The 71412-nt window shown below is 48.2% G+C and overlaps 1 protein-coding gene across 1 annotated transcript; it reads left to right on the top strand.

The window, feature by feature from the left end:
• The first annotated feature begins 21601 nt into the window (after window positions 1-21601).
• IGFN1 (immunoglobulin like and fibronectin type III domain containing 1) lies at window positions 21602-68841 on the top strand. Its single transcript, XM_077839589.1, has 24 exons — window positions 21602-21717; window positions 22030-22186; window positions 25180-25186; window positions 26265-26387; window positions 31256-31395; window positions 31944-32043; window positions 35889-35936; window positions 36877-36922; window positions 37463-37637; window positions 38222-38335; window positions 41364-41535; window positions 42568-42840; window positions 49748-49872; window positions 52773-52914; window positions 54314-54610; window positions 56762-57061; window positions 58774-58947; window positions 59881-60009; window positions 60493-60795; window positions 64904-64929; window positions 65486-65681; window positions 66397-66696; window positions 67650-67976; window positions 68792-68841. The coding sequence occupies exons 1-24, from the start codon at window positions 21602-21604 to the stop codon at window positions 68839-68841; spliced, it is 3840 nt and encodes a 1279-aa protein (XP_077695715.1).
• Window positions 68842-71412: the final 2571 nt, after the last annotated feature.

Here is a 71412-nt window from a genome sequence, read left to right as displayed (position 1 = left end):
AACACAGGGTGTAATGCAGCCACCTCCAGGGTGAAATACAGCTGTTCCCTATCTTCCTACCTACACCAAATCTAGAATAGGAAAAGTTAATATTGGAAATTGCAAGGGGATATTTAAGAAAGTGAGGCATAATACATGCCCTGCGGATGGTTAGCACCCCTATCTATGTAAAGAGTAGCATGGAATCTCTGACTACAAATGGTCAGGACCTCTCAGATTTATGCCTTGTCTGAAGGAGGCACCCCAGCAGCTTACAGCTCCTTAACATTGTACAGTATAAGGATTCTGGTTCAGTCCTGACTCCGCATGAAGGGAGCCACCTACTGGGTTGACTTCTCAATGGAGTTGCACTTTGTGCAGCGATTTGCTCCTGTGCAAAGGAGCTGTAAAATACTTCCATTGGAGAGGGTGAAGAATTCTGATTTGCTAGCATTTTATATCCACTTTGCACAGCCATGTATGACTCGCAAGGTGCAAAACAGGGGTGAGGCCACTGTGCAGCATTTCCAGGCAAAGAAAGTGAAGATTAAACCATAGTGAGTCACGTAGTGTCACTTCCGTAATAACCCACATGGAGAAAAGCCACATTTAACAGTAGAATATCAGAAGAAAGGGAAAGTAAAGAAAAAAGAGAAGGCAGGGGAGGAAATGCAAGAAAAGAGAGGGGGGTAGCATGGTCTAGTAGACTGGGGACTGAACTGGCCAGGAGACCTGGATTCAATTCCAAGCCCTGCCACTGACCTTCCTCTGCCGCCTCTCTCTGCCTCTGTTTCCCCTCCCACCCTTTCTGTCTTGTCTATTTAGACTGTAAGAGTTTGGGGAAGGGACTGTCTCTCACTATGTGTTTATGAAGCACCTCTCTGAGATGCAGAGAGATTAAGGTCAGACTTTTCAAAACAACTCAGCGCCCAGTATTAGGGACGGTTTTTCTAAAGAGCTGAAAACCCGCTTTTGAAAACTGACTCTTACTAAACAGAAAAAGTATCATCCTTAAGTTGTTTTCTAATTTTGCAACTTTTAAGGTCATATTCACTGGTGCGCGCTGGCTGCTTTATGCCACTGTGGAGCAGCACAGAGCAGCCAGAATTTACTGCATTACCACAGCAGAGCAAAGAAGGTGGAGTGTATACCTCAGATGTCCTCTGCTTCCTGCCCTCCAAATTCCCCCAGCCTCTTGCACCCCATATTTCTCTGCACACACACATATACTTTCCCTCTTCCTCCAACCCCTTCTGTTGAGTAGATCTTTGCAAAGACTGACTTTTGAGGAGAAATATTTAGGGTTAATGGTCATTTTTGGCCACACTTTTTCATAACGGAACATTTTTGGTCAACGTAGGTTGGTGCATAAAAATCAGGAACTCACAAAGAACTGCCCTCTTTCAAAACATGTCTGCCATCTTCCGCTTCTCACTGTAGTCTTCACATGTAAGAGTGATCGAATCCATGCTTTACGTGCCAGACGCAGCTCAGCTGCAGCTATCGAACTGCGAGTGTCCTTTCCATAATAACTAGAGCTGAGATTAATTTTAGATAACAAACTCAGACTCTGATGAAATTTGGCACTTAAATATTGTAAAAAAAGTTAACTCTTCTCCTTACATGGGCAATGGAAGTTTGCAACCGTGGTAGTCAGGTCTGTACTGTCCTCTGGCAATTTCTTCGTGGGTGAATCGTCCTCCTGATCCACCCATAATACCACATCGTTCATGATCACCTCTGCACCCCTTAAAATGTACCCTGCAAATTGAATCTTTCTTTTCATAAGACCTCTGATTGGCGTTTGCTGAGTTCAGTCATCTCCAATACTTTTTCGCTGGTTATGCGGTCTGGCCGCGATGTCTTCAGAATTCTTCCATCACAACATAATTCGAAGGATTCTAGTTTCTTTATTATTGGTTGTTTGAATGTCTGTGAGAGTATAATCTGGCCCATACCAATAGGATATATTTGAAATTAGGACATGCCAAACATTTGGACAGGTAAGATTTTGCAAGGGCGAAATACAGGCAGAAGAAAAATGTGTCAAATGTCTCAAAATATTGTTACAAATAAAATTCCATGCCAGTGATCACCTGGAGGAGGAGTAATAATACATGTGGCTGGTTCTTACATCAAGGAAGTGTACTGTTTATACAGTGCATTCTTCACTGGCGTCCTTTCAGCAAGACGCACTAGGGTACAGGAGGGGATTGCTATCATGTGAGCTGCAGCGGCTCTGGGTCTGGTGCAACAAGAACTGCAACTGCAGGATGCAACAACTGAAGATACAAGGCAGGCGGGGAGAGCTGCAGTAATGGATGTAATTTTGTGGGGGGATGGGGCAGGAGTACGGGTATTCCCCAACTTTCAACCCGGGATGGACAACAACGTATTTCCCTCCAAATTTCACCCCCTCTTGGAGGGAAGGATGGCAGCAGAGGGGAATCTGGGGCTGTTGCTTTATTGTAACGACACCATTTCTCCCAGCCTCCTCCAGCTCTGCAGGTGGCTGCTGTCTAGAACCTGGAGGTGGCTCAGTTCCAACATGCCTGCTTCCATCTGCGATAGGGTGTTCACCCCACACTTACCCTGAGAGGGTTCAGGCAGACTGAGAAGGGGCTTAATTAACCCAACAGGCCACAGTGGGGAGGAATCAGGTGGCTAAGCAATCCTGGTTGAATGAGGAGGCCCAGCTGAGGAGGAAGGAGTTGGGTTGGGACTATAAAGGCAGGAAATTGGCAGCAGAAAGGGGAAGTCTGCGGTCCCTCCGTGGTAGAAGGGAGGAGTGTTTGGAGGCTACAGGGACAGTAGCCCACAGTTACTCCCTGGGAAGGGGGAGTTACGAGGTTGGCAAACCCAGCTAGTGGGGAGTGCTAAATGGTAGGAGAGGGCTCAGAGACAGGCAGTAAGGTCTAGAAGGGAACAGGCCTTGGCTACCAGCTAGAGAGTCCCCAGAATAGAAGGCAGGCCCTGGTTCCCCTGCGGCACTAGCAGCCAGGGAATGGGAAGCCTGCCTAAGACTGCTGGCGAGGAAAGACTTCCCAGCCTCAGAAGGGGAAGGTGCGTATAGTGACCTGGCTGGAGGCTAAGTCACCAAGAGGCAGCAGCAACTTGTGGCGCGAGAGAGGTGCTGCAGAGGCAGAGTGATGGCATGCAACTGCAGGAAGGGGCCTTGACCTGGAAAGCTATTCCTCAGAGTGACCAGGAGGAGGCGCCATCTGAGCGGAGCACCCCCTCCCATCCTCTCCTCCCCTCCCAGCCCTCTGTGTAAAGGAGGGCATCCTAGTTGGCCACAGAGGAGGCTGAGCTGGTTATAGTGGAGACTGGGCCCTGCCAGGTTGAGATACAAGGGAGAGGAGCTGGGAAGACCAGGCGTTAGAGAGGGGAATGCGGGGACTTGGTCACTGAGGGAAGCTCGGGGGACACAGGCTTGGGAGAGCTTTAGGAAGGGCAGCTGGGGGCAAAAGCCCAGCAGGGAGCCTTGAGGAGGCGAGTTGTGGGTCTAGGCAGGGATGGGGGGTTGGTGTGAGATGGAGCATTTTGTGGGGAGAGGCTGGGAGGTTGGAGGGAGTGAAGGGGGGGTGTTGTTTGGTGTGAGGGGTGGGTGGAGTCCTGTGGGTGGTGGAAACAGCTGGTTGCAATTTCTGAACCAGAAAATTTTCCCCTGGAAAAAATGGTTTTGTTGAAAATGATTTTTTCTCCCCACAGGAAAATGTTTTGGTTAAAAAAAACCTGCCAATGGAAAATTTTGAAACAAAACAATTTTAAGAACAGAAAAAAATTTAAAATGTCCTTGTTTGCACTTTTCTGTTCTCCACTCTCTGACTTTTCAGATCATCAGCTCTGGGAAAATCACCAAGTGGCAAAAGGAAAATGCAACTGTCACTCTGCGGCTTGTCTGACTTGGCCAAAGTAGAAATTTTGAAAAGCTACAGAGTAAGCAAAGAAAAAAAGAGGGGTGGGGAGAACCCCAATTCTCACCATTATTCATTTTATTGCAGTGAGTGGCACAAATGAAAAACGGGAGAGCCAAGAGGGGGAAAGGAAACTTCAAAAATTTTTGGGAAAAAAAAAAAAAAATGGAAAATGTTCAGTTTCAAACCCTTGGAAATGGAAACAACCTAAGGTGTAATTTAGTGCAAAAGGCTGTGTAGACGCTCTTCTTTTGGTGTAAGTAGGCTTACTGTGGTTTAAGTAGTCTAACTGAAATAAGACGCTCTTAAACCGGAATAAGAGTGGGCAAACAGGCAGAGTTAATAGATGCTTGTGTTTTAAGACCCGAAGAGACCATTCTAATCCGCTAGCCTGAGCTCCTGCATGGCACAGCCCGGAGAATCCCCTCTAGTGATTGCTGCACCAGGCCTGCACCTTGAGCGAGACTGACCAGACCGATGTGTGTTCTGGAACGAGTCATTGTGCAGATTTTTATCCTGTGTATAAGTCTTTGTATGTTATGGGTAAAATAAGTTGTCACTTTTAGGAGAAATGATGATTTAATATCCATAGCTACTCAGGACACCACACAAAAGCAACAAATTATGTGTTCTAAATGCTTGCAATATGTTTTATTTCACAGCAAAGAGGCAAATTTTGCATCCATACAGCAATGTGTAAATATGCCGTACCCTGCCTGGCTAACCAAACACAGACTGATGTGGTGATTTCATAACATGTTTTCAGTGGGAAAAGTCACCCACCTTGTCTCTTACAGTAGTCTGTTTTATGTGAGACAGTTGGGAAAATCATTGTTTTGCAGCCCAATTAAAAAAAAAAAGTGGTAACTCATGTCTGAAACACCAGGTCATGCTTGTACTGTTACCTGATATACTTGCATTTGAAGAAAAGAAAAACTTTAAGCTTACTGTAGTTTAATACTTAAAAATACATTAAAAGGATTTCAGGAAGTGGCTGTGACTTAGCCCATAAAATATTTGACATTCATAGCACATTGAGTTTTTTATCTTCAAGCCCTTAGCACTTTGATTAAAATTTCTACAGTCCTTTGATTTTTCAGAAGAGCTCACCCCTTGATTTCAACTGGGATCGTGTGCTGCTCAGCACCTCTGAAAACCTGACCTGAATTAATCTTACTGTTTCCAAAGCAGACAATTATGCTGCACTTTGCTTAGATTGTTCAAAGGTTTAGTGGAACAAAAGCTTTCAAGGCGATGCTTTGAAGAAGGTTTCAGAGTAACAGCCATGTTAGTCTGTATTCGCAAAAAGAAAAGGAGTACTTGTGGCACTTTAGAGACTAACCAATTTATTTGAGCATGAGCTTTCGTGAGCTACAGCTCATGCTCAAATAAATTGGTTAGTCTCTAAAGTGCCACAAGTACTCCTTTTCGCTTTGAAGAAGAAAGATGATCTGCAGAAAATCAGCCCTCCAAACTGACTTTAGAAACGTCAAAGAATTAAGTTAATCTCAGACTTGTCCAGTGTCGTCACTGGTATTTACTGAAATAACGATGAACAGGAGACTGGTGCATCAGGTTCCCATAAAAAAATTGTTTGGACTTATCACAGGCTGTCATCTCCCAAGGGGAGAGGGCAAGAGGGAGATTAGGTCAGTGAGAGGGAGAAAGTGAGAGCACAGAGAGCAGCAGCAAAGGCTCATAGTGATCGAATCTGCTATTTGATATCCGAGTTTAGACTGGAAAGGCAACTCCTGCAAGCAGCAGCTTTCACAGCATCCTGGGGAGGAAGGGAATCAAGGAGACGACAGAACTGTAGGAGGAAGACACATACACAGGTGAGTTCTAAGCACTCAGTGCAGAATGAACTGTGATTCCTTGCATATGGTAGGAACAATTGATCTGAGTCACTCCTGGTTGCCTTGACATTGCACAAAAGATAATTGGTGGTGGGTTCTGCTAACCTCCTCTTCACACCAAGGGAGAAAAGTCATGGACTCCTAAATACCCTTTGTAAAGCCACTAAGTTCAAAAAGGTTTCTAGGATGCAAGTCAGCTGCAATGGGCATGTGGTTGGGAGTGATTCTTAACCTACTCAGTTATTTCTGGGGTGGGTGCTGGGGTAACGTTCTGGTTTTATTCCTCTGTTAGGATGCTGATTAAAGATGGACTTTGCTGGGGAAATACAAATTGCAGGAGTGGGACTTAAAATCCCAGTGACTGGATTCTTCTGTCACATTTCTGCTCATAGCAGCTACTGGCTTTGTTTGGGCCAGGCCAAGTTCAATCAAGGCAGCCCTAGAAAGATGTAGAAAATACCATGCAACCCAAAATGAAGGGAAAGAGAACAAAGGGGACTTCACTGTAGATTAACTGGATTTCAGGTGATTTTCTGCAGCATTTGTTTCAGCCATGGACTCTTAACATGGTGGGGTGGGAAGGTTACAATGCAGCCTCTCAGACAAGGATTTTATTGCATATTTTGTTGTTGGGAAAGATCCTTAGCTGGAGTTGTTTTTGATATGCTAAACTGGGGGGTAGGTCAGGGAGGTGTGGTGGTAGTTGAAAAGGTTTCTGTTAGTGCATTGAAAAATATGGGGGAAAAGCACAGTCCTTGAAATCAGGAATTCTGTATTACACCTGGATTTTATGCCGCATTATTTTAATAACAGCATTGTTTTATTAACCCCATGGGTGCCTGGCAGTAGTGCATGCAGCGTGGCTGGGACCGCCTATTGCCCTGATGCTAATTTTAGCTAGAGTAAGAAGACATCTGACAAAGAGCAAGGACCATATAGGGCCATACAGGACCAGTGGTGCTGGGTGCATTTTCCATGCCCATTAAGGTGCAGGATGGGTTAAAATGTCACTTTCTTTACCATGCCTGGGAGAAAGGGAAGGGCGGCTCTGACAGTGAGTCAGGGTTTCATTAATTACATTGCTGATTTCATTAATTACATCCTTAAGGAAGGAAAGGGTAAGCACGATCCAATGCTGGCCAGCCAGGAGTGGTCAGGGACTGGGCATTAGTCAAAGTGCAGCAATCACAGGGGTATGAGTGCCAGACTGATAAGCAGCCAGTGCCCCATCTAAATCATGGATGGAGTTGACAAATATCCCCCGTCAGTTGTAGATGAAAACAAATTAGTGTTGAACGAGAGAATTCCAGGGATTCTATACATCATAGAAAGGACAGGGGCTAATTTACAGCATGAGAACTGGGTACTGCTACTCCTTGCAGTCACTAGGCCTGATTCTAACCTTCTCATACTGAGCAGCAGCTTAATCAGTTGATAGCAGCCGGACTAATCATGGCACTATGATGAGGTCAGAATCTGGCCCATTGCTGGTGAAAGTGCCAGACTGAGAATCAAATTATCTAACCTTGGTGCCTTCAATTAGGCCCCTAAATCCATATTCAGACATCTGAATTCCAGACCTAATATTCAGAGGGTCTGAGCATCCTCCACTGAAGTCAATGGGAGCTGCAGGTAGTTGGCATCTCTGCAAATCATCCATAATATTTAGACACCTAAATAAGAGACTGAAGGGGTCTAATTTTAGGCACCCAGCTTTGAAAATGTTGGCCTGAAGTCCTCTGTCCACAAACTGAGTATAGAATGAAGACCCTACAGGGTAAGCGCCCTCAAACCCCACACCCTATACAACGTTCTCAAAAGCATCTGTGTAGATGAAAGTAAAGTTCAGTCTGCATGGCTAGTTCAGTCCTTAGCCTCTGCAATGAGACTACCAACAAGGTCACTAACTTACGCAAAGGACACTTATCCAGCCGGAATGGGATTGAGACCATTGGTTAATGATCACAAGGGAAAATGACTGTCATTACCCAAGCATTACTGGATTTGAGCTGGTGACACAGAAGAAACCTATCCTAGTCTTAGTGCCTATAGTGTTCTTTAGCCTAGAGTGATATAGTTCTAATATTTGTGTCTCAAAGATATTAGAAATGGAAAAAAATACTGAGAAGGACAACAAAAATGATTTATGGTATGGAACAGCTTCCCTATGAGGAGAGAATAAAAACACTGGGACTATTCAGTTTGGAAAAGACAACTAAGGAGGGAAATATGATTGAGGTCTACAAAATCATGACTGGTGTGGAGAAGGTGAATAGGGAAGTGTTATTTACCCCTTCAGATAACACAAGAACCAGGGGTCACCCAATGAAATAAATAGGCATCTGGTTTAAAACAAACAAAAGGAAGTACTTCACACAACACATAAGAATGGCCGTAATGGGTCAAACCAAAGGTCTATCTAGCCCAGTATCCTGTCTTCCGACCGTGGCTAATGCCAGGTGCCCCAGAGGGAATGATCAGAACAGGGAATCATCAAGTGATTCATCCCCTGTTGCCCATTCTCAGCTTGAGGCAAACAGAGGCTAAGGACTGATAATAGCCTTATTATGGTTAATAGCCCATCAAAATTCCTTCCCCACTCTGAACTCTAGGGTACCGATGTGGGGACCTGCAGGAAAACCTCCTAAGCTTACTTTTACCAGCTTAGGTTAAAACTTCCAAGGTACAAACTATTTTACCTTTTGCCCTTGGACTTTATTGCTGCCACCACCAAGCGTCTAACAAATATATAACTGGGAAAGAGCCTGCTTGGAAATGTCTTCCCCCCCAAAAAAATCCTCCCCAAACCCTACACCCCCTTTCCTGGGGAAGGCTTGATAAAAATCCTCACCAATTTGCATAGGTGAACATGGACCCAAACCCTTGGATCTTAAGAACAATGAAAAAGCAATCAGGTTCTTAAAAGAAGAATTTTAATTGAAGAAAAAAATAAAAGAATCACCTCTGTAAAATCAGGATGGTAAATACCTTACAGGGTAATCAGATTCAAAACAGAGAGAATCCCTCTAGGCAAAACCTTAAGTTACAAAAAGACAAAAACAGGAATATCCATTCCATTCAGCACAGCTTATTTTATCAGCCATTTAAACAAAACAGAATCTAATCCATCTCTAGCTAGCTTACTTACTAAGTTCTAAGACTCCATTCCTGTTCTGTTCCCGGCAAAAGCATCACACAGACAGAGAGAACCCTTTGTTTCTCCCCCCTCTCCAGCTTTGAAAGTATCTTGTCTTCTCATTGCTCATTTTGGTCAGGTACCAGTGAGGTTATCCTAGCTTCTTAACCCTTTACAGGTGAAAGGGTTTTTCCTCTGGCCAGGAGGGATTTAAAGGTGTTTACCCTTCCCTTTATATTTATGACATAGGTCCATCAATGGCTATCTTCCATGAATTTATCTAGCTTTTTTTGAATGCTGTTATAGTCTTGGCCTTCACAACATCCTCAGGCAAGGAGTTCCACAGATTACTGTATTTATGGAGTTCTAATCATTGTAGTGTCTGGGTAGATTTTGAGGGTGGGATATTGAAAGTGATCTAGGGGATTTGGACACCCAGTTCCTATTCATTGTTTATCCAAATGTCTTAGGTGGCTTTGTAGATCCCACCCTAAATGTTTTTTCAGTCCTTCCTGGTGTAACATTGTCTTCTAGCACAGTAATCCAGAGATGAATATGGCCCTGTCTGTCACCAGAGAAGCACAGCCCAAATGCTTGGTCCCACTCAGCCAAGGCAGGGGTCATGAGAGAAGGTCATGCACCTAGCCTCATGTTCGATGGACAGGGCTGTGAGCCAGGCAAAAAAAGTGTCAGTTCCTAGCATCTATGCATCACTTCTAGCAACCCTCTCTGGGCAGTCCAGGTGCGCTGTTGCAATGTTCTGGAAGGAATCCGGTCTGGCCTTCATCAGACACAGCTGGTGGATTCAAGATGCGCTCTTGCAAGGGAAAGGAGTTAAAGGCTAAATAGAGGATGCAGAAGAATCTCACCTCTAATTAAAATGTTCCATTAAATGTAATCCTGAGATGATGCAGGGGAGGAGATGCTCTCTTGGGGCAGTTGTTTTCCCTTGTCCTCTTTCACTCACTTCTCGCTGTGGTGGGGGCACTTGCTCCTATGGAGAATGCATCCTCTCCTCATTTAAACCCTGACCGCTGCTGAATGCGCCAGACACCACCCTGACATTTTGTGGCATTTCAGTGGCATGCCAGCAGCTCAGCTGCAAGGGTTAACAAGACTGGGCGGGGGCGGGTGGTGGAAAACAAGCTGTGAAATGGAAGAAGGTCAGTCTCTTGGAGGGTTTTGCTGCATCACAGATGGTTTTAAATTATCAGCCCATCTGCAGAAGATGTTGTCTCCATTCCTTCCCCCAAAAGGAAGGCTGGAAATTGACACTTCCTATCAACTGTCTGACTAAATGAAAGAGCCCCCTGGTAGTTCAAGCAGAATCCCTACCATAACTCATAATGAGAGTTTGGAATACATAACAGCAGCAGGACCCTTTTCAACTGGAATTATACTATTTATGGGAGGCGCATCTACCGGCAAAGTAAAAACCTGTTAGTCTGGATGCTAGGAACCTCTTCGTTCCTCTGGCTCTACCCGTGCTAAATAGAAGTGATTACCTCCACTGGGTAAGGCAGCTGAATTCCAGCAACGGGTAAAAGCCCTTTAGAGAGGAAATATGGGCCGGAGTTAAGGAAAGCTAACCAACTTCCACAGCTTACATGAACAATCATGGTCTGTGGAAGGGGCTTGTGTGGCATCAGACGTTATTAAAGGGCTTTCATGCTAAGGGTAAAAGCAGCAGATGAACATAGAAAAGTAGCGAGGCTGCCAATATCCACTGATACTGAAAGCCAAAGAGACTATGACTGGCCAATAAAAAGGTATAGAAAGGGGTCATGGAAGTGGCTGGTGGAACACAGCCTTAATTCCCAAGGGATAAACAGGATAGATTTTCCAGCAGCATATACAGGGCCTGATCCTCTTCTCACATATCCTGGTGTAACTCCACTGTCCTGGATGGAGTTACTCCCAATTTATACCATTGTACGTGCAGAATCAGGTCCATAAAGTCTGAAAACTGGCAGCCTTTCGTCCCACCAACTGGGAAAATAATGTCCTCATTTTCTTCTTTGTCCCCATTTTTTTCCTATATTGGAAGCCAGGGAGACACAAATACTGTCAGCAGACACAGCTAATGCTCATGGCTAAATAGAGGGCATGAGGGAAGAATTATGCTAGGATTTCATGGTCACATTTTCCATTTTAAAATGTCTTTTCAAAATAATTTGGGGAAAGTGCTGATCTCTGGCCGTGGGGGTGGGTTGGGGGGGAACCACCTCTGTTTACCCCAGAAGAGGTGCTGCTGAGGCACCAGCAGGGCAAATGTCTCTGCCAGGGTGCCTCACCCCTGCCTTGAAGAAAACCCCATCTGGAAGCTGAAGGAAAGGTTGCAGTTCACGTCCCTTTCAGTCTTTGGTCTCTACTGTGTGAGTATCAGCTGAAGTGGTGGATTTTTGTCATGTGCTCCCTTCCCCACTGTACTAGAGCCGGACTCACCTCACGGCACCTCCTGCGGCTCTGCGGGAATTAGCGTGTCAGCCTCTGGAACGCCCTCTGCCGATCCGCCTTACCACTGGGCCTGGTCCCTCCCAGCACCCGGTGCCTCCGCCCACTGGGGTGCTGCCCCCTGGCAGTAAACCCCAACAATCCCTTCAGGTCTCCCCTCCCCGGGGAACCCCTACCCCCACCTCAGCCTTGGCTACTACCAGTCATCGCTTAGCCCTGCTCCCCAGGGCAGACTGCAGTGTATCAACCACTCATCACCGGCAAGTGGGGTGGGACCTGCTGCCCCCTTGCAACCCCAATACCTAATAGGCCCTAATCTAGGCCTCACAACCTGGGGGTTTCCAGGCCAGAGCGCCCTTGCTCCCAAGGCCTTTCCCCCTCAGCCCTGCCCCAATCTAGGTATTCCCTTAGGTCCCTGCAGCCAGGCCCTTCCCTCTCTGATCACAAAGAGAGACTGGCTAAACTTCAGCCTAGCAGCCCCTTCATAGGCCCAGCTGCAGCCTGATTGGGGTGTGGCCCAGCTGCGGCCTTTTCCCCAATCAGCCTAGCTTTTCTTGCCCTCAGCCCTGGCTCCCTCCCAGGGCTGGTTTTAAGCCCCACAGGGCAGGAGTGGGTAACCTTTACGTATGTCCGGGTGGAGGAGGATCAGCCGTGCCACTCCCGGTTGGACCGCATTTCTTTTTCGCGTTTCCATCTGGCACGAGCCCACGCTGCCGGTGTCCGGCCAGCCCCTTTCTCGGATCACCACTTGGTGACCGTGACAGCCCCTCTCAGTTCGGAGAGGCCAGGGTCGGCCTATTGGCATTTTAACAACAGCTTGCTGGAGTACGTGGGCTTTGTGGCGTCCTTCCAGGAGTTTTGGCTGGCCTGGCGGGGGCAGCGGCGTGCCTTTCCCTCGGTGAGGCAGTGGAGGGATGTGGGGAAGGTGTGCACACGGCTCTTCTGCCGCCACTACACCTGGGGCACCACGCGGCAGAGGGATGGGGTGATAGGGCAGTTGGAGTGGGAGGTCTTAGAGCTAGAGAGGTGTCTGGCCTCCAGCCCCGAGGATCCACCCCTCCGTGCAGCGTACCGGGAAGAGCTCCGGGCCCTGGAGGACCATCGAGCCCAGGGTGCTTTTGTTCGATCCCGCATCTGTCTCCTTCGGGAGATGGATTGCGGCTCCCGCTTCTTCTATGCCCTGGAAAAAAGGAGAGGGGCCAAAAAGCACGTCACCTGCCTCCTGGCAGAGGACCATACCCTCCTCACGGATCCGGAGGAGATGCGTGGAAGGGCCAGGGCCTTCTATGACCGACGCTGAAGCCTGCAGGGTGCTCTGGACTGAACTCCCGACGGTCAGTGTGGGCGACCAAGGCCGTCTGGAGCTGCCTGTCTCTCTGGCCGAGCTCTCGGAAGCCCTCCGCTGCATCCCCACCAATAAATCTCCGGGCATGGACGGGCTGACCGTGGAGTTCTACCGGGTGTTCTGGGACGTCCTCGGCCTGGACCTTGTCATCGTCTGGGCCGAGTCCTTGCAAAGTAGGGTCCTCCCTTTCTTGTGCAGGTGAGCCATGCTCGCCTTATTGCCGAAGAAGGGGGACCTCCACGACCTACGGAATTGGCGTCCCGTCTTGCTCCTCAGCACGGACTACAAGGTCGTAGCGAAGGCCATCTCGCTGCGGCTGGGGTCCATGCTGGAGGACGTGGTCCATCCTGACAGACCTACACCGTCCTGGGCCAGACTATATATGATAACTTGTATTTGGTCCGGGACCTCTTGGAGCTGGGGTGTAGGGATGGTCTGTCGTTTGCAGTGATGTTGGACAATCTCCCGGAGGACGTCCATGGCAGCTGGGCTCTGCTCGGTCCCCGAGCAGTCCCGTTCCTTGAGGGTGGCGTTAAAGTCCCCACCCAGGACCAGGCACTCACGAAGATCCAAGGAGCCGAGGAAGGTGGATGCCTGCTGATAAAAACGCAGCTGCTCCGGGCCCAATGTTGGGGCATAGACGTTAATGAGGTTGACCACGAGCCCCTCCATGTGGACCCGGAGGTGCAGCAGGCGGCCTGGCACAGCCTCAGCGACCCCCAGCACCTCGGGCTGTAGTCGGGAGAGAACAGGGTCGCCACTCCAGCAGTACGAACTGTGAGATGGCTAAAGTAGACCCTGTCCTCCCACTCCAGCTACCAGCTGTCTTCGGCAGCCGTATCCATATGGGTCTCCTGCAGGAGAACCACAGAGTACCCCCACTCCCAAAGGAAGGAGAGCACCTGGCACCTGGCCATCCTACAGCCCTGGGTGTTCAGTGTTGCAAAGATGATAGGTGCCAGGAGGGCTGGGGGGGATCCTCGCCGTCAGGGATGCTCTCGGCCCCCAGTGGGCCGCGCAGCAAACCGTGACCTACCCCGAAGGTGAGCAAGGAGTCACGGAAGCCACGGGCCCGGTGGTAAGCCGCAGAGCCTGCTTCCTGGTCCTTTTACCCTCCCCATGTGGGCCCTCATGGCCCAGAGGATTTGAAGAAAATCCCCCCAACGCTGGACAGCGAGCTGCACCTTATTACGGGAGCCACAAATGTCTTGTAGAAACTCCCACAGCTCTTCTCGCAGCGATGGGGGGGTGGGGTCACTGGCCCCTGGTTGTCCTCTGGTGGGGCCCCTGGCACAGCCCTGTGGCCCATCGAGACGGACAGGCAAGGGGCAGACCCTTGACGTGGCATCTGATGGGCCGGCACCACATGGCCTGCCTCAGACCCCAGCTCAATGGGGGGCGGCGGAGGGAAGATAGCAGCCCCTAGTGGGTTGGGACAGGGAAACACAAAGGCCGCTCCCTGGGGGTCACCCTCCGGAAAAGGGAAGGAGACGGCCTCAGGGGCGGCAATGGCATCATAGGAGGTGGAGGGGATAGAGACAGGGTCAAGAGTAGGGGCAGGGAGAGGGACAGAGGCGGGATCCTGGGCCCCAGTAACCAGGCCGCTGGGAGGTGACTCCCCTTGGTCTGGCTCAGGGGTCTGAGGGACAGGGAGGGGGTCCCCAGTGATGCCGGGCCCAGGCTCAATAGCAGGTGCAATAGCCATGGCATCAGGAGGTGGGCAAGTTTCAGTGGGGCCCCCACCCAGGAAGGAAGTCGGTTGCCCCATGCCAACAGGAGATACCCCTGGTAACTCAGGTCCTGGCCGCAAGGCACTGGCCATCGCCTCAACAGGCTCGGCAGCCATCAGCGGAGCACCACCTGCGACCAGGCAGATTGAAGAGTCCAGGGGACCCTTGGAGGCGGGAGCAGAAGCAGTGGTTATGGGGAGGGGGCATGGGGAAGGGGGGGCCAGGGTGAGGTTGCTCAGGTTGAGGCCCGCTGGCAGAGGGTCATCCTTCCCCTGGGTGACCAGGGTCAGACCCAGGGCCTCGATCTCCTCATAGATGGAGGGGAGATCGCCTTCCACCACCCCGGGGCCCTCCCCGCCAGCACCCGGGGTGACGCTCGCTTTGGAGCTCGCAGGGGTTTCAGATGTTAAGGGGGCAGAGGCCTCCGTGGGGAGGGACCCCGACGGAGGGGTGGTGTTCCCCTCCGGTGCCGCCACGTCTTCCCCAGCTGGCACCGGTGGATGGAACGTGGCCGTGGGCAGGGTGGAAAGCTCGGCATCGGTGCCCCCCCTTCCTGGTTTCCCTCCGCATCGGATGGCAGGAGCAGAGCTCGAGCCTTCCGCTTTCCCCGCTTTCCCTGTACTAGGGTCCAGCCCTCTGTGGCATCGTCTGTGGGCTGAGTAACAGGGGTTGGGTCTGGGGGCAGGGATGATGACTTGGGGACCCGGGAAGGGAACGGTGGGGCAGCACGACGGGGGGCAGATTCCCCCTGGGGCAGGCCCTCTCCCACGCCCGGCGATACTCCCACTGCACCGTCCAATATGGGCCCCGCCAGAGTGCATGCAGCAGAGGCAGGGCTCTCCCGCCTCTCTGGGCACACTGTGAGGAGTACCCCTTGGGCCTGAGCGGGAGCAGTGGTGGACTGAGAAGGAGGGTGGCTCTGGGGTGCCGACGATGATGGGGCTGGTGCCCTGCCGGGGCTCGGGGGTCCCGGGTGCTCCTCCGTGCCGGGCCAAGGGGCAGTCCCTCCGGATATGCCCCATCGCCCGGCAGAGGTAGCACCAGGCCTTCCCCATGGAATAATGCACCCGGTAATGGGCCACCTGGTAGGGGACCAGGAAAGATCCCTCAAGCGCCTCTCCGTCATGCATCGCCGGCGTCACTTGTATCTTGTATCTGATGAAGTTCAACAAGGACAAGTACAGAGTCCTGCACTTAGGACGGAAGAATCCCATGCACCGCTACAGACTAGGGACCAAATGGCTCGGCAGCAGTTCTGCAGAAAAGGACCTAGGGGTTACAGTGGACGTGAAGCTGGATATGAGTCAGCAGTGTGCCCTTGTTGCCAAGAAGGCCAATGGTATTTTGGGATGTATAAGTAGGGGCATTGCCAGCAGATCGAGGGACGTGATCGTTCCCCTCTATTCGACATTGGTGAGGCCTCATCTGGAGTACTGTGTCCAGTTTTGGGCCCCACACTACAAGAAGGATGTGGAAAAATTGGAAAACATCCAGTGGAGGGCAACAAAAATGATTAGGGAGCTGAAACACATGACTTATGAGGAGAGGCTGAGGGAACTGGGATTGTTTAGTCTGTGGAAGAGAAGAATGAGGGGGGATTTGATAGCTGCTTTCAACTACCTGAAAAGGGGTTCCAAGGAGGATGGATCTAGACTGTTCTCAGTGGTAGCAAATGACCGAACAAGGAGTAATGGTCTCAAGTTGCAGTGGGGGAGGTTTATGTTGGATATTAGGAAAAACTTTTTCACTAGGAGGGTGGTGAAACACTGGAGGAGGTGGTGGAATCTCCTTCCTTAGATATTTTTAAGGTCAGGCTTGACAAAGCCCTGGCTGGTATGATTTAGTTGGGGATGGGTCCTGCTTTGAGCATGGGGTTGGACTAGATGACCTCCTGAGGTCCCTTCCAACCCTGATATTCTATGATTCTATGATTCTATGCACCTGCCGGCGGAACGAGAGGATGTGACGGGGGGGGCGGGGTCTTTGCAGCCGAGCGGGAGAGGGCTGATAATGGAGATTGGTTTCCTCAGGGTAGAGAGGGCAGGCAGCAGGACAGCATTAGGGAGGAAAGGAGGAACGGAGGTCAGAACTACACGGGCACCGAGGTCCTCCAGCGGCTCCAGGGGGACGAACACGCCCCCCACTGCCAGGCCCTTCTCCACCGCCTCCTTGGCAGCCGCCTCCGAGGCAAGGAAGAAGATGACCTTGCCATACATTTTGGAGGCTGCCACGATGGCCGTGGGCCCCACCACCCTCGCCAATGCCCTCACGTAGGTCTCCACGTGGGGCGAGGCGGGCACCAGTAGGCAACAGACGCCATGCTTCCTGGTCAAGGTGGGGAAGGGGCCCCGACCGCTAGGGATGGTAACAGCGGTGGTGGCTGGGAGAGATGATGTAGTAGTTGGCGGGGGAGGCCGCCGCCAGCTGGGTGTACGCTCTGGGGGCTGGAGGGGGGGCGCCCGCGGCGCTGGTGGAGGGAACAGCGGGGAGGGACGCTGCGGCCGGTGGTGGGGCTGCAGCAGTGGGGGCAGCCCCTGCCATGGAGGCCCTAGTCTTTTTAGCGGGGCTCTTTCCCTTCTTTTTGCCCCGGCCCTTCCCGCCGGCTGGGGTGGGTCCTCCAGAATCAGAGGGGGCGAGGGATGTGGCAGCCGCGGAGATCACCCCATTGCCTGCTGCTGCCAGTTCCCCAGAGGGGGCGATAGCAGGTGGTTCAGCAACGACGGTTGAAGTAGAGGCTGGGGGGGGGCATCGGGAGGGCAGGCAGGGGAGGGGAGCAGGGTCTGCCCCAGGGATCCCACCCGCCATGTCTCCTGCCATGATGAGCTGTGAGGGAGGGGAAGGAGGGGAAAAACACCGGAGAAAGGGGGGGAAAGGGGAAGCAGGTCAACCACTCCTCCCCGCTAGGCTGCGGGCAGGGGAGGAGGGTGCTGAAATGGGGGGGCAGATAGGGTGTCTATCAAGGACTTGTGAGGGGGTCAGTCACCGACAGAAGATGGAAGTCCAGCTCCTCTAGCTGCACTAGGGGAGGGAAGGTTACAATAACATCAAGGGGGTGCAGTGATCAACCAAAATTGGGTGGGGGAGAGAGGGCCAATCAGGGCAAGGGGGCCGCAAAGGAAGGGGAGCAAACAGGCTGGGGATGGGGCAGGGGAACCAAGGGGCTAGGTGTAGGGCTGGGGCGGGACAAACAAACCAAACCGCAGAGGGGAAAGGGCGGGGCAGGCACACAAACTGGGCTCGCAAGGGGCTTAGGCAAAGAAGCTGGGGGGGCAAAGGGCTGTAATCAGAGGGGGGGCAGTCCAAAATAAGGGGGGGGCACGTGCACCCAGGCGCACTTGCGAAAAAGTCACTGTGTGGTTGGCTGCTGCTGCAGGCCCAAATGGTGGAAACGGGCGCAGCCGGCGAGGCAGGCAGCTGAGTCCCAGAGGCAGGAGCTCGAGGCAGATGGTGAGTGGCCGGGGGGGGGGGAGGGGAGCAATGGTGGGAGTGGGGGGGGACACAGATGGACCGGGGGCAGGCTCCACACCACACCCCCCTATGTCCCCACACACACAGTCAGGACCCCCACCACAAAAGCGCAGTTCGAAAATCACTCAGTCCTCAGTGGCCCCCTCCACAGTGGTCTCCAGAGTCTCTGTGTGCTCCCCCGGCAGCCGATGGGCCTCTCCGTCCTCTTCCTGCTCCAGGCTCCAGCAGCTCCCAGGACAAACGCAGCAGCAGCAGCTCCAGCAGCCCTGGCGGCCAGGCAGGAAGGATCCCGCACAGGTGGCAGGAGTGGGGTCCTGGCTTCTCCCTCCAGAGGTGGGTGGGGGGTGGGGGGCAGGCCAGCAAGGCCCCCCCTCACTCAACAGCAGTGGCAGCAGTAATCCAGGAAAGGAGAGAGCTCCAGCCAGCCGGGCAGCCCAAGCTGACTGACCTCTCCCTCCTGCAGCGGGATCTTATTGCAAACCCAGGAGGCGGGTGGGCACAAGCCCACCCACTTCTAAAGGCCCCTCCCCCAGCCTAGCGGGAGGGACCACTGGACCCAGGGACCAACTGATTGCGGGGGACAACTAATGAAAAACAGGGATCGGAGTGAAGGTCAGAGGTTCAAAACAAGGGTACCAGATGAGGATACCGAGCAGAGAGCCCCGGACAGCGCCCACTGCTCCTCAAAGCTGTCAAGGGAGCCAGCGGACGCTGCCCAGTGGAACTCTGCCCGGATGCATGAGACGAGGGAGGAACAAAAATAGGCCCTGCAGTCGCAGAGCACCCCCTCATCCAGCATCCTCCTCCTGGTGTTATAGATGGAGACTTTGGCCAGAGCCAGGAGGAGGTTGATGAGGAGGTCTCGCAACTTCATGGGGCCATGGATAGGGTGTGTGAAAAGGAATAAGTGTGGGGAAAAGTGCAGCCAGAACCTCAACAAGAGGTTCTGGAGGAGCCGGAATAGGGGCTGCAACCTGGCACATTCAAGATAGGCGTGCGCCAGGTTCTCCCTCATGCCGCAAAAGGGGCAGGCCTCAGATATAGGGGTGAACCGCGCCAGGTGCATGCCTGTGCTCACGGCGCCATGAAGGAGCCACCAACTGATGTCCCTGGTGGGCCGTGGGACCAAGGTGGAATAAAGGCTGGCCCACCGGGGCTCCTCACCTCTTTAGGTGGAAGATAGTCCCGCCATTTGGTGTCGGGGCAGGACACGAGGGTGTGGAGCACAAGCGTGTACAGATGGTTTCTAGGCGCAGTTTGAAACCGGACCGGCTGCCGGGTATGCAGCTGGCTTGGAGTGTGGGAGTGGGGAGGCCGGGGGGGCTTGTGGAACAGGGGCCGAAGAAAAATATCTGGAGGGCCAGGGGTAAGGGGTGGGCGCGGAGCACCCTCTCACAGAGCTCACCACAGGAAAACGAGAAAATCAGGTGACAATGCAGCTTTCACCTCCTGGAGTATGCGCCTAGGGGTTGGAAGGGTGGAAAGCCCCATGCGTCGACCGAGCACGCGGGGTATCACCCAGTCCCTCCCTCATAGTCCAGAAGGTCTCCGACTCTGGTGGTTTCTGCCAGGACCAACCTCCGACACACCGAGGGAGACTCCGCCACCTGCAAACGGAGATCGAGGTTGAGTAGCAGGGGCTCTGAGAGGAGGTCCGCCCCCTCCGTGGCCACAAAGGACCTGGTCACCGAAAAAAGCTTCCAGGTCTGGAAAAGGTCCTGGTAGAAGACTGGCAGCTCAGAGAGGTCTTGCAGAAGACCTTTCGGATGGAGAAAAAAGAGCTGCTGGTCATATCAGAGCCCTCAGAGGTGGCGGAGGAAGGCGTGCGCCAACATGCTCCACGCCGGACTGCCTGCACCGTAAAGGAGCCTCTGCAGGGCCTGGAGGCGGAAGACATGGACCAGGCTGCGCAAGCAAACCAGGCCCTGTCCTCCTTCCTCCAGGGGAAGACTCAGGACCCCTGCAGAGACCCAGTGCAGCCCCGGCCAGAAAAACTCCAGAGCCATCCTCTGGAGCCTGGCCAGGATCCTCGGGGCTGGGCTCAGGGTGTTGAGCTGGTGCCAGAGCATGGACAGGACTAGCTGGTTCAGCACCAGTGCCCTCCCTTACAAGGAGAGACACCGGAACAGTCCTGTCCCTCTCCGCAGCCGCTCACCCACCCTGGCCTCCAGATCCTGCCAGTTCTCCAGTGGAGAAGGATGCGTGGTGGATAGATAAACACCAAGATAGAGCAGCGGACCTGCACTCCACCTAATGGTTTGAAGCACGGGTGGGAGGGAGCTCACCTGCTACCCATCCCCGACCACCAGGCCAGAGCTCTTGACCCAGTTGACCTGGGCTGAGGAGGCCACTGAGTAAACGGTCTGGCAGGCCTCCATCCTCACCAGGTCATCCGGGTCCTGGACCACGAGGAGCACATCGTCGGCATATGCCAACAGGACCAGCCGCAGCTCCAGCTCCCAAATCATCAACCTCCGGCAGAGGAGATGGAGGAAGGGCTTGATCACCAGAACATACAGCTGGCCCGAGAGGAGGCACCCCTGCCGTACTCCCCACCCGAAGCTGAACGGCTCGGTCAGGGTCCAGTTGAGCACCTGGAGAAAGCCCATGAACTGGGGCCCAAAGCTGAAAGCCCGCAGGGTGCCTAGGAGATACCCGTGGTCCACCACCCGGACAATGTTTCGACGTTTACCTATGTCCGGGCGGAGGCCCATTGGTCGTGCCACTCCCAGTTGGACTGCATCTATTTGTCACACTTCCACTTTTCACGGGCCCACTCCTCCAACATCCAGCTGGCCCCCTTTTCAGATCACTGTCTGGCCACTGTGATGGCCTCTCTCTGTGCGGAGAGGCCAGGGCTGGCCTATCTGCATTTTAACAGCAGCTTGCTGGAGGATGTGGGCTTTGTGGCGTCCTTCCGGGAGTTCTGGCTGGCCCAGCGGGGGCAGCAACATGCCTTTCCCTCGGCGTAGCAGTGGTGGGATCTGGAGAAGGTGCGTGCCCGGCTCTTCTGCCATGACTACTCCCAGGGCACCTGCCAACGGAGGGATGCAGCAATAGTGCAGTTGGAATGGGAGGTCTTAGAGCTGGAGAGGCATCTGGCCACCAGCCCTAAGGATCCATCCCTTTGCAGAGCATGCTGGGAGAAGCTGGAGGAGCTCCGGGCCCTCGACGACCGTTGGGCCCAGGGTGCTTTTGTTTGATCCCGCATCCGCCTCCTTTGGGAGATGGATCGCGGCTCCTGCTTCTTCTACACCCTGGAGAAAAAGAGGGGGGCCAAGAAGCACATCACGTGCCTTCTGGCGGAGGACGGCACCCTCCTCACGGATCCAGTGGAGATGTGCGAGAGGGCCCTTCTACGCACACCTTTTCTCCCCGGATCTGACTGATCCTACTGTTCACAGAGTGCTCTGGGATGGACTCCCGATGGTCAGCGTGGGCGACCGGGACTGGCTAGAGCTGCCTCTCTCTCTGGCCGAGTTCTTGGAAGCCCTCCGCCGCATGCCCACCAATAAATCTCCGGGCATGGACGGGCTGATTGTGGATTTCTACCACATGTTCTGGGGCGTCCTGGCCCAGACCTAGTCACTGTCTGGCCCGAGTCTTTGCAAAGCGGGGTCCTCCCTCTCTCATGCAGGTGAGCCGTGCTTGCCTTATTGCCAAAGAAGGGGGACCGCTGCGACTTACGAAATTGGCGTCCCGTCTTGCTCCTCAGCATGGACTACAAAATCGTAGCAAAGGCCATCTCGCTGTGGCTGGGGTCCATGCTGGAGGACGTGATCCACCCAGACCAGAGCTACACCATCCTGGGCCGTACCATCTTTGATAACCTGTATCTGGTCTGGGATCTCTTGGAGCCTGGGAGTAAGGATGGTCTGTCGTTCTCCCTCCTGTCCCTGGATCAGGAGAAGGCATTAGACAGGGTGGACCACGGGTATCTCCTGGGAACTCTGTGAGCATTAGGCTTCGGATCCCAGTTTGTGGGTTTTCTCCAGGTGCTGTACGCTTCCGCAGAGTGTCTTGTCAGGCTCAACTGGACCCTGACCGAGCCGGTCAGGTTCGGGCAGGGAGTACGGCAGGGGTGTCCCCTCTTGGGCCAGCTGTACGCTCTGGTGATTGAGCCCTTCCTCTGTCTCCTCCGTAGGAGGTTGACGGGGTTGGTGCTTCGAGAGCCGAAGCTGCGGCTGGTCCTCTCGGCATACGCCAACGATGTGCTCCTCGCGGTCCAGGACTCCGACTTGGCGTGGCTGGAGGCTTGCCAGACCGTGTACTCGACGGCCTCCTCCTCCTGGGTCAACTGGGTCAAGAGCTCTGGCCTGGTGGTCGGGGACGGGTGGCAGGCGAGCTCCCTCCCACCCGCACTTCAGGCCATCCGGTGGACGCGGGTCCACTGCTCTATCTCAGCGTTTACCTTTCTGCCATGCATCCATCTCCACCAGAGAACTGGCACAGTTTACAGGGCAGGGTGACGGAGCTGCTCCGGAAATGGACAGGACTACTCCAGGGCCTCTCCCTTCGAGGGAGGGCACTGGTACTCAATCAACTAGTCCTGTCCATGCTCTGGTACCAGCTCAACACCCTGGTCCCGGCCCCGGGTTTCCTGGCCAACCTCCGGACATCGATTCTGGAGTTCTTTCGGTCAGGACTGCACTGGGTCCCTGCAGGGGTTCTCCATCTAACCCTGGAGGGAGGGAGGGCAGGGCCTGAAGTGTCTGCACACTCAAGTCCATGTCTTCCACCTCCAGGCCCTGCAGAGGCTCCTTTATGGTGCAGGTAGTCCGGCGTGGAAAGTACTGGCGCACACCTTCCTGCGCCGCTTCTGAGGGCTCCAATACGACCGGCAGCTCCTTTATCTCGATCCGAGAGGTCTTCCACAAGACCTCTCCGGGCTGCCGGTCTTCTACCAGGACCTCCTCCAGACCTGGAAACTGTTATCGGCAACCAGGTCCGTGGCGGTCACTGAGGGGGCAGATCTCCTCGCGGAGCCCCTGCTACACAACCCCCAGCTCCATGTGCAGGTGGCGGAGTCCCCCTCGGTGCACCAGAGGTTGGTCCTGGCAGAAGTCACCAGAGTCGGAGACTACCTGGATTATGACCGGGGAGACTGGCTGGATCCCCTGACGCTCACTCAGCGTATGGGGCTCTCAAGGCCTTGTACTCCCCAGTGCGTACTTCAGGAGGTGAGGGCCGCTTTGCCGCCTGCTGCTTGGGCTTACCTTGACCGGGTCCTGCATGAGGGCACGCCCCGCCCACCCTCCACTCCAGGCCCTCTGGACCTATTCATCGGGCCCCAGCCCCATGGACCCAACCGGTCCTCCCGCCCCTTCTCCGTGAGCCGGCTGCATGACTTGCAGCCAGTTCATTTCCAGACCACGCCAAGGAAACACGTATACACGCTCGTGCTCCACACCCTTTACTTCCTCACCCTTGCGTCCAGTTCCGACACAAAGTGGCGGGACCTCCTGCCACCTCTAGAGGGTGAGGAGCCCTGGTAGGCCAGCTTATACCCCACCCTGGTCCTGAGGCCCGCTGGGGATATTGGCTGGTGGCTCCTTCATGGGGCCATGAGCACGGGCGTGTATTTGGCGCGGTTTACCCCATCCCTGACACCTGCCCCTTCTGCGGCGTGAGGGAGACTGGCGCATGTTTACTTGGAGTGTGCCAAGTTGCAGCCCCTATTCCGGCCCCTCACAAATATCCTGTTACGTTTCTGGCTGCACTTTTCCCCTCATCACCTTCTCTTTGCACTCCCTATCCATGGCCCCACAAAGTCACGGGACCTCCTGGTCAACCTCCTCCTGGCCCTGGCTAAAACGGCCATCTATAAAACCAGGGAGAGGAGGTTGGCCGATGGAGACTCCTGTGACTGTGGGGCTTGTTTCCTATCCTCTATCCGTTCATGTATCTGGGCAGAGTTCCTCTGGGGAGCATCCACTGGCTCCCTTGATGCCTTTGAGGAGCAGTGAGCGCTGTCTGGGGTTCTCTGCTCGGTGTCCCCGTCAGGTTCCCTTCTTTTGACCCTTTGACTGAACTCCTGTCCCTGTTTCACTAGTTTTCCCATGGAATCATTTGGTTTCCAGGTCCTGTAGATCCTCCCCTTAGGCTGTATGTGTGTGTGTGTGTGGGGGGGGGGGGGCGGTCCTTACGCAGTGGGCGGGCTCCCGCCCACCCACTTCCCGAAACCCAGTAGGTACACCCACCCACTTGAAACTCAACTGAGATTGACCAAGCTCTTCTAACACAGGCCACCAAAGGGGAACAACATTCAGTTCCTATCAACTGGGACTTAATTTGACCCAGCCACCTAGAGATAAATGGCTCCTTACCTATTACCAACTCCCTGAGTGAACCACTCCCCCTGGGGACTTTATTTTAAAGGAAGCAGCACAAAAGAAAAAGAAAATTAACATTGCTGCCATCCAGAGTTGAATGAATGATGGAACCCCGGCTAGGCTGGCTTGACTATTTGGGTCTCTGTGCATTGTGCTGCCATGAGGAGGTGGCTTTGAGTCCTGCACTGCCCAGGTTTACTTGGGCTGGGAGCCTTGCAGAGGTTCTGTTGCTCCTGAGCGATGTCTTCCTAGCCAGCAGTTGGAGCAGAACTGGCCTACTCAATGTGAGCTCTTTGGCTGGAGAAAGCGTTGCTAACCAGGCACAAAAGGAGTGGGGAGTAAAAGATTGGGAGAGAAAATGGACTGGCCTTCCCCCTTCAAAATAAATCTCAGCCTTTACAACTTAAACCATAACTGGTGCTTTAGGCCTCATGCCTGGTCCCACTGAAATCAATGGGCTTTTTGGCATTGACTCCAGTGGGAGCCAGACCAGACCCTAACTCAGTTTGCTGGAAGCTAAAAGCCCAGAGTGAAGAATGTATTTTTGGTTGTAGAGGTGATGGTGCCCCATAAAGGACAGTGACTGTTCCTGAATTCCCTTTACCTCTTGCCCTCAGTTTATTTTTACAGCTTCAGAATAACACAGAGTGGTGAAGGATGCTTTTGTGAAGGTCCAAGCCCAACCTGGATCTTAAATTTTGTTGTTTCACAGTAAAATGCAAGTGTCCCCATTATTTTTACTAGCCAAATTAAGCTATTCTTCCCAATTAAGTTGTGAGATGCACATGGGGATCATAGAAATGAGGGCTGGAAGGGACTTTCAAAGGTCATCGTCCATTCCCTTGCACTGAGATAGGACCAAGTAAACCCAGACCATCCCTGGTGACAGGTGTTTGTCTAACTTGTTCTTTAAAACCTCTAATGACGGGGATTTCATAACCTTCCTTCATAATCTGTTCCAGTGCTCAAGTATCCTAGAGTTAGAACGGTTTTCCTAATATCTAACTTGAATCTTCCTTGCTGCAAACCAAGCCAATTACTTCTTGCCCTACACTTGGTGGATATGGAAAACAATTGAACACTGTCCTCTTTGTAACAGTCTTTTATATATTTGAAGACTGTTTTAAGTTTCCCTGTCAACCTTCTCTCCTTTAGACTAAGTGTGCCCAGTTCTTTCAACCTGAGAACACTAGGCAGCATCTGGGGGAAGGAATCAAGGGAATATGGAGATGCAATGGTGGAATGTTATTATATGTGTAAATTGGCTTGAATAAATAATCCGGTTTAGTCCTCTAACAGCTTGGTTACTTCAATCATAACATACTGATAGTTTATAAGCAATAATGAAAAGATCAAGGGTAGTGGAGGTGGAATTTGATGCCTGGAGGTGATTCTTTGAGGAATAAGTGGTGGAGGTATGCTAATTAACTAGGCTTTCTCCTCCCGAGTGCTGGGGTCTAGCAGCTGAGGATGGGGCAAACTGATGCAGGCAAAATAAGGAAAAGATTTTAAATAGCTTCTGGGTATTAGGTCTTTCCACACACCCCAGGAGTTATGAACCTCCCCAGGCAATGAAACTGTCTTCTATTTTGCAGGAGAATCCACTAAGCTGTAGCGCTGGCCTCCAGAATGACAATGGAAAGCTGTAGGGCAGGTAAGAACAACAGAAAGAAAGAGAAAGAACAACAAACCAAGAAACTGTGAACTCGACCTGTGATCTTCATCAGAAATGAGCCATTCTTGCCTTCTTGTAGTTTGTGTTTAATATGTGATGTGTCCTCTGTCAGGGAACTATATCTTGTCAGGTCAAATTAAAATCTCTGATCTGAACACCCAGAACTTGAGGAATGTCTAGATCCACATCTGACTGTTGCTGTTCAGATCTCTATTTCTTTTTACGAATTTGTATTACAGCAGTGCTTAGAGGTCCCAACTGGAGCTGTGCCCCATTGTACGGGGCATCATATATAGACATATTAAGAGACACTTCCTGCCCTGAAGTGTTCACAATGTAACTTGAATTCATGTTAATTTTTTTTTTCTCCAGTGAAACCCTGCAAGAAATCTGCCATCCCAGGGGTGACCATCAAGCAGTTTGTTGAAGTTATTCCAAAAGGATGTAGCACGCCTGACTTTGAGCGAAAACCCATCACCCTAACGTTACAGGAAGGTGAGACTCTCTTAAGAAACAGTTAATCTCACAGAGCCAGATTCTTGATCTCAGCCCTTGCCTGCATGAGAAAACTATCGATTTAATTGTCAGTTTTGAAACAGTTAATTCAGTACAATTTTCTTGTGTAGCTAAAGCCTCAGTCACATTGGTATAAGTCTGGAGTAACTCCCTTGATGGCAGTGGAGTTATTATTGCTTTACACCATGTAAGTGAGATCAGAATTTGGCTCATAAGGTATAAACAGAGTCATTTGGACTCTACAGCACGTTGATCTACTTCCACGTGATCAGAGTAAAATGTTTTACAGTAGAAACTTCAGCAACTTGAGCTGATTTATTTTCACTTTCCGCTGAAGCATTTAAAAAGCTCAGTGTTGAGATTAAGCCCCCATTAAAGTGAGGGGTGGCAGGAGGGACGGATACCTCCATTTGTGTGATGCTGGCCCCACTACATCAAGTAGTGTGATTGAGGTTGCAGCAGGGCCGGATTTCCAGTTAGGCACAGTAGGCACATGCCTAGGGTCGCCGATGCTCTAGGGGTTCCTAAAAGTTAAAAATGGGTTAAAAGTTAAAGTTAATCCATACAGCTCTCCTGCTGGCAGCTGGGCTCCTGGCGTGGGTTGGTGGCCACCCAGCATGTAGGGCTGGAGTCGGGTCAGCATCCGAGTCAGCCTGCCTGGGGAATGCTGTGAGCCACAGCTGGGTGGGGCAGCTACTGAAGGTGCTGGGAGCATCCCAGCCCCTTCCCAGTCTTGACCGCCATGCTGCCTCTGCCCCATGCCAAGGAGAGAGTGGGAGGGGCGTGGCCGGCGCTGGGCTGCAGGAGGGATGGAAGACACCCGGGGACCGCTCACCATGGGGAAAGGTGCAGTCCTCCCTTACACCTCACCTGGGGTGGGTGGGCTGCACCACGGCTCGGGCTGGGAGCGCTGTGCATGTAGGGTTGCCAGATGTCTGTTTTTTGACCGGAATGCCCAGTTGAAAAGGGACCCTGGTGGCTCCAGTCGGCACTGCCGACTGGGCCGTTAAAAGTCCAGTTGGTGGTGCAGCGAGGGCCCAGGCCTGAGGGAAGTGGCTGCCAGGACCCTGCGGCCCTAGGCGTATGGGCAGCCAGGGAGGCTCTGCGTGCTGCCCCTGCCCAAACTGTTGGCTAAACAGCTCCCATTGGCCAGGAACCGAGATCAATGGGAGCTGTGGGGGTCACCCATGCGCCTAGGGCCGTAAGGACCTGGTGGCCAGTTCCTGGGAGCGGCGGTAAACACCGCTGGAACCCTGCTTCCTGCACCCCAACCCTCTGCCCCAGCCTGGAGTCCCCTTCTGCATCCAAACTCCCTCCTGGAGCCGGCACCCTGTACCCTCCCCAACACCCTGCCCCAGCCCTGAGCTCTCCCTGCACCCCAAACCCCTGATCCCCGGGCCCACCCCAGAGCCCACCCACCCCAGCCGGAGCCCTAATCCCCACCTCATCCCAACCCCCTGCCCCAGCCTGGAGTCCCCTCTTGCACCAAACTCCCTCCCGGAGCAACCCCCCTCACACTCCAAATCCCTGCTCCAGCCCTAATCCCCCTCCTGCACCCCAAACCTCTCATCCCCAGCCCCACCCTAGAGCCCACAACCCCAGCCAGAGCCCTCACCCCTTCCCACACTCTGAACCCCTTGGCCTCAGCCCGGAGCCCGCTCCTGCACTGCAAACCCCTCATCCCCATCCCACAGTCCAAACCCCTAGCCGGAGCCCTCACCCCCCTGCACCCCAACTTCTTGCCCCAGACCGGAGCCCCCTCTTGCACCCTAAACCCCTCATCCCTGGCCCCAGCCCAGAGGCCTCACCCCTTCCCGCACTCCTAACCACTCAGCCCCAGCCCAGAGCCCCCTCCTGCACCCCAAATCCCTCAGCCCAACCCAGAGCCCACACCCCCAGCTGGAGCCCTTTCCCCCCACCCCCTGCCCCAGCCCAGAGCCCTCTCCTGTGCCCTGAACCCCTAATTTGGGGGTTTTAAAGACCTGGCTTCACAAAGCCCTGGCTGGGATGATTTAGTTGGTGTTGGCCCTGCTTTGAGCAGGGGATTGGACTAGATGACCTCCTGAGGTCTCTTCCAACCCTGATATTCTGATTTCTGGCGCCACCCCAGAGCCCATACCCCTAGCTTGAGCCCTCACCCCCCTCCTGCACCTGAACCCCTTGCCCCAGTGAAATTGAGTGAGGGTGGGAGAAAGTGAGCAACAGAGGGAGGGGGGATGGAGCAAGTGGGGGTGGGGCCTCGGAGAAGGGGTGGGGCAGGGTGTTTGGTTTTGTGCGATTAGAAAGTTAGCAACCCTACGTACATGGTCTTGTGCCTTCCCAGGGAGGCTGTGTTTATATTTGCTTGTGTTTAATATTTTACGGAAAACATGAACGTCAGCTGTAGGCAGGGGAATGCTAAACACGTTGTGCTTAGGGGCGCGTCAGGTGTAAGTCCGTCCCTGGATTGCCGTGTGTGGTATTTACAGGAAGGCCAGTTCATCATCACCAAAGGCCTGATCCAAAGCCCACTGAAATCAGTGGAAAGACTCCCGTTGATTTCAATAGACTTTGGATCGGGCCCTAGAGCAGTGTTTCAGATTGTATTTATGGACTCTGCAGAATGTGGCAAAGCCTGTGTAAAGTCCCTAACTCTGCAGAATGAATAGATTTCCAGCACCTGCAGGTTTCAGTTTTCTCCTCTCTCTCCATACAAAGAAAAGGAGTACTTGTGGCACCTTAGAGACTAACCAATTTATTTGATCATAAGCTTTCATGAGCTACAGCTCACTTCATCGGATGCATACTGTGGAAAGTATAGATCTTTTTATACACACAAAGCATGAAAAAATGGGTGTTTACCACTACAAAAGGTTTTCTCTCCCCTCACCCCACTCTCCTGATGGTATTAGCTTATCTAAAGTGATCACTCTCCTTACAATGTGTATGATAATCAAGTTGGGCCATTTCCAGCATAAATCCAGGTTCCCCCAACCCCCCCCCCCAAACACTTTGAGCAGCGGGTTGGACTAGATGACCTCCTGAGGTCCCTTCCAACCCTGATATTCTTCTCAAATAAATTGGTTAATGAGTGGGGTGGGGGGAGAGAAAACCTTTTGTAGTGGTAAACACCCATTTTTTCATGCTTTGTGTGTATAAAAAGATCTTCTATACTTTCCACAGTATGCATCCGATGAAGTGAGCTGTAGCTCACGAAAGCTCATGCTCAAATAAATTGGTTAGATTCTAAGGTGCCACAAGTCCTCCTTTTCTTTTTGCGAATACAGACTAACATGGCTGTTACTCTGAAATCTCTCCATACAATTATGTCACTTGTCCATGGACTGTTGTGCCTTTTGTAGAGGGATGCAATGCCCCCTAGTGGTACCCCAGATTTTTACCAGGGCCACCTCGCAATAAATGGAGTACTTGTGCCATCTTAGAGACTAACCAATTTATTTGAGCATAAGCTTTCGTGAGCTACAGCCCACTTCATCGGAAAGCTTATGCTCAAATAAATTGGTTAGTCTCTAAGGTGCCACAAGTCCTCCTTTTCTTTTTGCAAATACAGACGAACACGGCTGCTACTCTGAAACCTTGCAATAAATGTGGTCCTTTATTATTATGTTTGGTTGTATTTGCATAATGCCAGAGGCCCCAGGCATGGACTATAGGATCCTGTTGTGCTAGCCGCTGAATGGATGGTCCCTGCCTAAGGCTAGTCAAAAATTCTCTATTGAAACTTTTTTCCAACAGAAAATTGGAGTTTGAACAAAATGAAAACTGTCATCGGGAAGGGTCTGCTTTCTGTGAAAAGTTTCAATTTTTTGTTGGAAAATAATTTTTAGTTTTTGGCCGTTTGGGGCTGAAAACTGGAAAAAAATTGTTTTTCAATAAAAATTCTAACTTTTCTCTGAAAACAAAGACCATTTTCTGACCACCTCTACTGTCCTCACATCTGCTATGCAAAAGGGACCCTCAGAAAGTAGCATTTAGTGGTCACAGATTTACTGTCTGTGCTTGGGACAATTTACTGCATATGTGTTGGGAAGATTGCAAAAGTAACCAATGTGTCTCTCAAGGTGAAAAGAAGAGGAGGGAGCTGTGTGGAGTCAGCATAAGCCAAATGGACAAGATGCTGAGACAATGCAGGGAATATGGCATAACTGTTTTGCACTGAGGGTAGAGCCTGATTGCTCATAAAGGGTTAATGAAAATTTCTCTGTTAAGAGGACATAAATTCCAAATACTGAATAGAGTTTTTATGCTGGATTAGGGATCTCTCTCTTGTTTAAAACTGTCCTTTCCTTTTATATCCACTGATGATTGGAATCACTGGTGCTATTTGCTGATGGTGGTGCGTCTGCCAGACTGGTGGCCAGACATGGCTAAATAGCTGAGCTCTCATCAGTAGCTGTCTCAGTGTGGGCGTACCCAGCATGTTACAAGGTTTCGAACTGAGATCCTTAAAATTCATATGCAACAACCTTAATAGATTATGTACCCAACCCCCCAACACACTTTTCTAACAGAACATTAAGGTTCTTTTAACATTAACATGTGGGAAAAAATCAAGTTGGGCCTGAAGTGGACCCCCAAATCCACCCCACACCCCCACAAATGTTGGTGTGGTTGAAATCCAGATCTGGATCTGAAGTTTTAGGCTTAAACTCAGTCCTACGAAAAATGCATTTTCTGCCTAGAAATAAAAATTCAGGGAAGAAATCCTATTGGTCAATGGATGAGTTTGAAAGACACTTTCCAAGTCAGCTTTCTGAAAAGCAGTCAGCTCAACTGTTGCTTAGTCCTATTTTATCCAGGCTCCTTCCTCCTCCCTAAGTGACTAATTTTTTTGCCTCTTTTGAAAGGTAAAAATGCCATCTTCAGGGCTGTGGTTAAGGGTGAACCCCCACCCAAGGTGATATGGAGGCGGAGCAAAGAAGAAATGAACAATCCTGACAAATACCAAATGTCTTTCAGTGGCATTACAAAAGAGTTCATCCTGAAGGTAAGGGTCAGCTATGGCATATTGGGCCCAGCATAGCAGAGAGAAAGAGATAGGAAGAGAGAAACCCAGCCTGGGATAGCAGGGGGGCTGTGGGTCTGGACATCAACAGAGCTGTGTAGGGAACCCAGGACCAGAATAGCAGAAAGTGTTGCAGCTCAGGATTGAAGGGCATCAGCAGATCTCTGTACAAGGAACTCAGGACTGGAACAGGAGGGGGTGTTAGAGGTCAAGACTGGGGTGTATTGGAGGAGCTATGTAGAGTCAAGTTGCAGGAACTTCACCCTGGGCTTTGTAAACTGAATTGTCCCAGAGGAGCACAGTTGTCTAGATGGATCATGGATGGAAGTGAGTATGGGTGGCATTGAATCTGCAATAACACCCAGCACTAAAGCAAACAAAGCTTTTAGGAATGTCCTGGGAACAGAAAGAGGATCGAGGACGATACTTTGCAGCTACTTCATAAGGAGATGAGCAACAGGGAAGAGGGGCAGATTCCTCATTCACCATTGCAGGCTGCTGCCAGCTCATACTATCTTCTTCTTTTTAAGATAAACAAACTCTCTGCAGAAGATACTGATTTGTACTATTGCTCTGCTGTGAATGAGTATGGGGAAGCTGCATGCATTGCTGGCCTCAAGGTTATACCAGGTAGGACTGGCTGGGTCCTGTGTGAAAACCATCTGATTTGAGTTTCACAGAGAACAGTCTATGCTGGTGGTTGCTCAGAGCATTGTCCAGGTTTCCTTTCTCTAGGAGAGGGAGTGTTGTACACACAGGAGATTGGACTTCTTCAGTCACTCCTCCTACTTTGGTGATGGATGGAATAACAGACAGACAAAGAAAAGGAGTACTTGTGGCACCTTAGAGACTAACCAATTTATTTGAGCATGAGCTTTCGTGAGCTACAGCTCACTTCATCGGATGCATACCGTGGAAACTGCAGCAGACTTTATATACACACACAGACCATGAAGCAATACCTCCTCCCACCCCACTGTCCTGCTGGTAATAGCTTATCTAAAGTGATCATCAAGTTGGGCCATTTCCAGCACAAATCCAGGTTTTCTCACCCTCCACCCCCCCACACACAAATTCACTCTCCTGCTGGTAATAGCCCATCCAAAGTGACAACTCTCTACACAATGTGCATGATAATCAAGTTGGGCCATTTCCTGCACAAGTCCAGGTTCTCTCACCCCCTCACCCCCCTCCAAAAAACACACACACAAACTCACTATCCTGCTGGTAATAGCTTATCCAAAGTGACCACTCTCCCTACAATGTGCATGATAATCAAGGTGGGCCGTTTCCAGCACAAATCCAGGTTTTCTCACCCCCCCACCCCCATACACACACAAACTCACTCTCCTGCTGGTAATAGCTCATCCAAAGTGACCACTCTAGGAATATTTCCAAAATACCTCTGAACAACATACTAATCCACAGAGGCCTCCCTACCAACACTACAGAAAGAAGGATTCTAGGTGGACTCCTCCTGAACGTCGAAACAGCAGACTGGACTTCTACATAGAGTGCTTCCGCCGACGTGCACGGGCTGAAATTGTGGAAAAGCAGCATCACTTGCCCCATAACCTCAGCCATGCGGAACGCAATGCCATCCACAGCCTCAGAAACAACTCTGACATCATAATCAAAAAGGCTGACAAAGGAGGTGCTGTTGTCATCATGATTAGGTCGGAATATGAACAAGAGGCTGCTCCGCAGCTCTCCAACACGAGTTTCTACAAGCCATTACCCTATGATCCCACTGAGAGTTACCAAAAGCAACTACAGCATTTGCTCAAGAAACTTCCTGAAAAAGCACAAGATCAAATCTGCACAGACACACCCCTGGAACCCCGACCTGGGATATTCTATCTACTACCCAAGATCCATAAACCTGGAAATCCTGGGCGCCCCATCATCTCAGGCATTGGCACCCTGACAGCAGGATTGTCTGGCTATGTAGACTCCCTCCTCAGGCCCTACGCTACCAGCACTCCCAGCTACCTTCGAGACACCACTGACTTCCTGAGGAAACTTCAATCCATCGGTGATCTTCCTGATAACACCATCCTGGCCTCTATGGATGTAGAAGCCCTCTACACCAACATTCCACACAAAGATGGACTACAAGCCGTCAAGAACACTATCCCCGATAATGTCACGGCTAATCTGGTGGCTGAACTTTGTGACTTTGTCCTTACCCATAACTATTTTACATTTGGGGACAATGTATACCTTCAGATCAGCGGCACTGCTATGGGTACCCGCATGGCCCCACAGTATGCCAACATTTTTATGGCTGACTTAGAACAACGCTTCCTCAGCTCTCGTCCCCTAACGCCCCTACTCTACTTGTGCTATATTGATGACATCTTCATCATCTGGACCCATGGAAAAGAAGCTCTTGAGGAATTCCACCATGATTTCAACAATTTCCATCCCACCATCAACCTCAGCCTGGTCCAGTCCACACAAGAGATCCACTTCCTGGACACTACAGTGCTAATAAACAATGGTCACATAAACACCACCCTATACCGGAAACCTACTGACCGCTATTCCTACCTACATGCCTCCAGCTTTCACCCTGACCACACCACACGATCCATCATCTACAGCCAAGCTCTGCGATACAACCGCATTTGCTCCAACCCCTCAGACAGAGACAAACACCTACAAGATCTCTGTCAAGCTTTCTTACAACTACAATACCCACCTGCGGAAGTAAAGAAACAGACTGATAGAGCCAGAAGAGTTCCCAGAAGTTACCTACTACAGGACAGGCCTAACAAAGAAAATAACAGAACGCCACTAGCCATCACCTTCAGCCCCCAACTAAAACCCCTCCAACGCATTATTAAGGATCTACAACCTATCCTAAAGGATGACCCAACACTCTCACAAATCTTGGGAGACAGGCCAGTCCTTGCCTACAGACAGCCCCGCAACCTGAAGCAAATACTCACCAACAACCACATACCACACAACAGAACCACTAACCCAGGAACTTATCCTTGCAACAAAGCCCGTTGCCAACTGTGCCCACATATCTATTCAGGGGACACCATCACAGGGCCTAATAACATCAGCCACACTATCAGAGGCTCGTTCACCTGCACATCCACCAATGTGATATATGCCATCATGTGCCAGCAATGCCCCTCTGCCATGTACATTGGGTCAAACTGGACAGTCTCTACGTAAAAGAATAAATGGACACAAATCAGATGTCAAGAATTATAACATTCATAAACCAGTCGGAGAACACTTCAATCTCTCTGGTCACGCAATCACAGACATGAAGGTCGCTATCTTAAAACAAAAAAACTTCAAATCCAGACTCCAGCGAGAAACTGCTGAATTGGAATTCATTTGCAAATTGGATACTATTAATTTAGGCTTAAATAGAGACTGGGAGTGGCTAAGTCATTATGCAAGGTAGCCTATTTCCCCTTGTTTTATCCTACCCCGCCCCCCCCCCCAGACATTCTGGTTAAACTTGGATTTAAACTTGGAGAGTGGTCAGTTTGGATGAGCTATTGCCAGCAGGAGAGTGAGTTTGTGTGTGTGTGTGTGTCCCCGGCAAAAAGGGGGGGGGTGAGAAAGCCTGGATTTGTGCTGGACATGGCCCACCTTGATTACCATGCACATTGTGTAGAGAGTTGTCACTTTGGATGGGCTATTACCAGCAGGAGAGTGAATTTGTGTGTGTTGGGGGGTGGAGGGTGAGAAAACCTGGATTTGTGCTGGAAATGGCCCAACTTGATGATCACTTTAGATAAGCTATTACCAGCAGGACAGTGGGGTGGGAGGAGGTATTGTTTCATGGTCTCTGTGTGTATATAAAGTCTGCTGCAGTTTCCACGGTATGCATCCGATGAAGTGAGCTGTAGCTCACGAAAGCTCATGCTCAAATAAATTGGTTAGTCTCTAAGGTGCCACAAGTCCTCCTTTTCTTTTTGCGAATACAGACTAACACGGCTGTTACTCTAAGACAGACACAGGTTGGTCGTGTGGTTTTTGTATTGGCCTGTGACTCAAAAGCTCCAAGTTCAGTGTCTGGCTCTGCTGCAGTCTTGCTGTGTGACCCTGGGCAAGACTTTTAGTCTTCTTGGGCCTCAGTTCCCCATCTGTAAAATGGGGGTGGTAATATTTCCTTTATCAATTTCGATTATAAGCTCTTTGGGGCAGGGACAGCCTCTTCCTATGTGTATGTACAGCTAGCTCAAAGGGGTTCTGATCTTGGTTGGAGCTTCTAGGTGCTGCTATAATACAAATATTTAATAATAACTGGGAGTTATTGGGAATTCATGACACGTGGACACACAAATCCAGGCTAGGATTTCCGTGTGACTTTCACTGATTAGAGATCCGGGGATGGAAGACACTTGTATAAGTATTAAAGCTTGTTAGTATTATTATCACGGTTACCTAATGATTTTTTTTTCTTTTCTTTCTTTGCTCTGTCTCCTCTCCCAACTCATCAGTTAGTTTCAAGAAAACAACAAAACCATTCCCCACTGAGCCTCAGGAGGGTAAGTGTGGAGAACAAGAGCGCTATCTGTATTATGTTTTATGAATATCATATGCACTTCAGTTAACCTGCTTAATATTATCCAGCCTGGCTGCAAGAAGGAGAATCAAAGGAGACTGTTAGGGGAAACAAACAAGAAATAGAACAATGGCAAAGAAAAGGTACCATCAGAGAGAAACAGTGGGGAAGCTAATAATAAGAGAATGTCCACTTGTCTGACTCCAACTCCGCTAGCAAGGTTTATTTTTCTCAGGCCCACATCTGGGATCAAAGGGGATATTAAACTATTAAAGTCCCTGGCGTAGAAAGGAAGGGGGATTGAGCAGGCAGTAGAGGCTGGAGATGGATCTTTGACAGAGAGAGACAGAGAATGCTTCAGGAGCTGTCTGTCTTTCTCAGGAAAAGGGGTGTCTGAGCCGAGTGGAACTTACCCAAAACTTACAAGAAAAGAATAAAGTTTAGGTAAGACACAGGTGTATAGGCCTTTTGTTGTTTTATCCCTTTTCTCTGCTTGTTACGGGTGAATAAATAACGCTTTGTTTCTGAAGAAGCTGTTTTTGAGTCACTTTAACCAGGTGCAGGTCACAAGCCCCAAGAGAAAAATGGTTTATAGGTGCCAAGCCCAGTTGGACCTGTTGTGTTAATGGGTTGCCACCCAGAGATCCAGTCCCAGAGTGGTTGGACCGTGGGAAAAGTGAGAGGAAGACAGGCCTTCACCTAAAGGGTGCGCTAGAGGGACTAAAACACAGCTCACCATTTAGCTGCAATAGTGCGTTTTCAGCTAAATTTTCAGAAGTAGCCTAAGATGTCTCAATTTGGACACCTATTAGTGGCCACTTTGCATCATGGTGGCCTTAGTTTTTCTAAAGCTCTTTTTGGTTCTGTGTTACGTCCTGTTGGGTGACTCCATTTTCACATCCTGCCATTTCTTTTTCTTACAGACCTGAAGAAAGAGTTGCAGGACTTCAGGAAAATATTAAGGAAGCGGTGAGTGGCCCCGGGGCAAGACCAGTGTCATAAAAGATACTTGTTTCACCTTTGTGGCAGGGGTGACTATCCACCCTTCACAGATCATCTGGGCAACACTACCTGCTTCTGTTTGTCTGGAGTCACCACGTAGAAGGTGCTCTGCTACTGGCTCTGGGGCTGAGGTCCCAGCGCTCTCCAGTAGGAGGCACCTACAGGACTGTGCTGCTGATGCTATCTTGTCTCACAAAGTTTGCCTTGTGGAATCTTCTGTCTCTTCTGCTCCTGCATTTTAGCTCACTCTGAACTTATTGGGGAAATGGCTGAAAAAGGTACAGAGACATGTTGCCTGTATCCCAACAGTAACACCTCTGGCCAATTAAGGAGCAGCATCAGTGTGTCTCAGAAAGATTCCCATCCTGTCTAGTCTTCATCTGCTGGTGGATATGACCTCCAGAAAGGGTGGAGATGAAGAATGAAAGAGGGGTAAATTAAGAGGAAAGAGGTGCTTCCCGTTGCCTATCTAAACTCCCAGATTCTCCTCCTTTGACTGTTCCTTAGAACTCCACTACCTGCACAGAAGGAAGTTGACATGGAACAGGTCTGGCAGCTGCTGCTGAATGCCGATAGGAAGGATTATGAGAAAATCTGTTTAAAGTATGGGATTGTTGACTTCCGTGGGATGCTGAGGAAGCTTCAGCAGATGAGGAAGGACAGAGAGGACAAGCAACAACAGGTAAGACAAAGCTTGAAAAACCATTGGATTTCAGTTAGACTTAAGCTCTTCTGGGCCTAAATCACTTTAGAAAATGGGATTTAAGCTCCTAAGTCACTTACATGCTTTTGAACATTTTACCCAAGGACAGCAAAACATTAGCAGCAATACAACAAAGAAGGCTCAATTCCAGCCTGACCTGTGTGTAACTCCTGTAATTTCAGTGGACTTCACTTTGCAAGGTATTGGTGGAATTGGTACTAGGGAGCCCATTTTTTAAAACCTGGGTGCTGAATTTTGTATTTGGGTGCCTGTGCAGCTTGTGCTGATTTACACACTCAAATGTAGAATTAGGTCAACCGATACAGACAACCATATTTGAAAATTGGACCAATAGTGTCTGCTTTGTGTATGAGTGACCAGGGGGCTGCTGGGTACTATCCAGCTTGCCTAAAGCAGCAAAAAGTGGAGGGCTAGTGCTGTTCCTTTTGCTACACTGATACAGTGGTGGGTAAAGTAGGTTCCACACCATTTTGACAATCTAATGGAAAATCTACCAAAGCCAGCCCTATCATATACCATGTGCTTGTGTCTGTCCTTCACAGTATATCTACAGTGTCACAAACCTCAAGCACATCAAGGTCAATAAGGAGGGGAATGCTACATTCCATCTAGAGATGGACCTGAAAAATCCTAAGAGCAGAATTTACCTGTACAAGGTAAGGTGGGAGAAGGAGTGGCGAGATCAAGCCATGCTGAGATTACAACGGTCACTTAGATCTGACTCACAACATGCCTGATTCACTGTGCAGCAACTGAGTGTGTACAAATTGCTTTATAATGTGTCTCTCAATAGCAACTCCTTTGATTGATTAAGGACCATAATTGAAGTGGGAGTCCCATCCAGTTGTCCTCTGCTGGTAGATGTGGCATGAGACCTGAAGTGCAGAAGATGAAGGGGTTACAATAAAGATGGAATATTCAAGTCCATCAGGGTCCTCCATGGAAATTCAAGAACCCCACAGGCAATAAATTGATCCCTGCAGTCTCAAATCAGCAAATTCAGACTAGTCTCATTCATTTTGATGGGCATTGTGTCCCTGTCTAATTTGTCTTCTATCAAAGAGGACTCTGAAGGAAATTAAAAAATACACCTAGTTACAGAATTTCACAGCCATGGTCAAAGATCATTGGTGGTGCAGGTGATTTATGAACAGCAGGATGATCGCATGGTGCTGAGTCCTCTTCCTCATTTCCTGCTGCTACATTGCATTCAGAAACAGCTAAAACTACATTAAGTATTTTCCTAATATGCCTTTCCTATGTAAGCAGTTTTTATAGCTGTTTTAGAGACATTTATGCAGTGCCAAATGAACTCTCAGTGCATTAAAAACAGCTAATGGGATCTTTGGCTGTATGAGCAAGGAGTGGTGAACAGTAGTAGCGAGGTGGGTTTACCTCTGTATACTGCACACATTTTTAACAGCGAGCGTGATTAACAATTGCAACAAACTACCAAAGGAAGTGGTGGATTCTTCATTTCTTGAAGTCTTCAGATCAAGACTGTGTGTCTTTTTGGAAGATATGCTTTAGCCAAACAGAAGTTACTGGACTCAACACAGCGATAACTGGGGGAAATTCTCTGGCCTATGTTATAGACGAAGTCAGACTAGATGAACTAATGGTCCCTTCTGCCCTTAAACTCTGTGAAGCTATGAAACAAATGGGTGGGGAAGTGGTCCGTGCAGCCACAAGTGGTAGCGGAGATGGTGAGTAAAATCACAGATTGGAAGGCAGTTTGATCACAAGCTATTCCATCCACATTAGGAGAGCATCTAAGCACCCTGAGCATTTACATCTTCAAAGCTACAAAAAGAAACTAATTAAACCTCAAAATGCCATGTGAATTAGGCAAATAAATGTTTTTTCCTCATTTAAGTAGGGTGACCAGATGTCCTGATTTTATAGGGACAGTCTTGGTTTTTGGGTGTTTTTCTTATATGGGCTCCTATTACCCCCACCTCCCCCCACCCCAGTCCCAATTTTTCACATTTGCTGTCGGGTCACCCTACGTTTAAGAGAGTTCTGTACAGGGCTCATTGTGAAGTCAGTTTTCATAAGCAATGAGCAGCAACTGCCCATTATCAGCAATAATAGGCTATAGGGCCAACAAATATGTGGACAAAGGTGATCCAGTGGATATAGTGTACTTGGACTTTCCAAAAAAACTTTGACAAGGTGCTTCACCAAATGCTCTTAAGCAAACCAAGCAGTGCTGGGATAAGACAGAAGGTCCTCTCATAGATCAGTAACTGGTTAAAAGTTGGTGGGGAGGGAAGGGTAGGAATAAATGGTCAGTTTTCAGAATGAAGAGAGGTAAATAGCTGAGTCCCCTAGGGATATGTACTGGGACCAGTGCTGTTCAACATATTCATAAATGATCGGGAAAAGGGATAAACAGTGATATGGCAAAATTTGCAGATGATACAAAATTAGTCAAGATCTTAAGTCCAAAGCTGACTGTAAAGAGTTACAAAGGGATCTCACTAAACTGGGTGACCGGGCAACAAAATGGCAGATGAAATTCAGTGTTGATAAATGCAAACTTAAAGTAATACATATTGTAAAACATAATCTGAAGTATACATATAAAATGATGGGGGTCTAAATTAGCAATTACCAGTCAAGAGAGAGATCTGGGAGTCATTTTGGATAATTCTCTGAAAATATCCATTCAATGTGCAGCGGCAGTCAAAAAGCTAACAGAATGTTAGGAACTGTTAGGAAAAGGCTAGATAATAAAACAGTAAATATCATAATGCCACTGTATAAATCCATGGTACACCCACATCTTGAGTACTGTGAGCGGTTCTGCTTACCCCATCTCAAAAAAGATTTATTAGAAATGGAAAAGGTAGAGAGAAGGACAACAAAAATGATTAAGGATGTGGACCAGCTTCCGTATGAGATGAGATTAAAAAGACTGGGACTTTTCAGCTTGGAGAAGAGACGACAACAGGGGGATACAATCGAGGTCTATAAAATCATGACTGGTGCGGAGAAAGTGACCAGGGAAGTGTTATTTGCCCCTTCACATAACACAAGAACCAGGGTCACCCCATGAAATTAATAGGCAGCCAGTTTAAAATAAACAAAAGGAAGTATTTCTTCACACAAGGAAGGCACAGCCAACCGGTGGAACTCATTGCCAAGGGATGTGTGAAAGCCAGAAATATAACTGAATTAAAAAAAGAATTAGATAAGTTCCTGGAAGATAGGTCCATCAGTGGCTATTAGCCAAGATGGTCAGGGATGCAACACCATGCTCTGGATGTCCATAAGCCTCTGACTGCCAGATGCTGGAAGTGGACAACAGAGGATGGATCACTTGACAATTGCCCTCTTCTGTTCATTCCCTTTGAAACATTAGCCACTTTTGGAAGACAGGATACTGTGCTAGATGAACCATTGCTCTGGCCCAATATGGCCATTCTTATGTTCTCAGCCATCCCTGGTATAACTCATTGACATAAATGGAGTTGTACCAGGGATGAATTTGGCATAATGTGTTTGAAGGGATTTGGACCTCTGGGGTCCTGTATGCTAGAAACCGAGTGTTGCACATTTAACATATTGCACTTAGGAATTCAGGTAGTCTTGGGTTGGTGCTTTAAACCCATTTAATGTCTTTCCATTTAAACAAGTGCATTGCTCTAACTCAGCAAATTGCCTCTTTTCTCCCTTTAGGATGGCCAGCTGATCAATTATGGATTCAACGATGACAAAGTAAAGCACTGTCTGAGGCAGGCAGGGAAAAAGTACAACTTCACCATCAACCACCTGCAGCTGGAAGATGCTGGCGTGTACCAGATCAAAGTGGAAGATGTGGATGTCTTCTCAACTGAGCTAGAAGCTGACTGTAGGGACCTGAGCTTTATAAACATGCACTTTGCCAGGATGTGATAAGAACCCATTGCAGATGGGAAATCTAATCTGGGACTAAATTTCAAACTCAGCAGTGGAAACCAATAGCCACTGAAGTCTATGCAGGCAAAGGCTCTTACTCTCTAATAATACACTTGTGACAAAGAGAGAAAGGGTAGGAAAGGTGGTCATGTGGACAGGACACTGGATTAGGTTTTAGGATCAATGGGTTCAATTCTCAGTTCAGCACAGACTTCTTATATGACTTTGGGCTTGACTCTTAATTTATCCTGTGCCTCAGTTCCCCTTCTGTAAAATGGGGATAATAATCCTCTTTGTCAAAGGGATGTTGTGAGGCTAAAAGTCCATGAATGATTGTGAACTGCTCAGACACCACAGTGATAAGGTATAGGTACCTAGTTAAGTAAAAAAAAATATATTCCTGTACCACTCACAAGTAGACTAAGGCGTACATCTCCGGGTAGCTGTTCTTTCTGCCAGCGCAAAAGCTTGCTGACTTCAAATTTTCTTTCATCCATCCATCCATCCACATTTAGTCCTAGTGAGTCAAGCAACTCCTTCACCCACATTTTCCTAACAATGGCCCTCAATCCTAACTTGGAGAGACCACGTTCCATTATAAGGGAATGGGCGCTACCCCACCCTGGTCATTGGATATAGAAGTGGGCTGTTCCTTTTTTGGTCCTTGTAGGGAAATGAGCCATCCCATCCAAGATTTGCAGAGGGACTGGAGGTGGCAGCTGTCCCACTGTAACTTTCCATAGTGGCCTCCAATAGGAGGGAAACAACATTACTTTGCTTCAAGATATGTTTTTGTATATTTCTTGTATAAAATATAATAGAAGGGAGGGTCATTTTAGGGGGCATGTAACACACTCTTCTCACAGCCTCCCAGAGTGTAGGCGACTTTCCTAGGCTCCAGCATAGCTTTTCTCCCTGAAAGACCTGAGCTGCCTGTCATGGAGAATCTGTTACATGACTAATAGCCCTTGATTTGCCATTGCAGTCATTCCTGTGGGATTCCGACGCTTGCTTAGTGAAGTGCACTGCCATGAGCAAGGAAATGCCATCTTTGAATGCAGCCTATATAGCCCCTGCTATGATGCCATGTGGCTGTATAGAAAACATCCCATTGAGAAGAGTGACAAGTACAAAATCTCCATCTCTCCTGATGGCCTGACCCACCAGCTGGTGATTAAAAACACACAGCTCACTGACAAAGGGACTTACACCCTCGATATAAGAATCTGCTCCTCTAGTGCATGGCTGGAGGTGGAACGTGAGTAACACTCTATTCTTCCCTTAGCTTCAGTTTTGCTTTCTTATGGTGGACCTAACTTTGCCACCAGGTGCCCTGCCGTTAGACATGGATTGCTGTTGGGAGTTGATTGTTAAGCTGGTGGCTCTGGAGTGCTATCTGGGAAAGTAGGAAGCAGGTTAGAAAGTAACTTCAGCCTTCCTCTTCAGTAGGACTATGACAATCAGACAATAATTCCCCTCCTTATGAACACTGACAAAACCTGCAAGCTCTCATTTCCCCTATTGCCATAAGATGGATTCTCCATCACTTGGAGACTTTAAATCAAGACTGGATCTCTCTTAAAAATACACTCCAACTCCACCGCAATATAGGAACTTGATGAAGAAATTACAGGGTGAAAATTTTTGGCCTGTGTTACACAATAGATCAGACAAGATGATCACAAATATCCTTTCTGACCTGAAACTCTACTATTCCTATTCAAGTGCTGCTATTTCTAAAGTAGGGTCCTCTTAATTAGGCTATCCAAATCAACTATCTGTTGTCCTCATTAAGTTGCTGACCTTCAACCCAACTGGGACCAGATGAGGAAAGTTGAACCCCCAGACCTCTGGCCTGTTAACCATATTTACAATTGGTAGTGTACATCCTTATTTAACTTACCTAAGGAACAACTACACTTTAAGTAAATATTAACCTATATATAGGGCTGGAGTCTTTACTCCTTGGGTGGGAAATTTAGAGGGTCAGGGCCCCAAACCTGCAGTTCAACTAGTAGGCCCTGTACTTTGGAGTATGGTGGGGATTGTTAGCCACTGGGTATGTGATCTTTTTGTTGAATTCAGGAGAGGGATGGGTACGAGAGGGATGGGTACAAGGGAGAAGTTGCCTTTGTGTCCATGGTATCCCCTCAGCCTCTCATGACAGGAACTGTGGGGTTGACTGATGACTGATCCTTCCTAATCTGATAGGCTCCATTACCTAGTTAGAGCCAGGCCTCTTCAAGGTTTAAGGCTACCTCAGGATACCTGGATAGTGTTTTCAGCTATTTTACTTAGACCTCCCTCAAAGCAGCTCCTCTTGTTGAGTGATGATGGACAAACCCCTCCAGCAGAGAGCCAGGGGTTAGTCTGCAGGGAAGGCTTCCCGTTAAACTTGCCATAGATACACATTCAGCCAGAAGTGGCCTTTCGCTCCAGCCCCACTACACCTCTAGGCTGGAGCTACTGAGACAGGGCCTCCCTAAAATGGCTTTAGGATCAATCAGGTTTGCTATCAACCCCCAGGTGGCCTAAGATGGCTGCTAGCTATTGCTGGTATCCTCTGGGTGTCTCTTGGCCAACACTGATCTCTGTGAGTCTGTGCTGGCCCACTACCCGTGGCTGCTGGCTGCTGCCAGTCACTGCTGGCTCCATGCAAACTCCTGTAAGAGGACTCTGATTGTCTCCATTTACTGGCTGTCCCACTGGTGTGTTTAGACTCCCCTGTGTAAGTTCCCTGAGGAGGTCTCTGCTCCTCAGCAGAGGAGAGTCGGGAGGGGCATGGAATGTTCGTCTCCAACTGCCATAACGGACTTTCTTGTTTACTTTCAATGGACCCCTTTCCCTCTCAGCAACAGCTATCTCTGTACTTCTGAAAACCACAGCATCCCCCAGCGGATGAAAAGCTAGATGTGGCTTTGGCTCTGCCCATCCTCAGGCTAAACACTGCTTCACCCCCAAAATAAAATGTTGAGAGACTATCTCTCTCAGGGCCCTTCCACTCTTCCCATGGTGCAAACTAACCTGAATCTGATGAGCATCAGGGCACATATGAAAATGGGAGGGAACCGTGATTGTGAAGGTATGGCATTGTTTGAAGGGGAGGATATATGTTTTAAGTTTTGTCAGGGATGCCTAGCACATACAAGTTAGGCACCCTTTATATGCATTTAACTAAATGAGTAAATAAGAAAAGCTTGGTGGGTAAAATAATTGAAACAAAACTCTGTAAACTACCATTTCATTCTGAAATTTACAAAATGGAGCTGCAAAAGTTGCACTGTCTTTCATGTCAGCTTCATGTCACCTTTTTGGAGTGACAACAGACCCATTTCTACTTAAAATGTTGGTTTTTGTCTGAGAAACATAAAATTCTGACTGAAACTTCCATTGGAAACATGCAAGATTTTGAGTTTTATATATTCTGGGTGTGAAAATGTCCTCTGTGCAAAAAATTAAATTTCTGTATTGTGAAATGTCCTGGAATGAAATCATAAAAATCGTAGTGCAAAATTGAATGCTCTCATTTTCATCCCTTTCATACATTTCTCATTACAGTGGCATGATATTTCATTTGGTGGCTGCAGTGTTATGTGAGATTTTTATTCACTGTTCCTATTGCTTTTGTCTTTTCTTTCCTGTGAATGGCTTCTTCTCAAATCAACGAACAATGTGTCTACAATGCAGCTGCCAGAGGAAAGAGCAGACAAACTGAAGGAGATGGAACAGATAAAACTGGATGGCAGACAGATAAGTCCATGTTGCTAGATGAAGAAGGTGCTAAGGAACTTCTACAGGGAGAAGGCCTTGGGAATCAAAACCACCTTAAAAGCACCAGAATGGGCAAAGATGGCCAGTATGGAAGTAACCAAGATGGTAGTCGAGACCTCTATGGCTCCTCAATGGATGTTGATTGGCAACATGGATCTTTGGGACAAGATAGGCTAACTGGAAGGGTGGGGAAGGATGGAAGGATGGGGAAAGGCCAGTTTTCTGGAGCAGGCACAGATGGAGTTTCAGTGGCAAATGGGAATAAATTTGGTTTGGCTAGTAATGAATGTGGACGTTTAGGAAAGATTCATGGCCAAGACTTGAAGTTAGGTGGAGCTGGTATTGGTGGTGCAATAGTAGAAGGGGATCTGCATTCTTTTTATGGTGAGGAGTCTATGCTGGGTGGAGCTGGTTCTGGTGGCGGATTAGGGGGAGCAGGAGGGTTGGGTTCTTTAGACAGTAGAGATTCCATGCTTGGTGGTGCTGGTGCTAGGTTAGGAGGCTCAGGAGAATTGGGATCTCTCCATGGCATGGAAGGCGGTGCGAACATTGGTGGTGCTGGGTTAGGAGGAGGAGGGAGTGTAGGATCCCTCTATGGCAAGGATGGTATGCTACTTGGAGCCACTGTTGGTGCTGGAGACTATCTAGATGGTGCTGGAGACATGGGTGCTCTTGGTGACAGAGATGCTATACTAGGTGCCTCTGATGTTGGTGGTGCTGGCTCAGGTGATGCAGGGGGCACAAGTTCCCTCTTTGGTGAGGATGGCATGCTATGGGGAGCGGGTGGTTCTGGTACTGGACTAGGTAGTGCAGGGGGCACGGGTTCTCTCTGTGGTGAGGATGCCATGCTAGGGGGAGCGGGTGCTGGTCTCACTGATCTCGCTGGTCTAGGTGGTGCAGGCTCCCTCTATGGCAAGGATGTTATGCTAGGTGGAGCCAGTGTTGGTGCTGGACTAGACGGTGCTGGAGGCATGGGTGCACTTGGTGGCAGATCTGCTATCCTGGGTGCATTTGATGGTGGCGGTGCTGGCTCAGGTGATGCAGGGGGCAAGGGCTCCCTCTGTGGTAAGGATGGTATGAAAGGTGGAACCAGTGCTGGATTAACAGGTGCAGGAGGCATACAGTCTTTTTATGATGAGGATGATATGCTTGCTGGGGCTGGCGCTCATGACGCTGGTCTAGGCGATGCATGTGGTAGGAAGTCTCTCTGTGGTAAGGACGGTATGCTAGGTGCAGTTGGGGCTGTGGCTGGTGGAGATGAGGCTGAGATTGGTGGTACCAGTGCTCGTTTAGGTGGTGCAGGAGGAATGAGGTCTCCCGGTGGTAAGGATCGTGGGCTAGGTGGAGATGGGGCTGGTACTGGTGTTGGTGGTGATGATTTAGGTAGTCCAGGGGCCATAGGGTCTCTCTATGGTAATGACGGTATGCTAGGTGGAGCTGGTGCTGCTGGGGCTGGGGCTGGGAGTGGTTTTGGTGGTGCGGGGGGCGGGATGTCTCTCTACGGTAAGAATGGAATGATAGGTGGAGCTGGCTCCGGGGCAGATGGTTTTGGTGCTGGTGTAAGTAGCCCAGGGAGGATGGAAACTCTTTCAGGAAAGGATGCTATATCTGGTGGAGCTGATGCTGGATTAGGAAGAGCAGGGGGTCTGACGGGTGCTCTCTGTGGCAAGAATGGTATGCACAGTGCTGGTTTAGGTGACTCAAGGGGTGAGGGCTATCTCTGTGGTAAGGATGCTATGCTAGGTGGAGCTGGTACTGGTTTAGATAGTGCAGGAAGGATAGACTCTCTCTATGGTAAGGATCCTATTTTAGGTGGACATGGTGTTGGTGGAGCTGCTGCTGGATTAGCAGGTACAGGAACCATGGGTTCTCTCTCTGGCAAGGATGCCATGCTAAGCGGAGTCGGTGCTGGATCAGCAGGTGCAGGAACCATGGGTTCTCTCTCTGGCAAGGATGCCATGCTAAGCGGAGTCGGTGCTGGATCAGCAGGTGCAGGAACCATGGGTTCTCTCTCTGGCAAGGATGCCATGCTAAGCGGAGTCGGTGCTGGATCAGCAGGTGCAGGAGACATAGGGTCTCTCTATGGTAAGGATGCCATGCTAAGCGGAGTCGGTGCTGGATCAGCAGGTGCAGGAACCATGGGTTCTCTCTCTGGCAAGGATGCCATGCTAAGCGGAGTCGGTGCTGGATCAGCAGGTGCAGGAGACATAGGGTCTCTCTATGGTAAGGATGCCATGCTAAGCGGAGTCGGTGCTGGATCAGCAGGTGCAGGAACCATGGGTTCTCTCTCTGGCAAGGATGCCATGCTAAGTGGAGTCGGTGCTGGATCAGCAGGTGCAGGAACCATGGGTTCTCTCTATGGTAAGGATGCCATGCTAAGCGGAGTCGGTGCTGGATCAGCAGGTGCAGGAACCATGGGTTCTCTCTCTGGCAAGGATGCCATGCTAAGCGGAGTCGGTGCTGGATCAGCAGGTGCAGGAACCATGGGTTCTCTCTCTGGCAAGGATGCCATGCTAAGCGGAGTCGGTGCTGGATCAGCAGGTGCAGGAGACATAGGGTCTCTCTATGGTAAGGATGGTAAGGTAAGTGGAGCAGGGCCTGGTGCTGGTATAAGTGGTCCAGAGGGCATGGAGTCTTTCTTTGACAAGGATGGTATGTCTGGTGGCACCAGGGCTGGTGCTGGAGTAGGTGGGGCAGGTGTGTTGGATTCCATACATAGCGAAGGTTTAGTGCTAGGTGGGGCAGGGCCTGGTACTGGTGGTGCATTCATAGGAGCTTGGGGCACGGATTCACTTGACAGCAGAGATTCCATCTTAGATGGAGCAGTTGCCAGTGGTGGTAATGGTGGTTTAGGACACTTGGGTTCCCTTTGTGGCAGGGATCCTGCCCTTGGTGGAGCAGCTGTTGGTGCAGGAGATAAATTACAGGATGGCTCCATTGATGGGAGAATGCCAGGTGTTCATGGTGAAGGGTCACTGGGTTATGATCAGATGTCAGGCCATCATAGTGGAGTCCAGGCTGATGCCAGAAGAGGACAGATATCAGGCCTTAATGCCAGGGGACTAAGTGCAGAAGAAACCTTGAAAAACAGAGACTGGAAAAGAAGAGGAGGTTTTCTCCAAGATGAAGCAAGGGGTATTCACTTTTCATTGATGGCTTTTATGGTGCTATTGCTCTAGTATTTTAGAGAAGAAGGATAATCTTGTGGTTGAGATCTAGGCCTGAGAACTTGGAGGCTTTCTGTTCTACCTGTGACTGTGCCATAAATTTCCTTTGTGATCTTAAGTAAATCACAGGCCCAGATTTTTAAAAGTGGTCACTGATTTTGGGTATCTCCTGTTTTGGGTGCCTAACTTGGATCTGATTTACAGAAGTGCTGATGCTCCCAACTTGTAGCTGAAGTCAATGGGAGCTCCATGCGTTCAACACATCTGGAAGGGGAGACTTGAAAATGTTTGTCTGAGCTTCCACATCTTTAAATGGAGATAGTAACTTCACCACTTCCAGGAGGTTGGGCAGAGATTTATAACTGTCAAAGTGCCTTGAGATCCTTGTGATAGAACTGGTATATATTAATGATAGCCTTTAGAAATATTGTGAGATCTCTCTGGAACCCCCCTCTAAGCCCTTCTAACTCCTTCCTATGAAATAAACAGACTCAAAGCACACAAGGAATAGGCATTATCCAGTTCACAAAAAATTAGTTTCCATATCTTTTCAAGTAAAGTGTCCATATTTCTTCGCCATCTCCCAGTAGTTCAAAACAGATCCTTTTACTTTATTGTTTCTAATGATGTCCAGTGCAAAGATCTCCATTTTTCCACAGCCCTGAGACCCATTCAGTGCCAAATTTTCTGTTATATGAAAATGCACATAAAATCCAACCCAGAAAACTCTTACTCATATTCGTTGGCCTTATCTGACTAACACCACTGAAGTCAATGAGGCTGCTCATGAAAATAAAGACTACTTAACTCAGTGTGGATAAGGTCTATAATGCCAAATATTTCTGGTTTTGTGCTGAGTTTCTTATGGGAATGAGGGATTGGGATACGTGTGCCCACTTAAATACAACACACTTGAAATCAAGCTTGTAGTGTATCTACTTGTCCATTATATTGACTTGACTTGCATGCAGAACGTTGGCATATCCTCAGTTGACGTATATCAGCACGACCTCAATTAAATCAGTGTCAGTTTACACCATCTGAGGATCTGGCTCAATAGTATTTTGGGATTATTATTGTAGGACTTCTTTTTATAAGAGTGCTGCCTGTTCTTCCCATCTGCACGGGCATTTTTGTGCTCAGATGTTACTCCTCCAGTATGTTCTCTTGTGTAACAAATGGTCAGTGCATTTCCAATGTGGGCTCTTTTCCTCTCTGTATGTTCAGAATCACATTGCCATTTCAACAAAGGGTTGTCTGATGTCAGTGCCCAGAAAGGGAAACCCACTGTGCTGTCTTGCAGCCTCAATAACGATCAGGTGGAGGGAATCTGGTTTAAAGATGAATTCGAGGTAAGGGTGCAATAACTCACTGTTTTCTTGGGACACCAAGGACTTATTTCACTTGCTGGCTACAACTTTCATGCGATATTATGGCAAGGTGTTTCCTTACTCTGCCCCACTTTCATGTGGCTGAGAGACAGGGTCCTGTGCAGTGGTGCCCCAGTTTCCACTGTAAGGGAAGGCAGCAGACTAGTCTCCCTGGCCACTGAGTCTGACCTGTGTGGGATTGCACCCGAGCCTGTTTGGCTCAAGCCTCCCAAGGGGAATTGGGCAGGGTTCCTCCCCAGTCCCACCACAGGGCCATTTGCATTCTCACATCTACACTAGGAGGGTATTGTGAGGTTTTTTTCCCATCTCATTTTCCTTGACATGGGCAGGGAAGGGACAAGCCTCCTTTCTTCTCCCCACTACTGATTATTTAGAGTACATATACATACTAGGTGCATTCAGAAATGCAAAGAAAAACAAGGTGCCTTCTCCAAGGAACTTCAGGTTGAAGATATGATTGTGAGAGGTGTGGACCATCCACAGTGCTCATTGAAATCAATGTTCAGCACCACTTAAGATAAGACAAATTAGATGCAATGTCTCATTACAATGCAGGAGAATGGTTTGGGTCACAAGGTCACTGAGGATGAGATTGTAGTAGTCCAGATGAGAAATGACCCAGGCATGGAACCAGGTTTTAGAAGTAGGGATGGAGAGGAATGGAGACAGCTTAGATATATTAGGACCTGCTCCAAAGCCCACTGAGGTCAATGGAAAGACTCACATTGACTTTAATGGACTTTGGATCAGGCCCTTAGTAGGGAATATATTGGTCCATCAGTGGTTACATGAAGGGTTACCAGTTAAATAATCAAAGAATATCATAGTAATTAAGCAATGGTGACCAAAACATAGGATCTTACCTGGGGATTAATGATGAGCTATGGTGGACACAGCTGAGGAACCCTAGACAGTCACTGATTCCTATGAAATACCCTGTTTTGAGCTGCTTGTTGCTACAGAGGATCTGTGCTACACCCCAGCTTTTAGACTAGAGGTTCTCAAACTGGGGGTCGGGACCCCTCAGGGAGTCGTGAGCTGTCAGCCTCCACCCCAAACCCCGCTTTGCCTCCAGCATTTATAGTGGTGTTAAATATATAAAAAAGTGTTTTTAATTTATAAGAGGGGTCAGACTCAGAGGCTTGCTATGTGAAAGGGGTCACCAGTACAAAAGTTTGAGAACCACTGTTTTAGATCATCTTTTGGAGTAACCCAGTCAGTGTGGCAGACCTCCAAGGAGTCCCACTTGCCCTGCTGCCTCACCGCCTCCTAGATTGGAGCCTCTGGGTTTCAGCACTCCTGTTTCATAGCATGAGCTCTCCTCAGCGAGTCCCAGTGAAGTGGACTCCTGGTTAGAGTCTTGTACACCCTTCAGGAACTAATGCACCCCAGCAAGTATTTGTAGTGACACCCAAGCAGAGTTTTCAAAACAAAGCAGGATATATTAGTCAACAGGAACACAGCACTGGAAGTCCTTAGGTTAGCATGGAGAAACGAAAGTTAAAGCATAGTCCATTTTAGTCAAGCCAGAGTAATTCGCTAGCCAAGCTGTAGTTAACTCCCTTTTCAGGCTCTGTTGACTTCCTTAGTCAGTCCCCGTAGCTAGCTCCCAGCCACTTCCAGAAACCAATTCTTTACTGTCTTTTGGTCACCTCCCAGTCCTTTATTTTCCAGGTAGGTCCATGCTGAGTTCAAACCCAGGGGTGAGAGGTGGGGGAAAGCTCCTTCCTCTGGGTGTTGATTGCTAGGTGTCAATGATATGGCCTTTAGGGTTTTCTATGTTCTTCTCAGATTTTCCACTGATAAGGGTTGACCTTAGCCAGTCCTTCTAATGACCCATTCAGTCCACTCAGACAGCTAAGTGGCATACCCCCCCCACATGTCTCTTTGCCCCAAGAGCAAACTTAATCATTTTTCTCCCACTGAGTAGAAAAGCTATATATGGGGAAAACTGAGGCTTCATAAAAATACTACAGGAAATTCCCACTTTGTCACACCTGGATTTTGTATTCAGTTTCATTTGGCACATCGAGCATTCTTATTTCCCAAGTCCAATTCCCTTTGTCTCCCAATAAAAAAAAAAAGCAAGTGTTTCCCTGTATCTTTTGTTAATATTTTGAACTGCATTTGATCATCCAAATAGTTTGAAATTTTGCACTTCCATTGTATTTGGCTGATACGTTTGGTGTGCTACCCGGTTTCCAGAAAAGATTGCAAGCAAGCCAAGAAGACCACAATATTTGCTTTGGCCAGGCAGAAAAATTGTCAGGTTTGTGATATCGGTGGGGGTGTTTTATAGAGATGGTCAACATTTTTCCATTCTATTTTTTTTTTTTTTTTTTGAGGGAAAATGACAGTTCAACTGAAGGGAAATTTTCACCAAAATAAATAAATAAATAAATGAATAAATTTTCAACAAAAATGTTTGCATTTTCAGTTTTCTGAGGAAAAGAAAGTGTTCAACATTTTTAATGGAAAATGATTTTTTTATTAAAAATGTTGACCAAATTTTCTTTTCCTACCCCCCCGCGCCCCCCCAAAAAATCCAAAAAATGTTGATGAAAAGGGATGTGTGTGAAAATTGAAGTTCAAGAGTCATTTTCCAGTCGGCTCTAGTGTGTTATCTTCTTGGCTGGCCAGTCTTTCTTTTGAATAGCCATATTAATAAACCGGAAAGTCCCATCTGACATTTGTCCTGCCAAAATATTGGATATATTAATAAACCGGAAAGTCCCATCTGACATTTGTCCTGCCAAAATATTGGATATATTAATAAACCGGAAAGTCCCATCTGACATTTGTCCTGCCAAAATATTGGATAGTTCCTGTAAAGAAAAAATGTCTCCCTGTCCTTTACACAGCAGCTAACAGGCCTGGATGAACTCTCTTCTGAAAAATATGGGCTGGTCCACAATCTGATAGACACAGTAGAAGAGAGTCATGCTGGGAAGTATAAATTTGAAGCTGAAGGTGTCAAAACTGAAGCATCTATTTTTGTTGAAGGCAAGTCTGTTCAAATTGCTTCATTGCCTCGATGTTAAAAAGGCAGCTGGAATGCTCATGTTCCTAATGCAATGTATTAGCCTGCATGTGCTTAAATGTAATGCAGAATTTCTCAAATTGGGGTCCATGGACCTCTGGGGGTCCACAAGGGTACTCCAGGGGGTCCGCAAGTCATGTCCAGGGCTGCCAGCCCTGCTGATCAACTCCTCTCCCTCCCTCACAGTGCCTCCTTCATGCCATGGAACAGGTATTCAGCAGCGTGCAGGAGGCGATGGGAGGGAAGGGGAGGAGCAGGGATGGGGCAAGCTCGGGGGAGGGGATGGAAAGAGGCGGGGAAGAGAAGGGGTAGGGGTGGAGTGGGGGTGGGGTGAGGTGGGTCCTTGTGGGAAGGGATGGAGTGTGGGCAGAGCCTGGGACTGAGTGGAGGAGTAGGGGGGTCAATGAAAAATTTTAAATCAAAATGGGGGTCATCAGGTTGCTAAAGTTTGAGAACCGCTGATGTAATGCATTCATTATCTTACAAAGCAGTATTTTGGTTAGAAGGCTGGCCTTGTGGTTAAAGAAATGAAGTGGAATGTAAGAGATGTGGGTTTGATTCTTAGCTCTAAAGCCAATTTTTGTGAAGGAGATTGCGCATTTCCTAACTAATTGCAAATTTATAGTGGAGCCTTAATCTTGCAAGAACAAAGTTTATTGCATTTAATATCCCAGATTTTAGTTTGTAAAGAAATGAGGAGGTGGGTGAAAAAAGCAGAAAATATAAAGAAAAACAGGGAAATTAAAAGAAAAAAACAGCTGACAGGCAGTGGCTAGCGGTAGATTTAGCCACTGCAAAGTGAACAATTTTATACCTAAAAGACTTCATAAGAATTAAAGAAAATGTCACTCTTAAACAAGCAAATACATCTCTATAATATGTGCATCTCTAAGTGTGCTGTATCATTATCTCAAAGGTTTGACCAGCTGATTTAATCAAAAACTGTCTCTTAGTTCACATGCATGCTTACTGAATTCCAAATTAATTTATGCATGTTGGATGAAATTCACCTCAGTGCAGGGGCAAGAACAAAGTCTAGGCCTCACTTACATTATATTTTGAGGGCGTAAGTGGGGCCTGGTGCTGTTGTTCTGTACAGGGTGAATTACCCTGCAGTGCATGTATGGATACAGAGCATATGGTAAGTATGCAACTAAAACCGAAGATCTAAATCCTGTGAGATCCTGAGCCCCACCTGCCACATGATAAATTCCAGTGATTTTTGTTGGGATTGGGCCCAATAGTACCAGGTTAAATAATGCTGAAAATATTTAGCAGCAGTTAATTCAGAGCAGCTCTGCCCTCAAAATAAGCTTTTTCTCTTTCAGTTCTATTTATGAATGGCTGAGTTTTTATGTTTAGATCCTCCAAATGTTGACAAGGCTCTTCTGGAAAAGCTGATGAAGGAGCCTGTGATAGTCAAGGCAGGGCAGAATGCCATGGTTAAAATCCCATTCGAGGGCCGGAAGCCAGTCAGAGCAACGTGGTTAAGGGACGGGGATGAGCTCCTGAATGATGCCAGGATCCATATTGACAAGACAGACAGCTTCACACGGCTTTCCATCTCCAGCACCAACAGGAAGGACTGTGGGGATTACAAAGTGAAGCTGAAGAATGAGAGTGGAACCCTGGAGGCCAGCCTAAAGCTGGAGGTGATAGGTGAGAGTCTCATGATATCAGTCCACCACCTTGGGCACAGAGGGAAGTCCTTGTAAGTTGTTTTTGGAATCTCTCTTCCTGATTCTCCAGAGATAACTAGTTTAGAATCATGGCACACACAGAAGGAGCTCTTCATTGGTGCTTTTACAGAACACTGCTTGTAAGAATATCTGAGTGCTGGCTGGGCTCACTCTTTTCCTTCTCATCCACAATAAACCAAAAGGAGACAAGGTGCTGAGCAACTCCCAGAAGTGTTGAATGCCTGCAGCTCCCATGGATTTTAATGAGACTTGAGCCACTTGGCACCTTCAGGAGCTGCTCAGTGACTTCCAGGCTCAAATGCAAAAGGATCCACATGGTTGTAAATCTACCAGACCTATCCTTGCTCCTTTATTGGCTCACCCCAGCCTGTATCCCGATTTACCTATGTGGGGTCTGAAACCTGAAAACCATGCATTGCAGATTTGCACTGGGTTAGCTTCAACTGGAATTCTCTGCAGCGGTGAAAAAGGGGCAGGATTTGTTCCCAACCGAGCAACAGGTTGATGAGACCAGAAGTGTGGTCTGCTGGGGAAGGACGATGCTACATCACTTGACTTAGCTTTGTCATTCCTAGTAATTAACAGAAGATTAAAGACTTCCAGATGGAGTAGCCAAATAAAGATAATCTCCCTCATTTTCTAAATTAAACAGTTTACTTATGCATCCATCTTTTTGCACTGAAACACAGCCCCTTGAGAGCTGCAGAAATTTAAATATAAAAGTCAAATGAAGAACAAACATTTCTCCAAGAAGAAAAGTACTAATTAAAGATGCAAACTAGCCCAAATGCACCTATTAAAGTCCAAATAATTACACAAGGGTAATAAATCACTAAGATAAATAATCAGTTTCTCTCATATTCCTTCCTCTGTCCTTCTCCTCTGGTTTTGTGATCCTGGTTTGTAGTGATCACTTGGCTCATTATAGAGTAAATTATTCTGCAAAAGCCATTTCCTTCTGAGCTGATGGAGCTCAATATCTGACTTGTACAACCTGCTCTATTGATCACAAAAGCAATTTAATGTTAAAGTTGTCAGGGGAATCTTGCCATTCTATTCACAATAATAATAGGCCCAAGTTAACTTCCCAGCTGTAATATGGTGCTATATGGCATATCTGTGTAAGATGGAGGTGCACAGAAAGTAGAATAGATTCCCGAACAAAGATGGAGAAACCCAAAATTCAGAATCGGGTTCGTTTAGATTTGGATCCCATTTAATCTATACCACCTACATTTAGGGTGGAGGAGAGGATTGTTGACTACCTGGTTCTGGGTTTCATCCATTTGTATTTGATTAAAAAATGGGACTCAACAAGGGGGTGTTTGGCTTTGGTTTGGAAGAGTCTCCGTTGGATTTTGTTTTTTTGCAAACCAAAAGTGGAAGTAAATCGGCTCCAGGTCTCATCTTACCTGAGCACCCCAGGTTTGGGGTGAGGTTGGTAAATCGTTCCAGTTTGGAACCATCTGTACTCCTAAAGGAGATGGGAAGTCAATGAGAGTTTCACCCAGGTCTGACTTTGATGCAGTATTCATGGGAATGATCAACTATAGGAGGTGTGGCCAAACCACAGCTCATGAGCCACATGTGGCTCTTTAAAAGTTAACGTGTGCCTCGTGGTGCCCCCCATATCCTCCCTTTCTCGGCCTACCAGACTGAGTGCAGGGGGAGAGCTTGGAGTGGTGGGACTAGCGGCTTCTGCCCTGAGGGAAGGGGGGTCTCGGGGCTTTAGGCCTACGGAGATGCATTGAGGCAAAAGCCCTGTGCGTGCCCCAGCAGGCGCCACTCTCCGGGGCAGGTTGTGTGTGTCTTGTGGCTCTAGAATTTCTGAAGATTATCATATGCAGCTTGGAGGGTCAGTAAGTTTGACCATCCTGGAACTATAAATTGGATGAGGCAAGTGTTTTCCTCTTGCCACACTCTCCTAGATCAGTAGATGAATGGATGTTTACTCAAGTAACCTTGCTGGCGTTAATTCTGCTGCTCTACCCTGTAAGTACTATACATACTGAGACTGAGTTGCCTAGTTTGAGTAGCGAGAGATAGCGACCCCTCTGATATCAAGAACAGATGTGGGACCTTTTACTCCCTGTTTTTCTCCTCCTTTCAGACAAGCCACAGAAACCCATCGGACCCATAGAGGTGGTGGATAGTTCCACAACTGGAATAACCATTCGATGGAAGCCCCCAAAGGATGATGGGGGCAGACCAGTGCAGAACTACATCATAGAGAGGCAGCAGGTGGGCAGAAAAACCTGGGTAACGTTGGGAGAAACCAGCAGGGACAACAGCACTTTCACCACCAACAAAGTGGGGCAAGACAAAAGCTATCGCTTCAGGGTGCGAGCAGTGAACGCTGAGGGAAAGAGCAAGGCACTGGAATCAGATGAGGTGATGGCTGCAACCAAAGGTAAGAGGAAGAGCTTTGTGTAAACACATCTTATAGCCATGTGAGACTTCTATTATGAAAGCCGAAATCAAGTGAAACTCACATTTTGGGTTTTGTTACAAATCTGTACTTTTGTCCAGTTTGAACAGAAGGTTTGCAAGCCTGGCTCAACTGTCAAGTGACTGTGAACATGATGTCATATGAATCTGGGGCCAGTTTAAGGTTTCAGATGGAGACCATAAGTTTCTTGCAAATTTTGGTGATTCTGAGTGAGATCTGCTTTGAGGTTTTTGGGTACAATCCAACCTAAACCTTGAAGCGACATCCACAGTGGAAACCATGCATGGACTGAATCCAAAGAAAGGGTTCCCACATGTCACTGCAAAGAGAACCTGCTAAGCTTTTATCTTAATTTACTCCATAGGTAAATGAGTCTCCCAAAGGGACATTCATTGGTTGTGTCTTTATTCAGTAGTATCACTTAGAATCATAGAATATCAGGGTTGGAAGGGACCTCAGGAGGTCATCTAGTCCAACCCCCTACTCAAAGCAGGACCAATCCCCAATTTTTGCCCCAGATCCCTAAATGACTCCCTCAAGGATTGAACTCACAACCCTGGGTTTAGCAGGCCAATGCTCAAACCACTGAGCTATCCCTCCCTCGCCATTTCCTTAAGTACAGAACAGTCATTCTACTCTATAACGTCGCTGGTGGACCCAAATACTAGAGAGAGCTTTTAGCACAAACATGGAAGTACAAGTAGGGAAAACATTTAATTCATTTTGCCTGCCTTCCTCACATCCACCCGTGCTGCCCTCTCTCTGTCCTTCCTTTTTATTCACCCCTTTAATCACATTTTGTGCCAAGATACTTTTAAAACAATTTTGTTGTATTAATGGCTGGTTGTTTTGCCATCTGTCATGGGGTGGTCCCCTGAGAGTCTTTTCTAGCCATAGCAGCTGATCCCCATATCTCCCAACATTCTTAACCACCACTGCGGGCACAGCCTGCAATGTTATTTATACAGTGTACAGTCAGTAGTCAGCTTCCCCCACTTGCTTCTGGGGAAAAGATAGGGTATTAGTAGCACTCAGTCCTGCTTTTCTTCAGGCTCTCTACTCTTCTCCTTAGCACTTCCTTCCTGTCTGCTTATACAGGGCCAGCTGCTGGGGTTACTTCCACCCAATTAGCCCTTCAGTTGTATCTCTACTCAAGAAATTGGCACCAGCCTGTCTTTCAGTCAGGTCCCAATTAATGTACTGATGGGGATTGGAGTGACAGGGTGTTGAGTCAGCTCCTGACTCAGCACACACCTTGTTACGCCCTCCAATAATGGGTGGAGCGGAGGGAAGTAGAAGCCAATCAAGACTCCTGTTTCCACCCTCAGGAACAATAATATCACAGTGGCCTTCCCTCCCCGTAAGATTGGGCACATGCCTCCCTTTGGAGACTGTCAATGTCATTCTAAGCACTGGCAAGAGGGGCTCATTCATGAAAGACACATAATATCTTGACCCTTAGGAGTCTGGACATGCTCCCCCTCCAGGCTCCCAGCATGTAGCTGTCCTGGAGAGTAGAAGACTGAGTCATAGATCTCCCTTCTACCTTCAAAAGGTGTCTGATCTGAACACACATTTGGGGAGTCCTGGAAGAAACAACCCTTGAGAACCCATTATTGTCATGTGATGGAAAAGAAATACCTGCTAATAACAAAGGGCTAATCTTTTCCTAGCTTTCCCTGGGCCCCCTGCTCCTCCTCAGATTGTCAGTGCTAACAAAGAGTCCATAACACTCTCCTGGACAGCACCTCCCAAAACAGGCAATTCCAGAATCCTGGGGTATATCGTTGAGAAACGCAAGAAAGGCAGCAACATCTGGACACCTATCTCTGACCTGCCAATAACAGGTAAGCAGCTGAAAGCTTGGAACAGGCTGAAAGACTCTAAGAAGGCAAGAAGACTAGATGGCTCAAGGCTTAATGAGATGCTGACTCTTTCGTTTCTAGGTCACTGCTTCAAATATGATTTAGATTGGTAGTGACCAAAAGTTTTTACTGTCTGATGGATGTTGGGTGACTTCTGTGTGGTGACACAAATCAGTGATCTCAGTCCAGGTCCGAGTTGATAGTACAAAAATCACAGTTGGCACCATTGTTGGGTATCTCAGCAGAATGCCCAAATATTGAATAAACCACTGAGGTGGGACTCTCTTCTTACCTCCAGAGGTGGTTCCTTTCCAGGTTGTGAATAAAAATCTGCTGCAGAAGAATGGAGAAATTTGCATTGTTGCTGCCTGGCTATGCCATTCTGTGCATAAACTGAGGGCCAGCAATCTGGCACCTTGCACTTCAGTTGTGGAAGTGCTTTCTTAGCTTATGGAGTTGGGACCTGGGCAAACGGGGGGACATTCCAGGGACAAGGAAGGAAAGGAGATGGAACTGATATCTCTGAAGGCTTCAAAATCATGTTCACCTATAGATGGCAATGATATTTTCAGATCCACACAAGTTCTTAATATCTCCTGTATTAGAAGCGCTGCCATTGCAAGGAAAGCATTATTTACTCTTTCTCTTACTTCCTCAGTATCTCAAATGGCATTTAATTTGAAAGGGAGGAGGGAGTACAATGGGAGAGACTTGTGCTAATGGTGGGGAAGGACAGGAGAAAAAGGGACAGCATTTCGGTACTCCATATGTGTTCCTCTAGGCAGGAGAGTGGTATACTGTGCAATTCCATGTGGTATAATTAATGTACAGAACTATTGTCCCAATATATCCTACTGAGGGGACTGCAGATCTGAGCCTGAGCTCACTGAGGAACCTTATCTTTTCCTTCCACAGACAGGAAGTGGATGGTGACACATCTGAAGGAGGGACTGCAGTATGAATTCCGCGTGGCTGCTATCAATGCCGCAGGGACAGGCGAGGCCAGTGCGCCATCCGATCCTGTCTTTGCTCGAGATCCCATGAGTAAGTGGGTTGTCCACTTGTCCCATTGGGTGTGGGATGCAGAGAGAGGGATGAATCTGGGGAAGTATGTGAATCCAGGAAGCAAAGTGTATTAAGTATTTTAAAATGTCTGTGTGGGAGAATAAAATACTTGAATAATATTAAAAAATCAGGAATTCACTGCAGGGAGTGGGGTGGTATTCTCAATATGCTGGGGAGGGTGATGTGGTGCTGGCCCCACAACGTGCTGCAGGGGTTGTGGGTGAGTTTCCCCTGTGCTGCATGGAACATAGAGTGGGCTTCCCAGCATGTTGCAGAGGGGCTGGGAGCAGGATTCCCAGTACAATTCAGAGGGATGGGGACAAACTCCCAGTATGCTACAGGGAGCCTGACTGAATGGATACCCAGTGCAAGCGTGTTGGGGATGGATTATCCAGTGCACTGAATGAGGGGTGGGGCAGGAATCCTAGGACAACGAAGTCTAAATAAACTTTCCCTTCCCAGAGCCTCCTGGTAGAGTGAGGGACCTTAAGGTGACCAATACTGACTACACCAGCATCACTCTGGCATGGATGAAACCCGATTCAATGGAAGGGGGGCCTGCCAAGGGCTACAAGGTGGAGAAGAAATCCTCTGACAGCCTCAAGTGGACCCATTGTAACACTGTCCCCATAGGGTTGACAACCTGTACAGTTAAAGGTCTGCAAGCCAGAGAGATGTACTTCCTCCGCGTGAGGGCCGTCAATGAGGGAGGCCTAGGGGAAGCCATAGCACTGGACACTTGCATCCAAGCCATGCCTCCCATTGGTGAGTCAAATGTGCTGCCCCTGAAAAGATATCATAGTCATACAGGTACAAATCATGGGCTCTCCATGCAAAAGTAGCTTTCACTTTGTTGGAGATTCAAATTGAACCTTGAGCTGGAACAACTCAATCTGTGGATTGTGGGGCACAGGAGCCTGTTATAGACGATTATCTCAGGCTGTAGATGGAGGACACAGATAATTTAGCTCCTATATTCCTTATTGAATCAGGAAAATTGAGGGTTCAGTTTGAGATGACCACAGCTCACATTGGAGGCTCACTGTGATTCCAGCATCTCAAATGTTCTCTCTTTTCAGATACGTAGGATATGTCTACAGGAGAAATTCTACAGCAGCACAGATGCAAAACTACTGCTGCACCACCGTAGTGTAGACCAGTGGTTCTCAAACTAGGGCCGCTGCTTGTTCAGGGAAAGCCCCTGGCGGGCCGGGCCGGTTTTTTTACCTGCTGCTTCCGCAGGTAAGGCTGATCGCGGCTCCCACTGGCCGCAGTTCGCCGCTGCAGGCCAATGGGGGCTGCAGGAAGGGCGGCTAGCACATCCCTCGGCCCGCGCCGCTTCCCGCAGCCCCCATTGGCCTGGAGTGGCGAACCACAGCCACTGCGAGCCGTGATCGGCCGAACCTGCGGACGCAGCAGGTAAATAAACCGGCCCAGCCCACCAGGGGCTTTCCCTGAACAAGCGGGGCCCTAGTTTGAGAACCACTGGTGTAGACTACAGTGACGGAAGGGGTTCTTCCATTGCTGTAGTAAACCAATCTCTCCGAGAGGTGGACAAAAGAATTCTCCCATTGACCTAGCAGTGTCTACACCGGAGCTTAGGTTGGCTTAATTACATTGCACAGGGCATGACATTTTTCACCTTGTGTTCAGCATTGGTCAAACGTATTACGGAGGTTTTTCACCTTTATCTGAGGCATCAACCATTGGCCACTGCCAAAGCAGGGATATCAAATCAGATGGACCAGTGACTTGATCTCATATGCCAGATCCCATGTTCATTCCAGTTTTTAGCCTGATGCTGGGAAACTTTAAATAAAAGGGTCACATTTTTTGTAACATCCTTGCCAGTCAGCCAGATATAGGTTGCACTTTCAGTTGTCTGTTATTAAGAGGCTGGATCTGCCATACACTCAGAGCCTTTAAAAGAAAAAAACCCAAACAAATGGAGAAGTTTTTATATATTTTTTAATGAGGGAGCGTGATCCGATCCAGGACACTGAGCTGGGAGCCAGAAGACATGGGCTCTTTTTCCATCTGTGCCATTGACCTGCTGTAAATCATTTCAGTTCTTTGTGTCTCTCTTTCCCCTCCCATCCTTTGTCTGACTTGTCTCTACGGCAAGCTCTTAGGGGCAGGGTCTATGTGTTTGTGCAGCACCTAGCACAGTGAAGCCTCGGTCTCAGTTGTACCCGTACAGTATAAAATAATGGCCCAGATAAAAAGGGAGGTGAGGGGTTTCACTCTTGACATAATGGACTAAAGCTTTTCAAAATGATTCTGTGACTCAGCCTAATATCCTAATGCACTGTTGTTGGTTAGAGTGTGGCCCCTGTGCCACACACTAGGAGATAGGGGAAAAGTGGGTCTATACTTGAGTAGCTATTTCTCTCCCTCCTGCTGCAGAGACAGCAATGGGGTTTCACGCTCAGGAGGGTAGCAAACAATATAAACAGTGAATTTCACTCTTTTTCTGTTCATAAATTATCGGCAAACTGGCTTTGATTTTGTATGAACTTGTTTGCTGTTTGAAATTATTCAACAATGGTTTCTGTGAACATGCTTCAGCCAACGGGTCACTCAGAACTTGGTTGCTGTGGCTGTCGCTTTGACTATTCACTGTTTCTAATGCACTATTTGCACTGTGTTCTAGGATATCCAGGTTGCATGATATCGTTTTAGCTGACTGGATGACTCCCAAGCCCACAAAGAGCTGTCCAGATGAATACTCCTGAAGTCAATGCTCTTGTGAACAGACATAGGAACGAGTGTTCACACCACTTTCCTTTTCCACAAGCATTACTGTGAAGAAAAGTTCATTTGCATGATTGTGAAAAGCGAGTCAGAGGGGTCACAGATGCCGTTGAGGAGATTTCATGGTTTCTATTCAAACATTTGTGAATACCTTTTTTGCAGTATTTCCCTCTTAGAATACCATAGAATACCAGGATTCGAAGGGACCTCAGGAGGTTATCTAGTCCAACCCCCTGCTCAAAGCAGGACTAATCCCCAACTAAATCATCCCAGCCAGGGCTTTGTCAAGCCTGACCTTAAAAACTTCTAAGGAAGGAGATTCCACCACCTCCCTAGGTAACACATTCCAGTGTTTCACCACCCTCCTAGTGAAAATTTTTTTCCTAATATCCAACCTAAACCACCCCCGCTGCAACTTGAGACCATTACTCCTCGTTCTGTCATCAGCTACCACTGAGAACAGTCTAGATCCATCATCTTTGGAACCCCCTTTCAGGTAGTTGAAAGCAGCTATCAAATCCCCCCTCACTCTTCTCTTTCGCAGACTAAACAATCCCCGTTCCCTCAGCCTCTCCTAATAAGTCATGTGTTCCAGTCCCCTAATCATTTTTGTTGCCATCTGCTGGACATTTTCCAATTTTTCCACATCCTTCTTGTAGTGTGGGGCCCAAAACTGGACACAGTACTCCAGATGAGGCCTCACCAATATCGAATAGAGGGGAACGATCACGTCTCTCAATCTGCTGGCAATGCCCCTACTTATACAGCCCAAAATGCCATTGGTCTTCTTGGCAACAAGGGCACACTGTTGACTCGTATTCAGCTTCTCGTCCACTATAACCCCTAGGTCCTCTTCTGCAGAACTGCTGCCGAGCCATTCGGTCCCTAGTCTGTAGCAGTGTATGAGATTCTTCCGTCCTAAGTGCAGGACTCTGCACTTGTCCTTGTTGAACCTCATCAGATTTCTTTTGGCCCAATCCTCCAATTTGTCTAGGGCCCTCTGTATCCTATCCCTACCCTCCAGCGTATCTACCTCTTCTCCCAGTTTAGTGTTGTCTGCAAACTTGCTGAGGGTGCAATCCATACCATCCTCCAGATCATTCATGAAGATATTGAACAAAACCGGCCCGAGGACCGACGCTTGGGGCACTTCACTTGATCCCGGCTGCCAACTGGACATGGAGCCATTGATCGTTACCTGTTGAGCCCAACAATCTAGCCAACTTTCTACGCACCTTATAGTGCATTCATCCAGCCCATACTTCTTTAACTTGCTGACAATATCCTAATCTTAAGTCATCAACACTCTGTAAATACAGAAAGATGATGCTCAGCGAGTGCTCTGGCACTTCTCACTCAGTGAAAAAGCTCCATTGACTTAATACTGCCAGAGATATGTCAGGCAGCTGGCCGGAGGAGAGAACTTTAGCACACTGGACATGCTATTTTGAGTGTATGTGAGTTAAAATCTGTCAGCGACCTTGTAACAAGATGCAGCTTTTAATTGTGTTCACTGTTTTTTGCATTCCAGTTAGTCCCAAGTTCCTAAGAGATGACACTATGAGAAACTTTATGATTATAAAAGCGGGAAGTTGCATCCGAGTGCACACACCCTTTGAAGTAAGCATTGAAGCATGTTTGTAAGGAGTCCTCCATATGATTCCATGTCGTAAAAATAACTACAATAACTGAGGTTCTGTTCTTCATTCTGCTGCAGAATTTTCACATGACCTTGGGCAAGTCATCTAATTGGTTTGCACCTCGTATACATTCCCCATGTGTACAATCAGGATAGTAATGGTTCCCTTCATGGGGGAGGGGAGTTGTGAAGTTCAGATAATTCATTAAGGTGTGTAAAGTAAAGCACTTTAAACTCTTGATGATGGAAGGCACCAAAGAAGTGTAAAATATTAGCACCAACTTCTCAGATTTTGATGTGTCAACTAATCACTCCCCACATCCATCCCTTGCTTTCCTTGTGAGGACTGAAGGTAGGAGAATTGACAATGTCCTGCTGAGCATGTTCATCAAACTAAACAGCAAGAGCAGTGGTGCACCTTGATTGTATCATGTGAAAGGCACAGGTCTGATTCAAAGATCTAGCCTCTTACTCTTGCAGGTTGGCAAAGGCTGGGAGCATTATGGGTGAGATCTGGTGTTTGGTCCCGACTGAAGAGAAGGGGAGAAAACCTTCTGGCTGATCTCAAGGTGGCACTGATAAGCAATACAGGGAGCCACGTCCAGCTCCCCTAGGCTGAAAGAAAGTCACTGCAATGTGACATCAGGAGGGAGGGGGACCGGAAGGAAAAATGGAACAATCATCCAGACAGAAGTCTTCTTCCCTCCAAAAAGCAGCAGATGCTTTTAATAGGGCTACTCTTGCCTATCTGTCAACTACAACTTCTGAGCTAATAAATATTTTCTGACTTAGTTATACTGAAACAGCTTAGGGCAACACATCCTTTGTTGGCCATGGTTCTGGGGCAAAGAAACAAGTTAGAGCTAAAAGAAAAGGAGTACTTGTGGCACCTTAGAGACTAACCAATTTATTTGAGCATGAGCTTTCGTGAGCTACAGCTCACTTCATCGGATGTTAGAGCTAAGGAAACACTTGAGGACAAAGCAAGGAAGCTATAGGTACACAGGATATAAATACAAAAGAAAAGCAGATTGACTTATAACTGGTGTTTATCTTTAATAGGCATCCCCAACTCCAAAGGTGATTTGGCTAAAGGATGGGCTTCCTCTACCCAGCAGGGCCATAGTGAGCACCAGAGATGGCCTCAGCCAACTCTTGATTCCATCAGCTGAGTTTTCTGACAGTGGGCTCTACACCATCAGACTCCAAAACGAGTGGGGAAAAAAAGAATCCTTCAGCTTCCAAGTCCAAGTCGCAGGTAACATGCATAGCAGGTTTGGTGGAGAATAAAATCCTAAGGGAGAGGTTCCAGCCCATGACTGAGTAGAGAACTGTGAGTTTTGATGGGGTTAAGCACTGTGGACAAGGAAAGGGCGAGATAATACGGTCTTTCATGAGATGACAGTCCAAAAACCAGGTGGTTTAGTCTAGGGCAGGGCTACAGAATACTGGCATCCATTGATTAAATTACAATCCAAGACCCAGCCAGGTACCACCAACAGAGACACAGCCATATTCTGTGAGAGGACTAGGATAGTACAAGCTATCAGAGGGCCAACTTATACAGTCCATAATACAGCCAGGTGTCTCAGTCCATGACAGGGCTCTGTGAATGTCAGTTAGCAAATAGAACAAAGTACCTGTGTCCAACCATAAGAACTCTATAGCCTTGTCAACTCCTTCACTTCCAGTTTATAAAAACACAGCTGTATCAGCTATCTAATAGAAGGGAAAGAGAGGTGTCTCTAATACCAGTCCAGTAATGCTGAATTTCCCTAATCCAGATGGGAGGACCTGTATATCTGGAGCAAAGGGATCAGAGTTCATTTCCCACTAATGACCATCAAGTTTAGCTCGCCACAATGCTCAAAATATCTGATCTCCATGAAGTTTATGGGGTTGCAGAGTTGTTATAACATCTTAAACTTACCACTTTCTCTACTCCCTCCATACTATTTGTCTTCACTTTGCAGCTATCCCACAGTCCCCTGGTCCTATTCTTCTGCAAGAGAAAGTCCTTAATACAGTGACAGTGATCTGGGAGCCCTCGCCGACAGAGAAGTGGGAAAGTAACCTGTACTATGTGGTCATGAAACGTGACTCCAACAAAGGCTCATGGCAACTGGTGGCTGACCTGATCTACAACAACAAGTTTACCATCACCAAACTTATCCCTGGCCGCGGGTATTATTTTAGGGTTGTGGCCAAAAATTATATGGGAACCAGTGATCCATCTGAAACTGTGCAGCCCTGGATCATGCAAAAGGAAAAGGGTAAAAAGGCTTTTTAAAAAAAATCTATCAGTGCACCTGTGTTGTTGGGTCTCAGTCAAACTATCCCATTTATAAATCTTGGTCAGTGTGTCCCAGTCCCCATATGTATGCTGTCTGCCCAGATGAGAGCCCATTGACATATCCCCAAGAAATACTGTTGGGCAAGGAAAAATGTCCCCTGCTGGACATGAATGTTTACAGATCAGTGGGAACAGTGAAGCTGGGCTTCTCCATTCCCACCAATATACCAGCTCATATTACTTATATGGGTAAGAGCTTCCAAGAGAATTAATTCCTAGCAAACTCTGAAATTAGGTGAGTTCTACAGAAGCCAAGGGCTATGACCTGAATGGTGAGGACTTGGTAATTTTAAGAAGGAGCCACAGAATCCAATCTGCAGGAGTTGAGGTCCCAGCCCCATTTGGGAAGGACCAGGTGACCTGCAGGAGCTAGACTGGTACTGTGTAATCCTCATGACCTGTAGAAGGAGCCATGGCCTTGTCCATATGCCAAAGACCTAGTGATCCCCTCCAGATTCCTGACTGGGACTTCGGAAAACTTAAGAGGAAACTACCTGTAGAGAATACAGCTCAGGCTTTATACTGTGCCTATTGCATTCTAGACGAGGACTTTTGGGTACTGCATGCAGCACAGACTGGATCAACAAAGCTTTTAGTTCTGTCCCCTTTTATTGAGTCTCAATGCTTGGATTAAAGGAACTCCCAGTAACAGTAACTGGGGTCATAATTCGCAGAGAGAGCCAGGGCCTTACACATATGGCCACTGCATGGCAACTCACAGAAGGAGCCATGAACGCTCTCCTGACCTAGGGAGCAATTTTGCAGGGTGGATGCCAAATGCAATTATTAAGTGTTATGGGTGGAGGATGCTTCTGCACCCAGCCTTTAAGTCCCCTGGAGTAGTCGCTGAGTGTGTATTTATGTCTCTTATAGATGAGTTTAAAGTCAGACTACCCAAATACAGGAGGGTGAATCAAAATATGCCTCCAAGATTCCTCCTCCAATTGAAGCCCCATGTAGTGACCACAGCATTTGATTGTCACATGAGCTGTGCAGTGAGTGGCTACCCAAAACCTAAGATCACCTGGTACAAGGATGGCAGGGATCTCTCAGAAGACCACACCTTCTTCAGTACAAATGACTTTGGTGTCTGCTGCCTGGTGATCCCAGGTGTCACGAAGAGAGATGAAGGAGAGTACAAGGTGGAAGCCACCAATGAATTGGGCCATGTGGTCAGCAAAGCCATGCTTATCATAAAAGGTAAAGTGATCTTGCTCAAGTCTCTTAGTCTCCCTGCCTCAGTCTGCATCTGTCAAATTGGAGATAATGCCTCACAGAGAGGTTGTGAGGATAAACACGTTACAGATTGGGAAGAACTCAGATACTGTGGCGATGGGGCCAAATAAGTGCTATAGAAAGGCAAATTTGGAATCTACTGAAGGATGGTCTGTATTCAGATGAGAGACTCCAAGAAAAAACAAGGTGCCACAAGGAGCAGAGTGGTGGGCTCAGCAGGGTGCACACTCACTCTGTGCTGATCCCAATGCCCCAGTGCAGTGCTAGAGGGCCTGTGATGCTGGAGATGCAGCCATCAGATGAGAGAGAAAACCAAGGTCCTGACTGCTCATGGTTATTAGAGATCCCAGAGCACTTATTGGGTCTAGTGCGTGGGTGATGGTAGCAGGCTGTGATATGCCGGAGGTCAGACTAGATGATCTGGTGGTCCCTTCTGACCCTATGGATGGCTCCTGGCACATCATCTTCTGTGTACCACCCATGTGTGTGATGTAAGACAGCATTTCATTGCCACCAGGGCATCTTGCAAATGGCTACCATGGGGCGCTATTTGCCAGTTCAGTACAACTTTATATTGGGTAGTGTTTACCCAGAATGCTTTACAGAGTTCAATTATAAATCTACAAAGACTAAGAGTGACAGAGGGAAATAGAAATTAAGAAACAGAGGCAGAGGAGAGAGGCTTTCAGCTGAGACTGGAAAAATAGATGGAGAGTCATAGATTTCAAGGCTAGAAATGGCCATCATGATTATCTAATCTGATCTCTTGCATAACACAGGTCATTACACAGTCACTGATGCCTGTATCGAGCCCATAACTTCTGCCTGAGCTAGAGCATATCTTTTTAGAAAGAGACATACAGTGTTGATCTAATGAGGTAGAATCACAGAGAAGCTCTGCCAGATCACAGAATCATAGACTTTAAGGTCAGAAGGGACCATTATGATCATCTAGTCTGACTTCCTGCACAACACAGGCACGGAATCTCACCCACCAACTCCTGTAACAAACCTCTAACTTATGTCTGAGCTATGAAGTCCTCAAATCATGGTTTAAAGACTTAAAGGTACAGAGAATCCTCCAGCAAGTGACCCGTTCCCCGCACTGCAGAGGAAGGCGAAAAACCCCCAGGGCCTCTGCCAATCAGCCCTGGGGGAAAATTCCTTCCCGACCCCAAATATGGCGATCAGCTAAACACTGAGCATGTGGGCAAGACTCACCAGCCAGACACCCAGGAAAGAATTCTCTGTAGTAACTCAGATCCCACCCCATCTAACATCCCATCACAGGCCATTGGGCATATCTACTGCTAGTAGTTGAAGATAAATTAATTGCCAAAATGAGGCTATCCCATCATATCATCTCCTCCATAAACTTATCAAGCTTTGTCTTGAAGCCAGATATGTCTTTTGCCCCCACTGCTTCCCTTGGAAGGCTGTTCCAGAACTTCACTCCTCTGATGGTTAGAAACCTTCATCTAATTTCAAGTCTAAATTTCCTGATGGCCAGTTTATATCCATTTGTTCTTGTGTCCACATTGGTACTGAGCTTAAATAATTCTTTTCCCTCCTCGGTATTTATCCCTCTTATATATTTCTAGAGAGCAATCATATCTCCTCTCGGCCTTCTTTTAGTTAGGCTAAACGAGCCAAGCTCATTGAGTCTCCTTTCATAAGACAGGTTTTCCATTCCTCGGATCATCCTAGTAGCCCTTCTCTGTACCTGTTCCAGTTTGAATTCATCCTTCTTAAACATGGGAGACCAGAACTGCACACAATATTCCAGATGAGGTCTCATGAGTGCCTTGCATAATTGTACTAACACCTCCTTGTCTCTACTGGAAATACCTCGCCTGATGCATCCCAAGCCCGCATTAGCTTTTTTCACGGCCATATCACATTGGCGGCTCATAGTCATCCTGTGATCAACCAATACTCTAAGGTCCTTCTCCTCCTCTGTTACTTCCACGTAATGCATCCCCAGTTTATAACAGAAATTCTTGTTATTAATCCCTAAATGCATGACCTTGCACTTTTCATTGTTAAATTTCATCCTATTACTATTACTCCAGTTTACATGGTCATCCAGATCTTCCTGTATGATATCCCGGTCCTTCTCTGCATTAGCAATACCTCCCAGCTTTGTGTCATCTGCAAACTTTATTAGCACATTCCCGCTTTTTGTGCCAAGGTCAGTAATAAAAAGATTAAATAAGATTGGTCCCAAAACCGATCCCTGAGGAACTCCACTGGTAACCTCCTTCCAGCATGACAGTTCACCTTTCATTGTGACCCGCTGTAGTCTCCCCTTTAACCAGTTCCTTATCCACCTTTCAATTTTCATATTGACCCCCATCTTTTCCAATTTATCTAATAATTTTCCATGTGGAACTGTATCAAATGCCTTACTGAAATCGAGGTAAATTAGATCCACTGTGTTCCCTTTGTCTAAAAAATCTGTTACCTTCTCAAAGAAGGAGATCAGGTTGGTTTGACATGATCTACCTTTTGTAAAGCCATGTTGTATTTTGTCCCAATTACCATTGACGTCAATGTCCTTAACTACTTTCTCCTTCAAAAATTTTTCCAAGACCTTGCATACTACAGATGTCAAACTAACAGGCCTGTAGTTACCCGGATCGCTTTTGTTACCTTTCTTAAAAATAGGAACTATGTGAGCAATTCTCCAGTCATACGGTACAACCCCTGAGTTTACAGATTCATTAAAAATTCTTGCTAATGGGCTTGCAATTTCATGTGCCAGTTCCTTTAATATTCTTGGATGAAGATTATCTGGGCCCCCCGATTTAGTCCCATTAAACTGTTGGAGTTTGGCTTCTACCTCAGATGTGGTAATATCTACCTCCATATCCTCATTCCCATTTGTCGTCCTACCATTATCCCTAAGCTCCTCATTAGCCACGTTAAAGACTGAGGCAAAGTATTTGTTTAGATATTGGGCTGTGCCTAGATTATCTTTAACCTCCACTCCATCCTCAGTGTTAAGCGGTCCCACTTCTTTCTTTTTTTCTTATTTATATGGCTATAGAATCTTTTACTATTGCTTTTAATTCCCTTTGCAAGGTCCAACTCTACATGGCTTTTGGCCTTTCTCACTTTATCCCTACATGTTCTGACCTCCGTAAGGTAGCTAATCCCTCCCATCTTCCACTTCTTGTAGGCTTTCTGCTTTTTCTTAATCACCTCTCTGAGATGCTTGCTCATCCAGCTTGGTCTACAACTCCTGCCTATGATTTTTTCCCCCTTTTCTTGGGATGCAGGCTTCTGATAGTTTCTGCAACTTTGACTTGAAGTAATTCCAGGCCTCCTCCACCTTTAGATCCACAAGTTTTTCAGTCCAATCCACTTCCCTAACTAATTTCCTTAATTTTTTAAGGTT

Source organism: Eretmochelys imbricata, chromosome 21 (genome assembly GCF_965152235.1).
Source record: "Eretmochelys imbricata isolate rEreImb1 chromosome 21, rEreImb1.hap1, whole genome shotgun sequence".
Taxonomy (NCBI): Eukaryota; Metazoa; Chordata; order Testudines; family Cheloniidae; genus Eretmochelys; species Eretmochelys imbricata.
This window is presented reverse-complemented; position numbering and strand designations above follow the sequence as displayed.

Bases quoted from the DNA above. Each gene is read 5' to 3' on its own strand.
- IGFN1 (XM_077839589.1), top strand. From the start codon at position 21,602: ATGGACTACAAAATCGTAGCAAAGGCCATCTCGCTGTGGCTGGGGTCC. The intron at 54,611-56,761 runs GTGAGAGTCTCA...TCCTCCTTTCAG, and splicing joins CCTAAAGCTGGAGGTGATAG to ACAAGCCACAGAAACCCATC. The intron at 64,930-65,485 runs GTGAGATCTGGT...TATCTTTAATAG, and splicing joins AAAGGCTGGGAGCATTATGG to GCATCCCCAACTCCAAAGGT.